The 66,026-nt window shown below is 35.8% G+C and overlaps 3 protein-coding genes and 1 long non-coding RNA gene across 5 annotated transcripts; 1 reads left to right on the top strand and 3 right to left on the bottom strand.

The window, feature by feature from the left end:
- Window positions 1-18,270: 18,270 nt before the first annotated feature.
- LOC120074383 (uncharacterized) lies at window positions 18,271-22,457 on the bottom strand. Of its 2 annotated transcripts, XR_016528393.1 has the most exons (7): window positions 21,875-22,457; window positions 20,081-20,775; window positions 19,835-19,993; window positions 19,448-19,512; window positions 19,018-19,370; window positions 18,650-18,732; window positions 18,271-18,526 (listed from the first exon to the last, which is right to left on the bottom strand). It is a non-coding gene; the product is annotated as an uncharacterized LOC120074383 (long non-coding RNA). The 2 variants fall into 2 exon arrangements; XR_005480975.2 differs by having other exon boundaries at window positions 20,081-22,447.
- Window positions 22,458-32,773: 10,316 nt separating this feature from the next.
- LOC120073184 (la-related protein 1C-like) lies at window positions 32,774-39,689 on the bottom strand. The gene is made up of 6 exons (XM_039025855.2): window positions 38,824-39,689; window positions 37,449-37,983; window positions 37,216-37,372; window positions 37,029-37,119; window positions 34,183-34,257; window positions 32,774-33,816 (listed from the first exon to the last, which is right to left on the bottom strand). The coding sequence occupies exons 1-6, from the start codon at window positions 39,313-39,315 to the stop codon at window positions 33,520-33,522; spliced, it is 1,647 nt and encodes a 548-aa protein (XP_038881783.1). The 5' UTR covers window positions 39,316-39,689; the 3' UTR covers window positions 32,774-33,519.
- Window positions 39,690-40,530: 841 nt separating this feature from the next.
- LOC120074267 (Putative methyltransferase family protein) lies at window positions 40,531-45,618 on the top strand. The gene is given in 9 exon segments (XM_090311743.1): window positions 40,531-41,062; window positions 41,156-41,260; window positions 41,413-41,499; window positions 41,671-41,721; window positions 41,825-41,918; window positions 42,020-42,104; window positions 42,310-42,463; window positions 43,675-43,699; window positions 43,702-45,618. Coding segments are annotated over 9 exon segments (816 nt in total). The 5' UTR covers window positions 40,531-40,915; the 3' UTR covers window positions 43,770-45,618.
- Window positions 43,700-45,675, bottom strand: LOC120074266 (peroxidase 64-like). Its single transcript, XM_039027336.2, has 4 exons — window positions 45,055-45,675; window positions 44,778-44,966; window positions 44,505-44,667; window positions 43,700-44,328 (listed from the first exon to the last, which is right to left on the bottom strand). The coding sequence occupies exons 1-4, from the start codon at window positions 45,262-45,264 to the stop codon at window positions 43,934-43,936; spliced, it is 957 nt and encodes a 318-aa protein (XP_038883264.1). The 5' UTR covers window positions 45,265-45,675; the 3' UTR covers window positions 43,700-43,933.
- Window positions 45,676-66,026: the final 20,351 nt, after the last annotated feature.

The following is a 66,026-nucleotide window of genomic DNA, read 5'->3' as shown; positions in this document are numbered from 1 at the left end:
TTGAGGACCTATCTTAGTGCGTTGTGGTGGAGCAATTGGAACATATACTGCACATCAAAAAATTCTCATATGGGAAATATTAGTTCATGACCATAAGCTAATTGTAATGGCGAGTACTTGTATAAGTTATTGGCCTAATGCGTACAAGTAACACTACATGCAAAATAGCATGTCCCCATATAGATGAAGGAAGCTTAGCTTTCATAAGTAATGGTTTTGCAATTAATGGCAAACATTTTATAAATGATTCTGCTAAACCATTTCAGGTATGAATATGAGCTACAAGATGTTCAACACTTATCTCAATTGATATACAACAATTATCAAAAGCTTGGGATGTAAATTCACCAGCATTATCAAGACGAATGATCTTAATTGTATAATCATGAAATTGTGCTCTTAACTTAATTATTTGAGCAAGTAATTTTGCAAATGCAAGATTTCGACTTCATAATAAGCACACGTGTGACCATCTATTGGATGCATCTATTAATACTATAAAATATCTAAATGATCCACTTATTTGATTAATAGGTCCACATATATCACCATGAATTCGTTCTAAAAATGCAGGTGATTTAGTTCCCACTTTAGCTGGTGATGGTATAATTATTAATTTGCCTTGAGAGCAAGCATCACGTGATAATTCATTAGATTGAGGAATATTTTGGTTCTTCAATGGGTGTCCACTTGAATTCTCAATAATTCTTCTCATCATTATAGACCCTGGATGATCCAATCTATCATGTCAAATAGCGAATATATCTAGATTCATGAAATTTAGGTTCATTGTTGCATATGTTTCAATTACTCGTAGATGGGTATAATACAATCCAAAAGATAAAGCAAACAACTTTTCCAAGATACGTTTTTCATTTGAGACAGTAGAGATAATATATGGATATTGCACATTATTCTTACTATCAATCTCAATATGATAACCATTGCAATGCATACTTTTAAATCTTAGAAGATTTCTCTTTGATTAACTAGAGAACGATGCATTGTCAATAGTAAATTTTGTTCCTCGAGGCAAAATAATATTTGTTTTTAAAAAACTTTCAATCAAGTTTGCAAAACCTGATATTGTATTTACTTTTGCTTTCAGTATTGCCAATTTGGATAAGTATCTTTTATTTGTATGTATAGTGTATGTAGTTGCATTGTTTGCTAGACATAGATATTTGCTCATTTTTTAATCACCCAACATATGAAAATGATCTATATTTCTTCATTAAAAGAAAATAATTACAAAAAAAAAAAAACAACACTTAAAATATAAAAAAAGTTACTAAAAAAACATGAAGATAGATTAAAAAAAAAAACATTAACTCTAGATATTCTCAAAGTCAAAAGAACACTTGAAGTTCTATCAACTATGCCAATCTTCTCTTTGGGAGATTCAAGGAAGTCTGCCACATCCAAATTTGTCATATGGGATGGGTCAAATATGTCATTATCCTCGTATGCAAAATTTGCTTCCACATTTTTCTCTTTTTCCTTCAGGGAGGCTTGATTGAGGTCAACTAAGTGTTTTGATGTACAACAGGTACATGGCCATTGCCTAGTCATTCTACACCGGAAACATTTATTTTCAACCATCTTTCTTTTATCTTGTGGAGCTTTTCCTTTGTGATCATCATTTTGTATGGTTCCTTTGAAATTTTAATGATTAGAATGACCACCACGAAAATAATAATTATTAACATTCACAACATTCACTTTAGGGAATGGTGTTATTCTAGTTGGTCGAGATTCATGGTTCTTCATCAATAACTCGTTATTTTGTTCGACCATGTGACCACATAAAAAAATTAGTTTATAATATTGTTAAAAACCTTTCTCTTGATATTGCTGCTGCAGGAGCATATTCAAGACATGAAATATAGAAAATGTCTTATCTAACATATTAGCATCAGTAATTTTCTCTTCGTATAACAACAACTTTGAACTGAATTTAAATAATGTGGATCTGTAATCACTTACTGATTTGAAATCTTGTAGTCTCAAGTGCATCCACTCACAACGAACTTTAGGAAGAATAACAGTCCTTTTAAATTTTTTCACAAGATATGGGGATCTTTTATTGTAAAATACTCAATTTTCAATCTCTAGTGGAGATGATGGTGAAAAGAAAAACCATAGCTTTTGCTTTGTCCTGACTGGATGTCGTATTTTCTTATTTAGTTGTTTCACCCATGTTTATAGCATCCAGGTGAATTTCAGCATCGAGTATCCATGACAAATAATTATTAGCATTTATGTCAAGGGCTGCGAATTCTAATTTTGTAAGGTTTATCATGGCAACACTATCACAAAATATTGTATTTATATTAGAAATTTAATATGTACTAAATATGCAAAATAACATTTAAATTATTAATTATAATAAAGAGAAAAAAAAAAGACCTACCTTCAGCGATGGAAGCAATGGGAGCTCGTGTTGATAACGTGTTGTGAAATCGAGGAGCACAACGAATATGGAGAAAATATAATATAATAATATATATTTAAATATAATAAATATATTATGATATAATAAAAAAACTAAAATTATAAAATAGCTAAAACTATAAAAATTGGACAATATGGAAGTTAAAGTGAACTTTTGAAGTGGATTAATCCACCAATGTGTATGATTTTAAGATCCACCAAATGCCACTATTTATAGGCAAAGTGATAAAGTAGTATGTGGTCTTACATGGAAACCAAGCATGAATAACTAAAGGTATATGGACAACATGAAAATTGACATATGACTTTTAGGATACTAAGTAATCAACATCTATTTATTATTATAATATTTATAATAAGAATCTTATACCTTCTAATTAAAAAGATTGTCTATACAAAAAATGGAAAGAAAATAAAAAAGAATGACTTAGAAGATTCAATGTCTTTTCCTTCTTTATATAATATATATTATTAAATGTCTTTCCTTTTACCCAAAAGCCTTTAAGTTTCAATTTTTTTTTATATAATTTTTTTAAAGTTAAGGCCAGTTTTTAAAAATGGAACAAATTAATATTTTATATTCACAAACATTTTTTTTCCCTTTTATCAGTATTTATATTTTTTCATGAAGGTCCTTAAGTTTTAATATTTATATTTTGTCAATGTTTTTCACTAAATACTTATTTGTTTATTTAATATTATTATCGATTTATTAATTTGAAACAAAAAAAAATTGATTGTAATCAAATTAATTTTCTTTAATTTTACATTACGATTATAATTAATTAAGAAAGTTCACAATATAATTATTTAAAAGTTTTAATTGAAAATCAATACCAAATACTACAAGCGCACGTTATAGAAAATTTAATATTGAAATCGTAAAATATTGAAATTCCAACATTTTAAATTATGAGATGGAATAGAAATTAAATTTAAAAATCAGTGATAAAGTATAATATTTTAAAATTCAAAGACAGAATGAAAGTTAAACCAACAATTTATGGACACTAGTATTTGGAAAAATTAAAAGGATATTGTACTTTTAGAAACTATTTAGGAAAATATTGTTGTTTTCAAACTATTTGTAAAAATATTGTTGTTTTAAATAAGTCGAGGGAACCCTCGACCTTTCTTTTTTTTTTTAGGAAAATATTGTTGTTTTCAAACGGATTCTGTCATCTCAGTAAGTCTGACTAAATAACGAGCTAATGAATCTCCTTCTTTTTGCCGCTAACGAGCTAATCAAATTCGAGAGTGAGATTATGAGAGACAGCGAGAGTTTGAGAGAGCGAGATTTTGAGCGAGAGTGTGAGCGTGAGCGTGATTGAGAGCGTGAATGAGAGCAAGATTTTGATAGAGAGCGAGAATACCGTACAAATTTCCCTTTTTTTTTTCCTTTTTAATTATTACACATTCCACTTTCTTCTTTCTAATCCTTTCTTCTTCTTCTTTTTTTTTTTTTTTATATTCTAAAAATATTTATTATTTTATTTAAACTCTAAAAAGAATAAATTAAAAATAATAATAACTCATAAAAATAAAAAAAATGTAAATTAAATATCTCATTTATATAAAAATAATTACAAAAATCAATGTGTCCCACAAGGCGGACGTCGTCGATTTCGAGCTGGTTGTCGTCGTCGACTTCGAACTTGAGGTTGCTCGGGTTCTTCTTGATGTTGCTCTGGTACCTCTGCAAGCGCTTCATAATATAAATATTCATTATGCTCTCCACGACCCCGACCATGTCCATGCATGTATGAAGACGAAGGACCAGCTCTGAGTCATAATGTCCTGAACCAAATGCTGGCATCATCATCATCGGACTAACATAATCAGTTTGACTCTGCGTCTGCGTCTGCGTCATAGGGGGCAACTCTTCCACATTATGTGCAACCTCATCAAATTCATCCTTTTCCCGAACAGGTCCTCTACGTCTAGGAGCTGGTGGAGGAACAATAGGTATATCGTACATATAATGAATTTCCTCCATATAGCTTTGGTTGTCACTACATATAGCAAGAACCTAGTTCGGATCATTCGCAACCTCACAGAGTCTACTATTGTTCGATCTTTGTGAATTATAAAAAAATTAGACAATATTTAAAATAAATTTAAATTAAAAAAAATAGATAATATTCATTCATTTACCAGATGACCCACAGCTGCTCCCGGACGAGTGACGTAGCGCCTTGTGATATTATTATACTAATGAATATATTTTGGAGTGACATCTGTGTCAAACTGTTCAAGAGAAACCCCCACTACAATAAACCTTGCACGATAGTGTCATTGCACTACCAAATGTGCAACTTTTTCGGACCAATCTCCAGTCCTTAGGTCAATATCATGCAGTACGGGTTCAGTATTACAAGGCGATGGAATATCCTGCTGAAAACTGAATTGTCTCATCACCCTATCAGGAAGATGCCACTCACCAATGTGAAAACATATGAGAGGACTCATCGTCCGCCATATGTTTTGACCATTCGTACAACAATTAGGCAAAGTATACACAATAATTTTGTACGGCTCCCAAATAACCTGAAACACAAAATATTATATTAGAGAATATTAAAAACAAATACAATAAAAATGTGAATAAAATAATCAATTAGGTTTAGTGTAATGTACCTGTTCAGGTTGAAGCAGATCAAACATGTATCTATACTGGTTAACTACATGTGTGGTTGTCCTAGTCACACAAAATTTGTCTCTCTACCTAAATTTTTAAATTGATAATTTAGAATTTAAATTAACTAGATTAGTGATATAAAAATTAAATTGAATTAAAAAAACATACTGAGAATCGTAGGCTCATCCAACTAACTGAGTGTCATTAACATGATGTAGCTGTGGAGCCATTGTTGGAAATCGCTCCCAAGCCCATAGTTGCAAAAGTATGAAAGGCCCAGCTATCTCTCGAACCTCAGGTCTTGTTGCTTTACATAGTTGTCTATACAACTATGTCAAGTATGCTCCACCCCATGAATACCGCCCCGCATCATGGAGGTTAGCTAACAGTGGCAGGAACATCAAGTGAACAAAATGACTTGATTTATCTGAAAACAGACTTCCACCCATCATTTGTAGTATATATGCTCGCGCATATCTTATGACGGTTTCCTCGTCTGCATCATCTGTGAGCTCACGAAATTGTGTTCCTAACCATATTAAACTTAACCTCGATCCTTTAATCTTGTCAGCAGGTGGGGTCGCACCGAGGTACAGTTGACAAACTTCTAACCAGTTATCGTACATCACTCCGGTGACTGGCTCACCGTCAAAGGTAACCCCAACAACACTTATATGTCTTGTAGAGTGATAGTGCACTCTCCAACAGACATATGGAATGTATGCATCTCAGGCCTCCATCTCTCGACCAAGGCTATGATCAGATGCCAGTCCAACTGAATAAATCCTAATCTGGCAACCCCATAGAATCCAGATGTGCGCAGTAGCGGTAGTATTCGAGGGTGGAGTGGGATAGTTCGCTGGAGAACTGTCTCTCGACGTCTGCAAGATATTTTTTCAGTAGTACGATCTCGCTATACAACATATGATCGATGAATGGACTGGTCGTACAAAATATCGGGATCAACAGGTCCTGGGTTTAAATCCATGATCTGAAATATATATATATATATTAAAATTGACTATAATTGAATAGTAGAGAAAAATGTGAGGGTAAAGAATAATGTAAAACTTTATTGATTACAATAAAAAAAAAATTGAATATACAATAGATTATTATAAAAAAATTGAATATACAATAAATTATAATAAAAAAATTGAATATACAATAAATTATAATTAAAAAATTGAATATACACTAAAATGAATATATAATAACAAAATTATTTATTTTTCAATCCCTAAATATCTGGAACCCGTCTTAGTAACGAAAGACACTTCCTTCGATTATGTCCTAACTGGTTACAAAATCCACATCATTGTCGAGTGGCTGGTTCTGTTCAATCCATCTCGTTGTGATAACGTGAACTTTTCGGTCTACCAGGTTTTCTCAACAACGATGGATCAGGATGTAAGACGGGTATATTAGGGTGCGATCCAGTAATCTTCATGTGGTACAGGTTGAAATTGAGGAGAGCAACATTCAGCATACGTTGACAATTTGTAGTAGTCCTCAATAAAATCTTCGTAGTTCACGTTAAAATGTGAGCAAACACCATAAAATGCAAGCATGGAATGCCGAATGCTTACTACTTGTTACATGAACAGTACCGCTCAGACCTGTTTAGCCTCAATATTTGAACGTTTCCTCCTTTGGCATTGAGACTATGACGTCCGGTCTTCACATGAAACACACCTTCATACTGATCGTATGATTGTACTTCATGTTTACTAGATCGTGCAGCCCATTTATTTATTTTGTCGTGTGCATACCTGGATTTTTACTCCACTTAGTATTATAAAATATGTTTGAAATAAATTATTAATAAAATATATTTGAATCCTCCATCATGTGCTTGAGTCCATTGCTCTAAACTAATGTTGTAAAAAAAACTCAGACAGCTCCGATTTATTCCTTTGATATCTTCAATTGCTTTGTTGAACTTTTGAATTTGAAACTGACACCCCGCACGATAAACATAATTTTTCAATGAATCAAATTTATACTTTTTATTGAAGTTGCTGACGATATGTTGTAAGTAGAAACAATGGTGACATTTCGGTCCCATCCAACCATTTGCTGGGTTGTTCACTGCTGCAATTATATCAGCATATCGATCTGAAATTAAACACACCTCTTCATGTGTTACGATTTCTCTCAGGTGTTTCAGGAACCATCCCCATGAGTCTGCGGACTCTTCATCAGCAACGGAAAACGCAAGTGGAAGTAGATGGCCGTTCGAGTCAACTGATGTAGCAATTAATAGTTTTCCTCCATATTTGTCGTACAAGTGTGTACCATCTATCTGAATGATCGGCCGACATTTATTAAAAGCTTCTATACAAGGACCAAATGCCCAGAATACAGAAGTTAGGATAACATGACCTTCAGTAAGTGTTTCTTTAACTCTCCACTCTACTCGTGTTCCGGGATTGGTCTATTTAACCATATATAACTACCTAGGCAACAATTTGTAAGACTCATCCCAATCACCGAATACTTTAGCCAACGCTTTTCTTTTTTCCTCCCATACCCTATGGTAAGGACATGATATCCAAACTTTGATTTAATGTCGGACTGCAGTTGTGCCACACTGATAGATGATTTTTCTCTTACGGCGTCACAGAACTCCAATGCAATCATTGATGAATCCAATTGCACGTGACTTTGACTTAGTTCTGAATAAAAATGTGTATGTTGCTCATCATACTTAGTGATCTCGAACAAGCCATGCGATTTTTTCTTTATTGCACGAAGTCTCCACTTGCAACCTTCCTCCCACTTCTTACACCGAATTGTCCAAATCATCAGTGTAGATTCAACAGCCTCGTATGGTGCGTGACACTTTATAGCAAAACATTTGACCACGTGTTGTAGCATTTCCTTGTCTTGACAAATCATTCCTTTATACAATTGCATATTGTCAACGTCTACAGGAGCTACAATTGGGTCATGTTCCCGAATGTTATCCAATACATTCATATCCAAATCATTGAATGTATCTGAAAGCATCTCATGTTCACGACCATCGAAATCCAACTCTTCAAATTAGTCATCCGTTTCTGTTCTGAAGTCTCTGTACAGGTTGTTAGTTGTCATATCTTCATTATCACATGGCGATACAACTGACTTCGGATCAGGATCGATACATTGAGTTGGATCTTCAAACTGGTTAAATGATGTATCAGGATCCACCCGTATCATATTTACATTTACATACAAATGCACTACATTTAGCACTGGCATTGCCATTGAGAACATCAAGTTCATAGCTTATGCATTCGAAATAGGAAATGAAATATATCTTATTGATCCTGATGGTTCTAGATTGGGATGTTTATATATTATTTCTATCTGATTTGCTCCCATATCTACACTAAGTAACATCCCAGTCATTTGAATGAATTGTTTAAATACAATTCCACTATTCACATTTATGGTAAAACTCCCACTTGGTGGTTGGTCATACTCAACTCCATCAATACCATCAATCATATTACCATTTGTAAACAACAAAAATCCCAAGCATTTTCCTGCCATTTTCTAAAAAAAAAAAAAGACAAACATCAATTTTTTGTATTATACTTTTTATAAGAAGTATATTAAAAAATATTAAATTTTTTAGTTTATAAACATAAACTTTTTAAGTTTTATGAACATCAACTTTTTAAACATAACAATAAATTAAACTTTTTATAACTATTTTTAAACATAGCAATAAATTAAACTTTTTATAACTATTTTTAAAAATAACAACAAATTAAACTTTTCAAATTAAAATGAGGTAAACTTTTTAAAACTATTTTTTCAAATTTAATACAAAATAAAAAATTAAATTAAATTAAACTTTTTCAAACTATTTTAAACTATATTTTCAAAGTTAATACTAGAAAATATCAACTTATCACAATAAACATAACAACAATAATTTTCATATGAATAAACTAAAATTATTAAACTTTTGAAACTATACTAAACTTGTTAACTATCACAATAATTTTGTATTAAACTATAAATATCAACTTCTTAAACATAACAATAAACTAAACATTTTAACACTATAAACATCAAAGTTAATACTAAAGAAATCAAATATCATATGAATAAACTAAAATTTTCAAACTATATTAAACTTTTGAAACTATACTAAACTTGTTAACTATCACAATAATTTTGTATTAAACTATAAATATCAACTTCTTAAACATAACAATAAACTAAACATTTTAACACTATAAACATCAATTAACTAAATAAATCAAATATCATAAGAATAAACTAAACTTTTCAAATATCATAAGTTCAACTCACAGATTCGACAGTAGTTCTCTTTTTTCCTTCAAAGTGACAACGTTCGCCCTTTTTTCCTGTTATGTGTTATCTGACAACAATTACAAAAAATTAAAAAAAAAAACTAGAATCTATAAAAAAAAATAATAATATAAGAACAAAAATAAATTTTATAATTATTCTTAAAAAATAAAAATTTAGTAGAGTAACGAACTAATATAGTTGTGTGAGAATAATTTGTATTAAACGAAATACAAGAAGAGAAATAGAAATGGAAATGGGATGAGAGGAAGATGATTTCAAAGGCTTATTTTCGAAGGCAGTGAGGGGGCAGTGAGCTATGAAGGGGCAGTGAGCAAATCAAGGGGAGAGGAGTGAGCAAAATCAAGGGCAGTGAGTCTTAAAAAATTATCGAGAGAGTGATTGAGGAAAAATGAAGAGGATGGTGGTTTAAAAGGATGTAGGTCGAGTGTTGAACACTCGACCCACGGGTTTAGGGTGGTTGAAAAGGCATTAAGGCTATGACAGAGGGGCATGAATGCGTCAATGAATGCATGGAATCGGAGCAGGGGAATCGGATAACGTCAATGCATGCAGGGAATCGTGCAGGGGAATCGGAGCAGGGGCAGCTTGGTGATATATATGCACTTTTTCAGACTTATGGAAAGTAAATAAAGTGAAGACGATTTCCATGTGGCAGACCATGTCAGCTGACTGGTTGGCCGTTTAATCCATGTGGCGGACTCAATCTCGCTCTCTCCTACAATCTCGCTCTCTCAATCTCTCTCTCTCTCCTACAGTCTCGCTTTCAATCTCGCTCTCTTCTACAATCTCGCTCTCTCCTACAGTCTCGCTTTCAATCTCGCTCTCTCCTACAATCTCGCTTTCGATCTCGCTCTCTCCTTCAATCTTGCTTTCCATCTCGCTCTCTCCTACAATCTCGCTTTTAATCTCGTTCTCTCCTACAATCTCGCTCTCTCTTACAATCTGCTTCACCCACTTATCTTCCTTGTCAAGGGTTGAAGTTTCGACTTATGTATGCCAGAACTTCAACCTTCAACAACCTAATATAAAAAATTAGCGAGATTCCTTTCTAGAGCGAGATCCTCATCACGAAATTAGTGAGATTTCCCTTTCCTTGTCGAGGGTTGAAGGGTTGAAGTTTCGACTTATGTATGTCGAAACTTCAACCCTCGACAACCCTAATTTACATATTGTTTCCATGTTTTTCTCTATTTGTCGAGTTCTCAACGTTCGACCTCTACATTAGTTGAATCCTCAACCCTTGACTTCTAGCCTCGAAATCCCAAAATAACAATATTTCTCTAATAAGTTTCAAAACAACAATATTTCTCTAATAAGTTTTGAAAACAACAATATTAATATTAAATGTCCCTAGTATTGTAGTACTCGGCTACTAAGTATTAACAACCATTTCTGGGCCTAAATCCCACTTGCAAATAGCAACAAAGAGATGTTAAACTTTGGTAGTAACAATTGTTTCCCAGTTAATTTTATTAACAATATAAAAATATACAGCTTAATTCTTTTTTGTTCTAAAATTTCTATTAATAGTTTTTTTTTCTTGTTTGGTTTTATTTCTTAATCGAATGTTTAGCACTCTATATAAGAAAATTAGCTTACCTATGATCATAATTCATTGAAAATTGTCTCCCATTTTCTATAATGTTTCGTTTAGTCAATTAAATTTGAATGAGAATCGAGAAAGTCATTATCAATTTATTGGATGATAGTCTGATTGTCTACTCAATCATGTGATTAGGTCCTAACTAATGGGCCTTGACACGTTGGAGGTAACGCCTCTAAGGAGCATTGTCGTTTGTCCTTTGCTTGTCGAGTGTTGAGGATTCCTCATCAAATTTGATTTAAATGAGGATGTGTGGTTGATTATGATATTCTAGTTGATTATGTTCAAAATCCCAAACGACACTTACATTATTGTGTTATTGTATAATCTAATATTTCTTATTATATTCATTCACAATAAAATAAAGTTCTTGATGGAGCTTAGAGAACACATCCCCGAGTGCTCAAACTACTTCTCTTCCTCTCCATGAGGATAAGGTTCTATTTATTTGTTGTCTCTTTTATCTGGTGCTTTTGCAATATGCTTTATGTCTCTTCTGATCGATTTTTTTGGTTTTTTTGGTAATTCTTTTATTGGCCTTGTCAGAAGGGATGAAGTTTCTAATCCTTCAGCTTGATATTCTAAGACAGTAAGTTGTCACTAATAGATCTGGAATACGTCAAAAACGTGGTAGACCAGTGAGTTTCAAAGATAAAAATTCTCGAAAAAGAAGATTAATTAATAGTCAAGAAGACTTAATTGAGGATGTAAATACACATGAAGAAATTCATGACATGACTAATGAGGAAGGTGGATTACACAAAGATAATAATGAGATTTTAATAAACTATGTCATGACAAAAAAAAAAAAAAAAAGAACCGAACTCATATAATTATTGACAACATTTTTGTGTATAATGTTGCTCTTGATATTATATTTGAAAATAAGGATTCTGAATAAAAATCTGTTGAAGAATGTCAATATGGAAAATATTGGCTTCAGTTGAAATAAGCAATCGAGGCAAAGTTAAACTCACTTTCAAAACGTCAAATTTTTGAACCAGTAGTCCGAATACCAAAAGGTGTCAGACTTGTGGGATATAAATGTGTATTTTCTAGGAAATGAAATGAAAATAATGAGGTCACAAGATATAAAGCAAGACTAGTTGCACAAGGTTTTTCACAATGACCTGGTATTGATTATAAGGAGACATATTATCCGGTGGTAGACGCAATCACACTAAGATATTTAATTGGTCTAACTGTATATAAAAGTCTGGATATGCATCTTATGGATGTAGTTACAGCATATATATATATATATATATATATATGGACTTCTTAATACTGATATTTATATGAAAATCCTAGAAGGATTTAAGATACCTGAAACATATAAATCAAATTCCTGGGAATTGTATTCAATAAAGTTACAGAGATCGTTATATATATTAAAACAATTAGGACGAATGTAGTACAATTGTCTGAGTGGATATTTGTTGAAAGAAGGATATCATAACAATCTAATATGCCCATGTGTTTTTATAAAGAAATGACAGTCTGGGTTTACTATTATAACTGTATTGTTGATGACTTAAATATAATTGGAACTCTTGAAAAGCTTTCAAAGACAATAGAATATCTTAGGAAAGAATTTGAGATGAAATATCTCATAAAAACAAAATTTTGCCTTGGCTTGCAAATTAAGTATTTAGTATATGAAATATTTATTCATCAGTCAACTTATACAGAAAAAGTTTTGAAAAGATTTTATATGGACAAAATACATCCATTGAACATTCCAATGGAAGTTCGTTCACTAGATGCGAAGAAAGATACATTTTGACCTCGGGATGATAATGAAAAACTTCCTTGTCCTGAAATACTATATCTTAGTGTGATTTGTGTACTTATGTGTCGCTAATAATACAAGACTAGATATTGCATTTTTAGTAAATTTATTAGCAAGATATAGTTCTTCTCTAACAAAAAGACATTGGAACGAAATTAAGTATATACTCCGTTATCTCCAAGGAACGATCAATATGAGTTTGTTTTATGCAAATAGATCAAATTTTGATCTAGTTGGTTATGCAGATTCTGAATATTTATCTATCCACATGTGGAGGAACTACTATATCATGACAATCTGTGAAACGTACCATAATAGTCACTTCCTCAAATCATGCTGCAATTCTTACAATTCTTGAGACTAGTCGAGAATGTGTATGGCTAAGATCAATGACTCACCACATTCATGGAACATGTGATTTTTCTTCTAGTAAAAATCGTCTAATGATATTATACAAAGACAACATAACATGCCTATTCCAAATTAAAGAGGAATATATTAAAGGAGATAGAACATATTTTACCGAAACTTTTCTACGCTCATGATCTTGAAGAAAATGGTGACATCATTGTACAAAAAATTTGTTCGAAATATAACCTGGCAGACTTATTTACAAAGGCATTCTTTATCACAACCTTTGAAAAATTGGTACACAACATTGGAATGCAGCGAATCAAGATCTTAAGTGATTTTTCCATGAGGGGGAGCAAATATACTTTTTAAGAGTATTAGATTATATGAAATATGTACTCTTTTTTCTTCACTAGAATTTTTTTATAGTGGGTTTTTTTCCTAGTAAAGTTTTAATGAGACATATTTCATATATAATGGGCATCTAAGGGGGAATATTATAAATATGTTAAATTAGGTGTAACATAAATGCCCATTATTAGTGTACATTGGTCATGTGTCACTTATCAATTACCCTATGTGTTGTAAATTGCTTATAAATAGTGGCATTTGGTAGGTTTTGAAAGACACACATATTGGTGATCAATCCAAAGAAATTGAAGAAAGTGGAAAAATCAATTCTTTGTTATTTTATTTACTTTTTGTTATTTATTTATTTTATATATTTATATATTATATTATATTATATTATATTTATTTTCAATTTATTTTATTATATTATTATTATTTTTTTCAATATCCGTGTTGTCATTGTGCATCGTTCGTTGTGTTTCTCAAATTCACAACAAATTTGGTAAAAAAAAAAAGCGATATTTCTGCAACCACTTTCAAAATAAATAGTTTAATGTTTGTTTAAAATAACTCCTGAAATTATTTAAAATTAAAATCATTAAGAGTGTTTCTTAAAAAAAGGAAAAAAGAAAAAAGAAAAAGAAAGATAACCTTAAAAAAAAAAAAAACTTAAATTAATTTAAAAATAGATGAAAAAAATACTTGAGGTAATTGTCAAAAAGTCTTGCCAAATCAAGCATAACTCAGCTAGTGTGATGTCTGTGATGTCCCAAAATTTTTTAAGGTAAAGTCAATTTATTTTATTTTTGGGCTAGTTGAGAATTTTGATTGTTGAGAGAAAAAAATATATATATATATATATATATATATATATATATATATATATATATATATATTTAAGGGAAGTTGGGATTAAAGGAGTTAAATTATATATATTTATATTTATAATTACTTAGTTTTGTATTGGAAAGCGTGCTAAGGAAAAAAAGAAATTTCCTTCTCTTCTTTTCCAGTCGCTCGATGTCGACCCTCCCTCTTCTGTCTTCGATCACCGCTACCCCCAAACATCGTCACTCGCAGCTGCGCCATCCAATGGATGTCGCTTCGTCCAGCCAACCGTCGTCGTCCATGCAGCCCAGCCGTTGTCGCTTCGTCTAGCCAGCCGCCGACGACCGAGTTCATGCCCAGCCGTACCGTCGCCTGTTGCTTCTCGTCCGAACGGTTGACGTCCATTCGCTGCCTATAAATAGGCTTAATTTGACCAAAATGTCAAATAAGGCCCAAATCCAATTAGTCAGGACCATGAACCGACCGAACCTAAACCTATGAATTCCAGCAGAGAATCCTATTTTTCTAGAGAAGTTCTCCTCATTTGTGAGGGTCAACAATTCTATACTACAGAGAGCTTATAGAGAATTCTTTACAATCAGAAGCCTTCTTGACTACTGAAATTGACCACACCTGAAGATTGAAGTCCTTCAAAGATACAAGCATCCGGAATATTGAAGTCCTTCGAAGATACAAGCATCCGGAAGATTGAAGTCCTTTGAAGATGCAAACATCCTGAAGACTAAAGTCCTTTGAAAATGCAAACATTCTGAAGACTGAAGTCATTTGAAAATGCAAACACTCTAAAGACTGAAGTCTTTTGAAGATATAAACGATTCTACATTTAGAGAGTCCAAAGAGAATTCATCAACAAGCAGAAGACTGGCGTCCTTCGGAGATACAAGTATTCTTCCAAGACTTCAACTCCACGATCATCACACGCTTCGCTTCCTCAAATCAAGTGTACGCATTCAACTGAGAGAGAATCAGAGGATTAAGTACTAGAGATCGAACCACATCGCATCAAATCAACTTCAACATCAACACCAACTTAAGTTCAGCTCCACAAAATAAGTTTCTCCGGAAGCCTCATGCGAACACTAATCCTCCAAGAGGATCAACAAGCCCAAAGACCGATCATCCAAAAAAATCAACAAATCCAAAGACCGATCCTCCAAGAAGATGAACAAGCCTAAAGGTCGATCACCCAAGAATATCATCAAGCCCAAAGGTCGATCACCCAAGAAGATCAACAAGCCTAAAGCCCGATCACCCAAGAAGATCAACTAGCTTAAAGTTTATAGTTTATTTTGAAAGTATCAAAATACTGTGTATTAGAGATTGTACTCACTTTTCACAAAATTAATACAAATACAAAGTTCAAATTCCATGAAATAAATTTCTCTTGAAATCTCGTGCGAACAAATTGGCTCGCCTAGTGAGACCTCTCTACCTCTCATCTCTCTCGTCATCCAAGTCCATAAACCTACATATGGCACCAAAGAAAGTTGTATCCAAAGCTACCGTCGCAAGTGATACTTACATAAGCTCTGTCATCACAAAAAACTAATGGAATCTACTAAAGGCGGGATCATTATTAGAGAAAATCCCTTGTTCGACGGCTACGTTTCTGCTACTGATCCATCAGATAAAGAATCGTATTTTGATGTAGTATTTGTCATGGTGACTGACGTAACGACTGAGTCAGCCATGGCAGAGATGGAAAGGAAGATAAATTTCTTAACGAAAGCTGTTGAAGAGCGAGATCATGAAATCGCTGCTTTAAGAGATCAATATAGACTCGAGAAATCACTGAGTCGAGTCAATCTCCAACTACAAAAGGAAATGACAAAGGAAAGACTATCTTGTAGGAAGACCAACCGCAACAATCTACCTCTGTTGCCACCCTGTCAATTCAACAGCTGCAGGATATGATTACAAACTCCATACGGGTTCAGTACGGAAGACCATTACAGTCCTCCTTTATGTACTCCAAGCTATACACCAAGAGAATCGACAACCTGAGAAAGTCAGCTAGGTATTAACCTTCAAAGTTCCAGTAGTTCGATGGAAAGGGCAATCCAAAACAACAAGTTGCACACTTCATTGAAACCTGTGAAAATACAGGAACTAGAGGAGACCAGTTAGTCAAGCAGTTCGTCTGTACTTTGAAAGGAAATGCTTTTCGATTGGTATACTGATTTGGAGCCAGAAGTGATTGACAGTTGGGAACAACTAGAAAGGGAGTTCCTAACCGCTTCTACAGTACAAGGGGTACTGTTAGCATGATGGAGCTGACGAACACCAAACAGTGGAAGGGAGAGACAGTCATCGATTACATCAACTGATGGAGAGCTTTAATTCTAGATTGCAAAGATAGACTCACTGAATTATCTGCAGTGGAGATGTGCACTCAAGGCATGCATTGGGAGCTTCTCTACATCCTACAAGGGGTAAAACCTCATACGTTTGAAGAGCTGGAAACACGCGCTCATGATATGGAGCTGAGCATCGTCAACAGGGGAACTAAACATTTCCTAGTCCCTAAAGGGAGAAAATACAAGAATGAAGCCAAGGGCACTGAAAAGATCGTGGATAGAGCCACAAAAGAATCTATGCTCGTTCATGTGACCCCGCTGAAATTTTCCTCCAAAGGAAAACAAACAAAATTTGAAAGAAGGCACAATGAGGGCGAGAAATTTCGTCCAACTCTTAAAGAAAGGCAAGAGAAAGTTTATCCATTCCCTGACTTTGATGTGTCAGATATGTTGGAGCAACTGCTAGAGAAGCAACTTATTCAACTACTGGAATGCAAGTGGCCGGAACAAGTAAGAAAAATAGATGATCCTAACTACTGCAAGTATCAGCGGGTCGTTAGTTACCTAGTTGAAAGGTGCTTCATGCTGAAGGAACGAGTTCTGAAGTTGGCTCGTGAAAAGAAGATTGAGTTAGATTTGGATGAAATAGCTCAGAAAAATCATGTTATAGTAGCGACAACTTCAAGTGTCCCAACACTGTCTGTGTCCCATGCTCAAAGACAAAGCCTGATCTAGTTTGGAGCCTTCGAGCCTATAGTTGTTTGGTTCCAGCAAGAGATTCAAACAACAAATTCCAAAAAGAAAGATGAGCTCGTTGGAGAGGACAACGAAGGGTGGATAGTTGTGACTCGTCGAAAAAGAAGATAGCCGAACTCCACCCAAAAAAAGTCGCATTCCTATCGAAGCTATAGAAGAAGGAACAAGACTCATAAAAAGAAAGGCAAAAAGATGACACGAAAGCTTAAGCCTACTAAGAAAGAAGACAAGAACTTTCTTCAATTCCGACGGCCGGCAACTTCGGCAGAATTTCTCCCAATAAGCTTTCTCAATAATCATTCAGAGAAAGCATCAGAAGTTATTGCATGTCATACTATCGGCATAGTGGAAGTCGACAACAATCATATAACTTTCGAAGAAGTCAACGACTCAGAAGAAATGAAGCAAAAAACTTCTGTCTTTGATCGTATTAAACCTTCAAGTGCTCAATCTTCAGTCTTTCAAAGATTGAGTATGGCCACGGTAGGAGAAGAAGACCAATCACTAGAAGAAATTCGGGCTTTAATGTCGGTTGGCAACCGACATTAAAGATAGTGTTAATAAAGCCCCTTTAATGTCAGTTACTTTTAATGTCGGTTTTAAACCGACATTAAAGGGCTTCAATAACACCAATAACACAGCCTTCAATGTCGGTTGCAACCGACATTAAAGATCTTTAGCGATTAAAGCCTGTTGGTTGCAACCGACATTAAAGCTTGTTTTTTTTTAATTCTTAACCGACATTGAAGCCCGAATCTGTCCATTTTATCAATTATTGTCCGTTTTTTAAAGTTCCCTTGCCAAATCCATTTTTTGACACATCATCATTGAACGCTATGGCTATGACATATTATTCATGTATGGATTGTAAATCTATTACATTTAATCTGCAAATTTTGCTATAGAATCATAATTTAAAAGGCGTACAATAATTCAGGCCTTGAAAACACAAATTACAAGTAATACAAAGATTATGATTTTACAAACATTATAAGTTTACAGTCCTTCTCCACTTGGTAAGTATGGATCCCTTCATAATTCTTCTTGAACAGACCATTTAGCTTCAACAGTGTCTGGCTATAGGCATCTTTATCTGACCACTGTTGTTCAAAGGATCACGAACAATAAAGGTTTGGGCGTAAGCGTAACACATGCAACGAAAGATTGTATCCATTCAAATATATATACATAGATATAAATGGATAAAATGTTTGAGACCTTACCCTTAGAAACTCTGCAACTTTTGCCAGCTAACTGTTGCTGCTCGAATGTACTTTGATTTCCATGCCAAGAGAAAACAGAAGAGCTGGATTGCAGGATAAAACACTCATTAGAGTTCAGTGAGGTTGCAACCTAGATAATCATAAGTTGAGACGTTGCCATAAGACTTGCAATGGCTCAAATTAGTACAGGCTTTCAGCATAAACATGAAACATGACCCAATGACAATGTTATAACATTATTTCCAGTCAGCTTGAATATGTATGCACACATATATTTCAAACCTCAAGAGGCAATATTGAAAGGAATTTTAAAAAGCATGAATCACACTTAACATAGAAAGAAAATTATTAAAATCACTACTACGTACAACTTCAACTTGCACCGCTTTATTGTTGTGAATGGATGTTTGTGATATCCTAATAAGGGCAACAAAATCTTCCATGTAAGTTTCATTAGCCAAAGCTTTATCTGCTATGAGTTTCTTGTAACTAGAGCTCAAGCCACCCTACACCAGAATTCATTAAGAAAATGATGGTTATCTATGTCTCTCAAGGACCCTCTCAGTTCCACATCAGAACCTTGTAAAAGAAACTACAACGTGATTCTAATCAAAAGAGATGAGTTAAGAAAGAAGCTTTATAAGACTACCACCTTAAGCACCACAAAAGGTTGAAAGAGGGCAATAAATTGGGGTGGCTCTTTGCCTTGAAATATATGACTCTGCCAAAAGAAAAAAGCATATGATAAGGAAATTCCCAAAGATAGAAACTATCATGTATACTTTATGTTTATGGTACCTAAACAGGCCTCCCTTTTAGTGAGTTGGACATTGTATTCGTCAACCGCGTAGCCATCTTTTGATCTTCTTGAGGTTTGAAATAATAGAAAATGGTTTAACAACAATGAACACATATGTTTATGTACAAATGCACTTAAATATGTCATGATATGAAAATGTAAGGAATGAGAAAACATCCCTACATTTGTTTACAAGCAATTATTCTTTTACAGGATTCAAGAGTACTTTCATTAGATCAAGGAAACCATCTTCCACTATTCCCTTTCTTAGAGAATCAGCACTAGTTATTCAACTGAATTGGCAAGTGTACCATCATATTCCAAGTTTAAGTATGTAACTTACAATAGTTAGATTTTCTTAAAATAAACCCTAAATGCTAACTAACCTCGATGCTATCCTTTCCAAACCAAGAGCACAAGAAATAATCTTCTTTCCTCTCACCAGAGTGGTAGGTGTAAAGAATGATGTAGCAGTCTCCACTATAAAATTTACCAATATTCTCTGCAAGCAATGGAGTTTTGGCACTGCCATTGATTCGCCATACCTAGAGAATGAAAACCATCAGGACCTCGATTAAACAATCAAAACTAATCTAACAATTTCAAACAACCAAAACTGGTATCATTTAAACCTCTATTTTCCCGCCTCCCTCCAGCAACGGTGGAACTTCCTCATTCACTGGTGCACTTTTTGTTAATCCCTTGACATCGAGACCTTGTTGCTTCAATATAGTTGTTTACAAAAAAAGTATCATTTTGAATAATAATTAAAGCAAGCAGAATAAAAAACTCATTTTATTAATTAGATGTGGTAACTACCAGCTACTTTCCTCTTCCTTCCTCAGCACCTGTAGTCACTAATCCAACTGGCCAGGACTCGAAGTTGGACTTAAAAGAATGTGTTTCATAGCCTTATATAACCCGAGTCACATGAGTTGCCTTTGGCCTATTTTAGCTGGCAATAAATTCCTGAATATAAAGTATTGTTTGATAAATCCTGTCCATAACTTTAATTATTTGAAATTTTGGCACAGAAAGTTACTTCAGCTACTTGAATTTTTACTTTTCGCTCATCTACTTACATCACTCTTCCAACCCAAACAAATATTTCAGCACCACAGTCCAGGAGATAACACTTATTATTTTCCAGTATGCTTAGGCTAACAACTACCCACATCCAAATTGCTAGATTTCTCCTAACTACAGCAGCAAACTTCTAGTACACAGTAAAAACACATCCAAATGAGATACACCAAATCACAGTAAAAATTACCTTCTCAAGTGTCTCATTAATTGCTTCATCACTCAGCTTCTCACTTCTACCTTTCTTAAGGATGTTATCACAAAAGATAGCAAGTAATTATGCACTAGAACTTCAAGTAATTCAACAAATGTATCATATACAACAAAACCATTAATCAAATCGAATTTCAAAGGCCATAGACACATAAAAAGGCCAAAATTTAAGAGTAGAGAGACATATTGGAGTGAAACCATAGCTGGCTTTCATTGAGATATTTACACAAACAGTTGAGAGGCGTAAACATAAGAACAAAAATTTCATGCCAAAACACACAAAGTAACAACATGCCTCCAACATTGAGACATTTTCTTTACAAGTTCACAAGGTTCTCAACCCCCTTCTCACAAAATCTCACCAATGCATGATTTCTACTATATAATCCTAAACCATATCTCATGTCAAAACACATAAAGTAACAACATGCCTCCAACATAATCATATGCACAACCAAACATTCTCAACAAGTCAACAAAGTCATATGCACCATATCACTTAATAACTCATTCACACGTAAGCTATTACACTACTACATGACATCACAACATGCTATTATTTAGCCAAAACACATGATTCAAGATTATCAATATGTAGCCATAAATAATATATAAATTACAATAGAAGCCCGAAACATGCTAGCACACAACAAATAGACTCCAGAAGTAGAATTCCACTTGCACAACACGTATAAAAGAACTTCTAAACTATTTGAAAGACTCCCAAAGCAATTTTAAATCTCAATTCAGACACTTTGAATCAAGTCTAAACAAAAGAGTCTCATATTCTTGCCGAAAAATATTCAAAGAGTTTTGAAGCTATTCTGAATCCTAAAGAACCAAATCCTTGCTAGTTGGTGTCCGAATTTGCTTAATCCTTGTCCAATAGAAGGAAAACTTTGTTGTAAGCTACAGGATTTTCAAAATATTTTCATCAATAAATCCAAGCTAAAACATATTTTTGATATAAATTTCCAACGAATCATAATATTAAAAGTACCATAAATGCCCATGAATCAGTGATAGGAAACTGTCATCAAAACTACAATTTAATTACTCTAAAAACAAGTCATGCTCATAAAATCAGGTAAAACTGCAAAGGTTTATTTTCAAGGAAAGTAGTCACTCACAGTCAAGGGCAAGAACTGTTTAGGTTGTAAGCTTCCCCAATCTCCGTTTTTCCTGAAATTGTTCAACCAATAATATTAACACCATTTTTTCTATTTCAAACGCCTTGTTCATCAGTGTTTTGACTTTTTTTCTTTTTTGTTAATAATTTGAATGAGTAGCTGGTTTACTCTTTATATTTTGGTCATAAAATCCACCTTGAATAAAATGATACCTGTAGGAAGCTTTGGTTATCTCAAAGCCAGTTTTAGTGATTATCATCCTTGATCTTGGATATTATCTTGTTACATTACCAATTTAGCTTTAAGTAGTTGTTGAATTAAGGTTAAACTTTACTCTGACCCACATGTGTTCTAGGCAAATGGGTAATAGCTTGAAACTGGCTGTGGAATGAGCTAAGGATGTTTTGTCTTTTGGAAAATGGTGTTTGTTTCAATGGATTGGACCTGTCTACGATCTCCTCCTTTAAAACAGTCTTATTAAAGTTGCATAAACTTTTCTTTTGGTTGTGTGTATTCTCTTTTCATAATGACAGTGATTTTGAACCATTCAATCCAAATCTGAATGGAAATTGGTTTTCTTTGGGGGGAGGGGGGGGGGAATTAATTTGAATCCAAATTTATAAATTAATGACAGTGATTTTGAATCATTCAATCTAAATCTGAATGGAACACCTATAAAATGATAATAAATGCAACAATGTCAAAATAAAATAAATAAATAAATAAAGATTTGTAACTTACAATGATCGATGACAGTAAGGTGTACTCGATGGCTGCAGCTTGTTCGACGAATGACATGAAAAAGATCTATAACCCAGTTTTTTAAATTAAAAAAGGAAAAAAAAAAAAGAAATCTAAGACTAAACTTACGTTTCAACCGGCAGCAGTTGACGACCTTAGTGGCAACGGTGGCGGACGACACGACCGAGCGACAACAGCAGTGGATGATCTTCAGATGGTTTATGAATATAAAAAATAACGTGCTTATGCTAAAAACAGACCACGGATGGACGGCACCACAGCTGGATGACCACGGACGGATGGCACCATGAACGAACGACCACGGACAGATGGCAATAACCTGATTTGCACAGTCAAACTTGGACGACGAACAACCTTTCGCATGACCAAGGCTTGGGGTAAGAGAGAAATGAAATGGTTTGGCGGCGCGAGAATGAAAATAGAAAAATTAGGGCTTTTTCATTAAAGCAAGAAAAAGAAATAATAAATTAGACCTTTAATGTCGGTTTTAAACTGACATTAAAGATCCGTGTTTTTTTTTAAAAAAACCGACATTGTATCTCCAGTTTCACTTTTTCCAACCAACATTAAAGGCCAAAATTCTTGTAGTGAATGTCCAACAACTACTTCTACTCGAACTTCAGCCTTCGAAAGGCTAAGTATATCTACATCAAAGAAACATCGACCTTCAACATCTGCTTTTGATCGTCTCAAGACAACAAGCGATCAACATAAAGGAAGGATGAAAATCTTGAAGGCGACGTCATTCCATGAAGAAAACAACGATGAAAAGATTCACAGTTGTGTCCCTTCACGCATGAAGATGAAATTTTCTGTTGACATAAGTACAAAAGGTTCCTTGATAATGAAGCCAAAACTCATCATATTGACGAATCCTACAAATGAAAAGGATGATCAAAACCATGATGAAATAAGAGCTTCTGAAGTTTAAATGAAGAAGCTTCTCATCGCAAGAGCCTAAACTGCATGATGCTCCTAGCCTGTATGAGCTTAAAATGTGAAAGGCCCAAAAAAAAAAATGTACGAACTACGTGACGACTTGATCCCTGTCATTATAAAGGGTATGTAGGCAACTTAGAGAAATTTAAGTTCAGTTGCGCACGCAAAAAAAAAAAAAAAAAAAAAAAAAAAATCTTTTTAAACTACATTATGACTTGATCCCTATCATTAAGAAGGGTATGTAGGCAGCTTGAAAAAAAACTTCAAGTTCAGTTCAGTTAAAAAAAAAACTTGAACTACGTCATGATTTGATCCCTTTCTTTAAAGGTACGAAGAAAACTTAAAGAAATTTAAGTTTAATTCATCAGAAAATGTACCACAACCACCTAAGTATGACACTACAAGATTGATGTTGATCATCTCGTTAAAGAATGACACTCCAGATTGAAGATGTTCATCCCTATTGAGGGTAACACAATGGATTGAAGATGTTCATCCCTTGTAAGGAGCCAGCATAGTAAATAAAAGGCACACACTTGAAATGCCCTTCGCTTCCTCTTTAAAATCAAACTTAGATGCTCCTCCATCTTCAAGTTCAGAGGCTTCGTCGATACTTTTTAATCTTCAAGTGTAGAGGCTTCATCGATGCTCCTCCATCTTCAAGTTTAGAGGTTTCATCGATGCTTCATCTCTATACTCAAGTCTGGAGGTTTTTCAATGCCATCTTCACGCTCAAAGTCGCGAAGTCGAGCTCAATGTGAAGATTCATCGATGCTTTGTCAAACTCAAGTGCAGAGGATTCACCGATTCTTCAAAGCTCAAGTGCAGAGGATTCGTTAATACTTCGTCAAACTCAAATGCAGAGGATTTGTCGATGCTTTGTCAAACTCAAACTTGAAGGTCCCGTTGATGCTTCTCCATCCTCAAGTTTAGAGACTCCATTGAAGTTGTTCCATCTTCAAGTTCAAGATTGGCGTTCATGGCCCCATTTCCATCTTTAAGTTCAAGGTCGGTGTGCATGGCTCCGTTCCATCTTCAAGCTCAAGGTTGGTGTGTGCATGGCTCCGCTTCATCGTCAAGTTCATGGTCAATGTGCATGGCTCGACTCCATCTTCAATGACTCGGTCTACAAAATCATGACGCAACTTTGCTTCATCTCTAAAGTCTGGTGTGGTTCGCTTCATCTTCAAAGTCGTGGCGTGGCTTCGCTTCATCTCCAAAATGTTGGGGAGTTTCACTTTATCTCTAAAGTCTGGCATGGTTCACTTCATCTCCAAACTGATGGCGGGACTTCGCTTCATCTCCAAACTCATGGTGCGGTTTCGTTTCCTCTCCAAAATGTTGGCTTCGCTTCATCTCCAAAGTCGTGGCGTGGCTTCGTTTCAACTCCAAACTGATGGCGCGATTTCACTTCATCTCCAAAACCGATGACGCGACTTCACTCCATCTCCAAAGTCATGGTGCGGTTCCAAAATGTTAGTACAACTTCACCCTTCTCCAAAATGTTGGTGTAGCTTCGCTTCCTTTCCAAAATCCACCTCATATGCGAGATCAAGTTTGGTTTGCCTAACTCCACCTCATATGCGAGGACAACTCTAGTCCACCCAGCTCCACCTCATATGCGAGGATAACTCTGGTCCCTTATCTTCAAATTTTGATCAAAGAGTAACATAATAGGAGTAACATAATAATGTAGACCTTTTGGGGATCCTCCCTAGGGTGATCGAATGGGAGAGTTGTAAGCCTTTGTGGGGCCCCTCCCATGATGATTAGGATATACGAACGATGCTATAAAGCGGATCTTTGAATCCTCCCTAGGGTGATCGAATGGGAGAGTTGTAAGCCTTTGCGAGGCCCCTCCCATGACGATCAGGATGCACAAACGACGATGCTGCTACAAGGCAGACCTTCCCTAGGGTGATTGAATGGGAGAGTTGTAAGCCTTTGCGGAGCCCCTCCCATGACGATCAGGATGCACGAACGACGCTACAATGCACAGGATGTTGCTACAAGGCAGACCTCCCTAGGGTGATTGAATGGGAGAGTTGTAAGCCTTTGCAAGGCCCCTCTGATCAAATGGTGATCAAATGGGAGAGTTGTAAGCCTTTATGGAACCCCTCCCATGACGACTAGGATGTACAAGCACGAGAGGCGATACAATAGTTCCAGGGTCATCCCTTTGTATACCAAGGAGACGGTCATTTATCGAGGACTTGCTGCAAAAAAATAATAAATAAAACATCACCTCCTATAAAAAAGAAATTAACAAGAAAAAAAAACGAAGAAAAAGAAATAAAAAAGAAAAGAAAAAGAAGAAGAAAAGGGAAAATAAAAAAAAAACACATGAAAAACAAAGAAAAGAAAAGAGAAAAAGAAGAAAATAAAAGAAAAAAGAATGAAAAAAAAAGTAAAGAGAAGAAGAAAAAAATGAAAAAGAATTTATTAAAAAAAATATAAGAATAATATGAACAAAATAAAAAAAATGTGAAACAAGAAAAAAAAAAGTAAAAAAAGTGCAAAAAAAAATTCTGAATAAAAAAAAAAGGAAATTAAGATGCAAACATCCTGAAGACTGAAGTCATTTGAAGATGCAAGAAGACTGAAGTCATTTGAAAATGCAAACACTCTAAAGACTGAAGTCCTTTGAAAATACAAACAATTCTACATTTAGAGAGTCCAAAGAGAATTCATCAACAAGCAGAAGACTGAAGTCCTTCGGAGATACAAGTATTCTTCCAAGACTTCAACTCCACGATCATCATGCGTTTCGCTTCCTCAAATCAAGCGTACGCATTCAACTGAGAGAGAATAAGAAGATCAAGTACTAGAGATCGAACCACATCGCATCAAATCAACTTCAACATCAACACCAACTTAAGTTCAACTCCACGAAACAAGTTTCTCCAGAAGCCTCATGCGAACACTAATCCCCAAGAGGATTAACAAGCCCAAAGGCCGATCATCCAAGAAAATCAACAAGTCCAAAGACCGATCCTCCAAGAAGATCAACAAGCCTAAAGATCGATCACCCAAGAAGATCATCAAGCCCAAAGGCCGATCATCCAAGAAGATCATCAAGCCCAAAGGCCGATCATCCAAGAAGATCATCAAGCCCAAAGGCCGATCATCCAAGAAGATCAACAAGCCCAAAGGCCGATCACCCAAAAGATCAACAAGCCCAAAGCCCGATCAACTAGCTTAAAGTTTATAGTTTATTTTGAAAGTATCGAAATACTGTGTATTAGAGATTGTACTCACTTTTCACAAACTTAATACAAATACAAAGTTCAAGTTCCACGAAATAAATTTTTCTTGAAATCTCGTGCGAACATCGTGTATTCGTAATTTTTTTTTTATTCAGTGTTTACCGAAGAAAATTTTGGATTTTATGTCACATGAATTAAATTTGAAGTTATTGTCAAAATTAAATTCAATTTGGAGGGGAAGTAGTTAATTTTGAATTGGAATTAAGAGATGGATGATTATGGATGAATTTGGAGTAATATGAATTTAATTTGGAGTTATTATTAAAATTAAACTCAATTTGGAGGGGAAGTAGTTAATTTTGAATTGGAATTAAGAGATGGATTTGGAGTAATATGAATTTAATTTGGAGTTATTGTCAAAATTAAATTCAATTTGGAGGAGAAGTAGTTAATTTTGAATTGGAATTAAGAGATGGATGGTTATAGATGGATTTGGAGTTATTGTCAAAATTAAATTCAAAATTATGCTGGCTAATTGTCGGGTCGTTATAGATGGGAAAAATGTAACATCCTGTGTATTCGTAGAAATAAATTCACATGAATTTATCTCTTCCCTCTCTCTCCCTCACATGCGATACACCCCTAAATTCTCTCTCTTTTGTCTTTACGAAGCGTCCCCACCCACTGATATTTTTTTCTCCCCGTCGTTCATTCCTTCACCCAGTAGCCATGTTGTCGATTGCCTTCAACCAGCGCCTCGCCGCAGACAGCGTCGCTGCTCGCCTCCAGCCAATCGTCGCGCCGTCTGCCAGATCTGAGCGTGCCGCTCGTCTGCTGCCACTGATTTGCCGCACAGATTTTCTTTCCTTCATCACTGTTCTTGTTGGATTTTGGCTTCAGGATTGAAGTTGGTGTGGAATTTATTTGTTGTTTAGCGGGTTGGTTTTGTTGGCGTTTTCGGCAAAGTTTGGGAACGTTAAGTTGAGTGCTGCTAGTGTTTGATTGCTTTAGCTAGTCTTGGAATTTCAACTCGAGGTAAGTAATCTTACTATTGGAACCACCTATGTGCTAGACGATAAATTTAAGATTAATTTTGAGGATTTTAAGACTGCTTACATTGAGATGCATACGGATAAATAAGTTGATCTTGGTTATGTTTTGAAGTATGTTATGAGTGCTAGCATGAACTAAGTTAATTTGTTATTATGATTTGCTAGATGAACATTGAGTTTGATGATATGTATTTGCATGTTATGGGACTATGTTTTATGATGCATGTTATGTTTATGATATTGGTAGTTACCCCTACCCATAATTAGACACCCACCAGAGGTGGTGATCTCTTCCGAGATTTCACTCGAGGTTTGTGTTTCCTTCGGGATTCACCAGAGGTTGTGTCTCCTTCAGAATTCACCAGAGGTGGTCTCCTTTGGGATTCACTAGAGGTAGTGGGTACTCCTAACTATGGCAGAATGAGATTAGATATTCATTTATATGTGTTCCATGAATATTAAGGGCGTATGTTCGTCCCACCAGAGGTTGACATTTAGAGGACATGGATGTCTAGCCTGACCTCGATAGTGGGGTTACTTACTGAGTATTTTATACTCATCCTTTCTTATGTTATGTTTTTTAGGTAAGTGCAAGAATGCACCGACGAATGACAGAAGGAATCTGTGATCGTGCCATTGGGACCAAAGAAATGCTTCCGCTCATGTTTTCATGTTTTAGTGTTTTAAAATTCCAATCTTGATGTGAGAACTTAGAATTTCATGGTTGAAATTTTTATTTATCAGACTTCATGAAATATATTTTGAATGATTTTTAGTTATTTTGATGTTACAAAAGTATTTATGTAAATAAATTCGTTTGATTTAGTTAAAATTTGTGAGAGAGTTGTTTTGAGGTTTATGCATATATGAAGTAATGGCCTTGTATAAGTCCTAGAAAGTTCGGGTCGTTACAAGATCGTTCGTGTAGCTCGCTCCCAGCTGCGCCTCAGCTTCTGTCCGACGCTGTTTTCAGTCGTTCGTCGTCTGGCTCTGCCAATAGTTCCAGTCGCTCTTTCGACGAGCGGCACGTCCCTTTTGTTTAGTGCCTTCGTTCACCGGAATCTTGGATTTTTGGGTAAGATTTAGGGTGTTTTTGAAATGCCCATTGAGATTGATTTAGGTTTTTTCTAATATTTAACCTACCCGTAACGTTTTAAAGGTTAGATTGGAGTTTTGAAGGCGTTTTCGTCACTGTCCAACAACTTCAACGAGGGTTTTGGACAGTTTGGTATACTTTTAGGTAATTTGTTGATCGTTGGTGTGAGTTTCAATTAATCTTGTTTACCCATAGGATTTGGTTTTAATTCTGGATGTTATGGTGATTTAAGAGGTGGAGGTGAAGGTTTAAGCAGTTGTCTGTTTGACTTAAGGGTTAATTTTGGTAAGTTACCTACTGTCGGTTCGCTCTCAAACCTAAGTGTGTGTTAAGTATTGGTCCCTATGTTGGTTTGTGATATTATGACATGTTTGTTGGTTAGTTGAAATTTTGGAAACTTATGTTTTTACCATGGAGACCTTGATAGTATATTTTGATGCATATTTGATTGATGAATGGATTTGGAGACTGTTGGTTAGTTGAAATTTTGGAAACTTATGCTTAAGTTGAATTATTGTGGCTATTAGCCTCCTTAATGGGCTATTCACATCGTATGTGGTGAGCCTTCAGACTCACACCTTATGCCTATGTACGGTGTGAAGGAACTCTTATCAAAGAGTACCTCTGAGCGGAAGCAAGATCATTCCAAACTCATTGTGATAGAATTACCGCATTCACAATAAAATAGACTAGTTATGCATTTAACAACAAATTACAGGCATGCTTTGAACTTTAAATAACAAAGAGAACAAGATACATACCAGTTGAAGAACCCTTATTTGCCTCAAATCTCGTTCTCATCTAAGGACTGCACCTCTCGTTCTTGCTGAGATCGTCCACGCTATCGTATACCAAATCGCTGCATCGTTTACCCACGAACAGACTCCTCACGAACAAGGGAACAAGGAAGACACCACCACTTGGAACCTTCGGTATTCTCGGAGTGAGAATCCAGGAGGTGTGGGCTCTACTAGATTTGGTAGAGGGAAGGAGGAAGAGACGATCATTTACCACGACCAAGCAAGTGGGAGATATCGGGTGTCTATTGTATAGACAATGTTTGATCGTTTAGGTAAAGGTACATGATCGTGTAGTAAAAGGGGCGAGATCGTATAGACGATCGTTTAGTAAAACGCTCAGACACGCGATCGTTTAGTAAATCCTATGCGATCGTTTAGTAAACCACGCACGTGTATACGATTGTCTAGAAACGTTGAGCTGTCGTTATGCTCTCGGTTTGCTATGCGATAGGCAGTATACACAATTCGGTGAGCAAATGTCTGATTCATTGCAAAATGAAAATAATTTTCATTTTATTCTTCAGTTACGAAAACTGAATGCAACCTCCCACTATCTCATTCGATTACAGAGAAAAACCGACACAATTATCCCATAATTGTTAAATTAAAAAATAAATATAATCTTATTATATTTATAACCTATGGTTTAATATTACATCGTATGCAACATATGAATCATAGACCTTTTCTCCTCCACTAGATATAAATCATATTCCTCCAATTAATGTATCTCATATATCATGTCAACTATATCATATAGAATTGACCAGTTCAATCATATCATATATAATCAAACTCCTTCTTGTCAATTTGAACACTTCAAACTGACCCAAAAACTGATTCTCAACTTGAATCCATTGAGCTACCAAGGGGACCTTATGCTATGGCTAGAAGCTCCAACGATACGTGAATAGCTGACTAAACTCTTTAGCCACGAGATGCACCATCCATTAACTACCAGGCATTCCACTAAAGACTGATAACTGCACTCTTCTCACCACAGATATATTTTTGTGTCCATCGAACATAACCAATCAACAGTACGATAACCTTTCATAGATGCTCGTAAGTACAGTTGGGCCAATTTATCGTTTTTCCCCTAACTTCTTAAGTACCACCGATCCCTCTAATGAACAATACATCATAGTCCTACTATGTGTGGCATCTCTCGGGCCATAAGAAGGTGTGTGGCGCCACATCGTTCAAGCCCCGGAATCAGCCCTTAAGGGAGCAATCTATCTACTTACCCCTGGTTCGGGAAGGAGTGAATTCCATCTTGTGTAGCTAAGTTCTCAACTCCCAAATCAGACGAATCCCCAAACTGGTAGGTTTGAGTCAGCAATCTAATCACACGCACCCATGCAAATCAAAGGACCGCTCTCAAAGGCAGAAGTTCCCAACTCACTCAGGATTGAGGTCATGTTATCTATGGTCATCCTAGTGAAGTGAAGTCTCTATCATGAATGACGTTATATAACGAGACTATAATACTTCGTGGTCCGGTCTTATACAAACTCCTTTGTGTAGGACGCCCCCGCTCGCATGTCTCCACATGAATGATCAAGATCAGACCATCTATAGAAAGTCACAACACTTGTAACTATTCTACAAAGCGGGCCGCATCCGTAGCGTTACCAGGATAAGATTCCCCTTCTATATCATATACTATAGACCATTTTGGTTATCACTTAAGACATGATCCACCTTTATGTCTCCACTCTCCACATACATGCTAAGTTACAAACAACAATCAGGGATCTTAATTTATTGATTTGTGGTAAAGCAATTAAAACATCCAATGTTCCATAGACAAAAGTGAAGAAAATATCATATATTATTACATCAAAGCGTTTGTTCAAAACTGTGTTTACAAACTACAGGACCCAACGAGAGTTTAGGACATCATCCCCAACATAGTACCCCTTGGGATCACCACTTATATTCATGACTATGTCCCTCTGTGTCACTACCTATGAAAGCGTGCCTCTGGATTCGCCCTTTATGCTTATGCCTGTGCCTATACCTATGCTACGTAATGTGCAACTAGTCTTGATAGAAACCTAATAATTCACCTAATGAGTCCAATAGTCGGTTACTTACTAGATATATTTATATACTCATCCACTTCCCTTCATGTTTATCAGATAAAGATAAAGACAAACTGACGAATGACTAGTTGTCATTTGATAAGAACTAATTTAAGAGTCTAGCATATTAAAACTCTTAGTTATTTCATTCGTCCAATTATTAATTTGTTTATTTATTCAATTCATTCTAAAATAAAGGGTACCTTAAATAGTATTTTCAAGATTTTAGTATTTGAGTTTTATTTAAAAAAAATAAAAGTTTCATTTTTTATTATTATTATTATTATGAGAAATTATTTTCAAACATAAACACACATATAGTAACGTTCTAGAAGTATAATAAAAATTTGGGTGGTTATAACTAGTACCACGAAGTATATGATTCAAATCCCCAAACCTCCCATTGTACTAAAAAAAACCAAATATGTTATATTAAAAATTTTCAAATTAAGCACTTGATAAACTCTTTTGACGTACAAGAAAAAATCACTCAATAATTTGAGAAATAATCATTCTGATTAGACAAAAACACCTTCAAAATGTTAAACTCCAAATCCGAAGAATGTTAAAATATTTCTACATGATATATTATCCATAGGAAATATAAGCTGCTTTCAAACGATCAAAAATGGAAAAGAAAATTCAAAAGAAAATTAAAATATCATTTTGTTCAAACTTAGTCACGCATAAATGTTTCAATAAATCTTAAATTTAGTCCCATCTTATTGTCAATTAATTAAAAAAAACTTTTCATTACCTATTAATATTTGTACTAAAAATTTTGGAAAAATAAAAAATCAAAAATTTAAGATCTATTGAAAATATAGAGATTAAAATTAGACGTTCATATGGGAATGAAATTGAACAAACTTCAAAATACAAGCTGAAAATGGTATTTTAACTTAAAAAAAAAAAAAAAAAAAAAAAAAAGGGCCTGAGAGAATGACAAATGGGAAATAAAGTTCATAACAAGATGCGCCAACCAGAACCTGTATCCACAGAGGCACATTTTATGCAGTCTAATATTAAAAAAGTATGCAAAGTTATTCCATTTGACATTTAGAGAGCAAAAGATAAGTCTTGAGAGAAAAAAAAAGGGAGAAAAAGAAAAAAGAAAAAGTCTTCAAGATGGAGCAGAGCTGCAATCAGAGCATCCAAAGACGGCCAATCTCTATAAATTAACGACGAAGAAGATCAGCCAGCATCTTTACTTCCTTTGCAGAACCATTTTTGTCTTTTTCCTGACGACTCAAGGTTTTCTGCCTCCAAGGATATCAAAAAGAAAAACCAGCTGGGGGCACCAGCATGGAGAAGCAATCAAGATTCTCCATGGCAAAAGTATTGCCCATCACCAAGGAGCACAAAGAGAATAAATTTAAGTAACAAAGGCAAAGGCAACATCCCACAAAACCATAAATGGATCCCTTTAGTTGCCCCGTTAAAAGAAAATGTTTTGAGTAATTTTTATCTTTCTAGAGTTATTTCTCTTTTTTACTACCTTCATTTTGCCTCCTTATTTGCCACAGTTTGCCTTCTTTACCAAGGCGCACGAGAGAAAAAAGATTCATCGTGCATCAAGAAGGCATCCATATTTAACAGAACCCAGTGTTATAACTTATCTCCATAGTTTCTACTACCCATATATGTAAATATGTTTTTGTTTTTGTTCTCATAAAAGACATGGGCTTCAGCATGTATAAGGTCTAATTCCTTGCAGAAAAGGAGTGATCCAAACCTGTGCCAATATTTGGCTTGCCTGTACCTAAGGGCTGTGACTGGCTATTGAAATTCCGAGGTGATTGACTTTGCAGAGCCTCGACATGGAAATCACCCCAACTTTCTGTACCGCTGTAAGTCTCTAACGTGATACTCTGAACACCAGCAGCCAGCAAATCTTGACTGGAGTTTGCTGGGCTTAATGGGGCAACGTCATTAGAAGTTTGAGTTGAAGGTAGCATTATCCATTTGCTATAATCATTTCGCCTCCTCACCTTATCCCCCTAAGATACAGTAGTTCAAATACAAAATTAGAGAACAATATGAGATTACTTTCTTTTAACTTGTTACACTGTGAGGATGCAAACTTCTTACAGCACCGGTGGGGCTCAATCACCCTTTTTCAGGTGTGTTTTGACAAATTTAATTCTTCAAACTTAGACCAAATCCCAAAATACTTGAAGAGGCCGCTCAAACCTCCCAGTTATATAGATAAGATGGCTAAGATATCCCAAGTTCCAACACAAAACTCCCCATTGCAGACTTAATAATCACCCCTCCACACAAAAAACAAAAACAAAAACACAAGCAAAAAACAAAAACAACTTCCCACAGAGAATAACGAAACAAATTGAGAATCCACAACTAACCTGTACTTCTAATGAAGTGGATATCATCCGCAACGCATCCAATATTACTGGGATATTGTCAGTTAGAGATCGAACCTGCAAAAAAGTCAAAAAGATGATATAAAAACCCTCAGCCGGAGTGTTTGCACCCTCATTCACACAATAAGTCCAAACACTTCCATGATAAGCGGCTTCATTTCACACCCAGCCAATTCATAAGATCTATCAAAAGAAACTATTTGATATTTTTTCCCTGATAGGAAAGCATAAGAAATTTTTATAGCAGCAAAAGAACGAACAAGACAGCCTAAGGGCCTAGGGTAGAGGAAACCATAACTAAGCCTCATAACCAGGGTGCATTAACAACCCTATCTAACATATCCTCATAGAGAACATTCTACCCTAACTTCAGAGAAGTACGCTCACACGTCACAGCTCAAATATCTTCAAAAAAGAAAAAAGAAAAAAGAAACAGAGAAAAAGAAAAGAGTTCCATGTTTTAATAAACTAACGGATCATCCTCAATTTGAACCTTCACTGAAAGTGGCTGCCTCATAATAGCTAAAGACTATAAATGACCAAGTGGCTTTGCCTAAATATTTGATCAGGTCCTTTCAGTGTTTTAAGAAGCCCTCTCGGGTGTGCACCTAGGCTCAAGGCCCAGGTTTAGCATCTTGCCTTGAAAAGGTGAGGCTCACAAAATAAGGCATGCTTCAAGCGTGCACTTTCTGTGAAGCCACGAGGCTCAAAGCCCCGGATCTTGGGGCTTTTTCATTATATTTAAAGAATAGTAATAATTGAGGGTTCCTTCTTTATTAACTAAAAAAATCAAATTTACTAAGCTTAAATGCAAAATTTCTTGAGTTTAAGGATCTTTTTTTTCCTTTATATTTCCACTTCAACTAAGCTTTCTCTTCTTAATGTAGTACTTTTATATATAGTACGCCTCACAAAAGAGAGTAGTACTTCTTTTTGTGCCTTGCACTTAAGCCCTAAGAGACTATTGCACTTTATTGCACCTTCAGCTTTTAAAAAACACACTGGGTCCTTTACTCTAGCCAAAGGAGGTTCTTCCAAGGTCAAAAATTATATGGGACCTTTGTTGATGATGTCCCCAAAAGAGCCACACCTAAAGAGCTGCCTAACTATTATGAAAAATGACCCTTGAAGCTTTTGGGCAACCCATGTTGACACCACCTTAGGAAAAGGAAAGCAAAATCTTTGTGGCTAACAACACTTTTGACCGTTGTTTGGAAGTTTAAATTGGAGAGGAACAGAAAAATGTTTAAAAAAATTTCTCAATGATTTGAACTTTGGGACTTCGTTAAAACCCTTGATTTCCTCTTGGCGTACCCTATTCTAAATCCTTTCGTAAATATGATTTAGGCCAACCGTAATAGTTCGTCCCACTCCATATCTTTCATATATCATATAAAAAAATATTGTTCCTTCTCAAACAAAATAAAATAAAATAAAATAAAAATATTGCAAAACAATCCACAATTCCCAGGAACCCTAAAAACTGTGGCAGTAAGAATGATATGCCTGGTAAGAAAGAAGACAAGCCTCATATAATGATGGGAACATAACAAGAGCAAACCTTAAAAAGCCAGTTGCAAAGATATGACAACTACATCACACTTAAAACACAGGCAAATTTGTATAGATAAGCATACAACTAAACTTCAGTAAACTATGTTGCTATGTTGACAAATTATGTATATTTGTTGTTAATTAAGCCTCAAACTGGATTACACCTTAAGGCGACAAGCCCCTTGATTGGTTGCCTCAAAGCGAGAGGCAACAAAAGGATGAGGCAACCTAGGGTCTGGTCATAACCTATCAAACTATTTCAAACTATAATGTTGCGTTTGTGCTCCACTTCTCCCATCCTATTAAAAAAAAAACAGTACAAAATAAACTTAAAACCACCTCACTGGCCACTGCTAATGCTGAAGAAGCAAAATGCAAACCCAACCTACTAAAAATTATAATATAAAATATAATTTTATAATTATATTGATTAAATTAATTGAAGTTTTATTTAAGAAACAAACTTCAAAAGAATGAAGAAAGACAGAGAATAAATAAAAAGCTTAACCACAGACTGAATAATAAGACAAGAAAAGTGGAAGAAACTTTACCCACTGATCAACAAAAGGGAAACGGTGACCAAGTGAAGAAACCTCACCCACTCACCGACTGAAAGCCATTGAAATAATTGGAAAAACCTTGAAGAAGAAAAAGTACTCTCATTTTAAGAAGTGATGACTGATGACTAGTTCAAAGATGAAATCGAAGGGAAGAATGAAGAAGAGAATTTGAAAATATTAAGAAATTGAAGAGTTCATAGGAAGTCCATATATAGGCCTTTTTCCCGAGCTTCTTAGATTTGGTTTTGTGGGTATGAAGCATTTTTTTTAAAGAAAAAAAGTAGCATAACAGTTGGGTGCTTGTTTCCATCAATGGCAAAGGCACCAAAAGCATATCGAGACGGCTGTTGGGCGAGTGCCTGACTGAAGACACTTGCCCAAGCACTTCAAGAGGCAACTAAACCCCAAGTCGCCTTGCCTCTCACCTCAGGCGTGCGGTTGGGATTGCCTTAATAATACACTCATTACCTATGGAGCATTCCTTTTTAGTAAATCACATTTCCGAAATAAAGTATAGAGGCTAGGAGAGACCCATAACTGGAAAATGAGCACCATACTAAAAATAAAACGTGGGTTAAATATAATAGAAAAAGAGTAAAAATTATATAATTATTATCATGTATATAAAAACAGAATAAAATTGAGAGAAAAAAAAGAGACAGAGAGAGAGGGTGGGGAAAGAACCTCAGTTCTCAATTCCCTTAATTTACCTACCATTTTGAAGCTGGCCACCAAATGAATTGGAACCCATCCATCTTCATCCATCTTCCCTCTCAAGAAAGTATCTTTTACTAAGTTCCCATCGCTGCAATTAATTTCAAAATTCCAACACAAGATAAAGATGATAAGGAAAACCACAAATTTAGTAATCTGTTAAACATATATAACATAAAAAAAACACCTGAAATAGTATTCTATCTGATGGACTATCCTAGCATATAACTGAGGGTCTGAAGCAGGAAAAAACACTGCGTTAGGTGGTATTGGAGCCACAAAAGGTACACTTCTAAGGGCCTCCTGAGGAGGAGCTGCGACATATACCACTGGAGGCACAAATTCTGCAAATAGACTCAAGCGTTAAGCAAGTTCACATGATAAAAACCATAAACCTCACAAAAGCAGCGTATATTTTACCGTGGAAAGGTATAGGACCCCCAAGAGGCCTCATAGATGAAGGAACAAAGGTAGCATTACTAGGGGGGGGTGGAGGCCTTATATATCTTTGAACAACTCTCTGAGGCTGTCCATAATTACGATGGGGATTCCAATCATGGTTTCCACGATCATGATCACGCCTGGAGCCATGATTGTGATGGTGAGAACTATCACCACGTGGATAACCAGACCCACGACGACTAAATGAATTACGTTGATGTTGATAGCTATGATCATTTTGTGATTGCGAAGCAAATGAACTCCTCTGAATGTGCTCCTTAGAGGATGGATTACTAGGAGTTGTATCAATTATGGAACCTGGAGTTGTCGACTGTTGAGAGACACCACCACTGTGTGAATTGCTAGCACCACTACGTTTCATCGACTTCTGACGATGAGTTGGAGTTAGGGTTGGAGTTAGTGTCGGAGTTGGAGCTGGATTTGGATTTGGATTCGAAATTGGACTTGCACTATTACATTCTTTATATGGCAAGGATGGTGGATTCCCTATCCCCTGATTACAAAATGAAGAAAGATGTAAATGAAAGTTCAAAGTAATTATTAACATTGATTAATTTAAGCAAAAACTATGAGGCAACAACCAATTATCAATAAACTGATCACCCGTTTTCAAAATGTTCAAAAAGAACAAAAAAATATAGCAAATAAAATAATCATTAATCAGTAACCATGTATGTCCTTGTTCAACAGGGCCAACACAGTAGAGTATCGATGCAGCATTGTAATGATGAGATCGCCCATTCTATCTGTTTTATTCATGAGAACATAGTGAATTGGCCAAATGAAGAATGCCGTTACAAAGAATAAAGAAGGTGGCAGGGTTAACATCTTTTAGTTCATCGACAGTATCAAATATTACATAAAACCAAAACTGTGGAGAGTTGACATCGTTTGGTTTAATCGATTATATCAAATATTCCTAATGTAATCGATTATATCAAATATTCCTAATTGCTACTACATAATACCTTCAACCAACAAGCAAAGAATACCATAAGGCCTAAACTGACTTCCATGACCCTTTTATCCCAACCCTAACTTATTCCCCAAGTAAATATATGCTAGCCTTACCCCTGACTTTGATTGATAATGAATACAAGAAATACGTGTGTGCGTGTATTAGCCCAAAACCACGCAAGCACAAGTTGCCTTCATCAGCATGGCCGAGATACTGAAATAGATCACTCAAAACAAATCATTTCAATGTAAAACGTATTTCGGGTTCAGGTTCCAAAGAAAAACGACATTGTAACTGAATATTTAAATTTTTAGCACGCATCCTTATTTTAACAAAACCAACTAAAAACTACGTGAGAAAATGAAAGGTCAGAACCTCGCATGCAGGGCCAATAGATCCATCCACTGAATCTTTCGGTGATTCCAAAGACGATTTAGTTGAAAACCGAGTGGACTCTGATAAGGCTGGCCAAGATACAGCCCCCATAACAGGCCCTACCTCCACGGCCCCATTAGACAGCTTATTCCAGGCGGGCTTATTTCCCGCATTGGACAGTGACTCATTCCCACTCTCTGATCTCTCAGCTCCAGCTGGTTCTTCCACAGCTAAAGAAGAGGACGGTGAAGAAGAAGGGAAAGAAGAACGCGGTTCAACAATAGCCGCCGAAGATGTCATGTTCGCTGGAGAAGACGGAACAACAGCAGGAATTTCCAACTCACCACGGACAATCTGAGTCCACGGCGACGACACTGGGCGAGTGGAGCGGCGTGATTTAGGGCTACTTACGTTTTGACCGGAGTGACGAGAATGATGGGCGGGGGCGGTGGCCATTGCAGGATTGTTATCAGATAAATTAGTAGCAGCCATAACAACAAACAAACAAACAAAAAAACTGCGAGTTAGGGTTTTCTGAGCGCGAAGTCGAAAGGTTAATCGATGAACAAAAGGGGGGAAATGTACAAAAGCGATCAAAAAACTTTCGTCGAGTTAAAGAGCTGGAATCAAGAAACAACAACGACGACGAAAAGGATTCGAAAATGTGAAGGAATTTCCAAAAATTTCAGCGATCAGATCACGGAAAGAGAAAGAGAGAGACGAAGATGAAGGGGTTTGTGGGAGGGAGGAGCAGCGGAGACGGCTCAGAACAAGAATTCTCTCTCTCTCTGAAACGCTTGTCTCTCTCTTTCTCTCTCCTCTTTTTTGGTTGCTTCTCACTCGAAATTCTCAGGATACTTTGCCCTTGCCTGGTTTATGTGCATGCATGATTACGATAATGCCCCTCGTCTGCTATTTTGTTTATGGGCTTCGTTCGACTTCATTCCGGCCCAATTTCATTACCAATTTTTGTCGGAAAGAGAATTTGTGATATATATATATAAGGAATTTAGTGATGAAAAATGACCGCCATGATTGGAGAGGAATACGAAGAATAGTTTCGTTTCTTACAAATAATAAATTTTACATTAATCTTAAATTAAGATATAAATAAATTTATTTTTATTTTCTTTTAAATATAACTAAATTTTGAATGATTAATGTCCGTCTTAATTTTATATAGCAATGTATTAATTATCCATACTATCCTTCCTACATCATTAATGAAAAGTTCAGAGTGAAGATGAGAGAGTTAAAATGAGCACGACCAATGATAATACCATAGAGTGAATAGGGAAGAGTCCTATTTTGAATTTGATTAATTGAATACTAGCACAAGTGCAAGGGAGAGAGGAGGAGTACAAGCATAAACATGTGGGAGAGAAGAAAAAACTAGCATGTGAGAATACTATCGTACGGATGAGTTTAATTTTATCCTCTCAAAATCATGATAGGTTAATATGGATAATTGACAAGTTATTGACAATGACAAACATGCATATTTTGTTATTTAAAAAAAACTTGAGATGTGTGATATCAAGTCATTAATCATCTTAATTTTACGTCACTCAAAATGAATATAAACTCGATAATTTAGAGGACTGATGGGACAATTGCATGGAGAAAATAAAAAATAATCTCGAGTTTCAAAATCAATTCTCAAGTGAATTTACCACTTTAATTCTAAATGGTATACTTCCTCTTCCTTCCCCTTCCATTCCTCTTTACTGCGTTCAATTTAAATCATGGACTAAATTTCAATTATGCCCTTGGAAAATGGTTATCCGTACGAATAAATAAATAACCATCTGTTTAACAGTTTCTGTTTGACCCGGCCCTACCTCCACAGCCTGCTACTGTCGCCGCTCCTCACTCTCTCACGGCCACCTATATACTGTCGCCGCCACCTCTCTCTCACGGCCACCTCTCCACTCTCTGTCTTACGGTGCTACAACTGCAAAAGGAAAGCAAAATCGGTTGTTAAAGTGATCGATCCTATTGGAACCAGAACCAATTGGTTCAGTTTTTAACCGAAAACTGGAAGTCTTCAGTTATACTTCATCGTGCACGTGCTCCCGTTAATCGAAAGCAGATGTCAAATTTCAATCGGCCATCGCCGGGGAGCGGCATGGAAGATGGTGATTCCGACGAGCCGGCCGATCCCTCCATGACGACTGTATCTCATCATGTTTTCGAAGACGATGCCGGGAAATCGGTATTCTCCATTGCTATCATCGAGGTATCCGATACTCCCCTTCCATTTATTTTTTTAAATTTTATGTGGACGGAGAAACTTCGATAAATGCTTTGCGTAATTGCGATGAAACTGCAGAATATGGAAGAGGAATACGGCCTTTATGTGTGGCCCTGTAGTATTATTCTGGCCGAGTATATTTGGCAGCAGAAAACGCGATTTGTTGGTGCTAATGTCGTTGAGGTACTCGCGTGTTATTAATTTCCTTTCATTCCGTCTCCAATGAGTTCTCCTGAATGTAAATAATCAGTTGAGTTAGGGTAATCTGCTTGATTGTGTTATAACGGGGAAGTTTAATGGCTAGGATGATTCTGTGACCTCCGAATTGGTTGCAGCTTGGTGCTGGTACTTCATTGCCTGGATTGGTTGCGGCTAAATTGGGCGCTAATGTCACCTTGACTGATGATGCTAATAGAGTGGAGGTATAGCTTCGTCTTAGTTACTGTTCCTCAACATAATATAAGTTTCACTTCATGCGCCAACTGTAAAATCATGGGGAAGAGATTGTCAATGGCTATATTAATTCGAGCATCATGGGCAGTTAGATGCTTGATCTTCATATTCTTTCTGATGGCCGACTCTTCAATCTGCAGGTGCTAGACAATATCAGGAAAGTTTGTGACCTGAATAATCTAAAGTGTAACGTAAATGCATTGCTTGTATTATTTTTCTTGCTAATTTTTTCTTTTGAGAGAACGATTTGCATCTTAACGATCTTGCATAGTGAAGAGTTTCTTGTACGTGCAGATAATGGGACTTACATGGGGGGTCTGGGACATATCAATATTCGATCTACGACCTACAATCATAATTGGGGCTGATGTATTGTACGAAAACAGTGGTAGGACCCTACGATCAATTTGGGATTTAGTTGCCTCTCCACTTTTGCATGTTTATCGAATTTGAATTTGCTGAAATTTAAGTTTGAATTTTGTCTGGAAGCATTTGATGATCTCTTTTCTACCGTGGCCTTTCTTCTCCAAAATTCACCGGGGTCAATTTTTATTACAACCTACCACAATCGCAGGTAATTTGATAGTTAATATTTTCTTGCATGACGGGGGAAGGGGGGCGGAATTGACGGTGCCATGGTCACGATGGTTATGATTGTGATTATTATCTTTTTATTTTTTATTTTTTATGAGAACTATTCGATCATAATTGTGACTATTATCATCATCATTATTATAGTTTTCGACCTTTACCAATTTACTATCTTTCAAATTGTATAGCGGGCACCATCTGATTGAGTTCTTGATGGTCAAATGGGGGTTGAAGTGCGAAAAGCTTGTTGATGGCTTTGCATTCATGCCATCGCAAAAGGCAGCAAAGCTGAGTGGCAATATTCAATTGGCTGAGATTGTTCTCAATTCCGAACCAGTCAAGGTAACGTAATGCATTTATTAATTTGTGCAAGTCTTTTTTAGTACATATGGGATGAGAGACCTTAACCTCTTGGTTGAGGGCATATGCTCTAATATCCTCTAGATAAGCTATGCTCTAATATCCTCTAGATAATCTCTTGGTTGAGGGTATATGCTCTAATATCCTATAGATAAGCTATGCTCAAGTTGACATATTTGCATATTTGCATTTTTTTTTAAAGATGAGTTTGGTAACCTCGATTTATAATATTTTACTTGTAACAGGAGAATTCTATGATGAAATGACGAAGTTTACAAGTGTGTGGTGGAAGTTTACAAGTGTTTGGTGGAGTTGTTAAATTCATTAGTCTTTGCCCACTTTGATGTGAGTGAGAATATGTTCCCCGTCTATTTTAGGCAACCTTGTAATAAGTTGAATAGAATATTGTTTGAATTTTTTTAGATAACCCTTGTGAAAACTAGTGCATTCGTGCAAGCTGAAACGTTAATTATGTATAACTTGTATTGCATGAAATACCTGATTTTTGGGAGTTCTATTACATGTATTAAAAGGAGCTATTGTAAATTACAAACCATCAGTAAGCCAACAGTTTTTCTTTTCCTGTCCTATTGAGGATGGCGAATAACTAACTTGTCACTGCCTTATCAGTTATCCATTTGCATAGTTGTGGGTCCATAATGTGAAGTTGAACAACATTTATCACAGTTCCCTGAGGCAGTGGCGTGCTAAATTGCCGGCAGGTGTCAGCTGAAAAAAAAAACATTGTGACTCATCATTCACCCAACACTTTACTATTCTTCATCTGCCGACAAATCTGCCAGGAGAGGGGGAGGGAGTTGAATCAAGTAATTTGGTTGTTGTTTGTTGTTGCCAAATCTATGTTTAATACTTTCGAGACTTTCTTATAAGTTGTACAATAACTTTTATTAATTCATGATCTAGTCTCCACCACCCCCATAAAAGATGGAAGTTGGATAACTGTATGCCCATTTGTGGTATCAAGTTGGAATTAAGTTTTTGGAACATTCATAATGACTATCCTGATTCGACTTCTCTTCCCTGCCGGGTTTCCTGCATAAAATTTTATTGTTTTCAGGTGTATTGAGCTTTAATGAAGTAGCTTAAATCTGAATCCTATTATATTCTTATCCATAAAGTTCAGTTGGGTATGAGTTGGTGAATCTAAAAATAGATGTGGTGAGTGGATGCAGGTAGTAGAGAGTAGAGACATCGCAATAATGGGAACTTTTTCTCTAATTGGAGACAGCTGAGAATACAGGCAAAAATAAAGGCATCCCATTGGTGATAACATAAAAGAAGAACCTTGTATAAAAAAAGGAGAATAATTGATGTTGTTCTTCTTCTTTTTTTCTTTTTCTCATAAAAAAAAGAAGAAGAAGACACTTGTACTGTGATTTCAACAGTACTGAATAAAAGCTAGCAAACGAGACACACAATTAGGAGTAGCTTTTAGTTCACTGCCCTACAATTCTTCCTGATCTCCTGACCTCCGGTGATGCTACTCATCTTGATCATAGAATTAACAAATGCACGGTTAAAAGCTTCCTTTGAGCTTGCAAACTTATAAACAAGATTATTGGTCTTAGGAAAGTTGAGTAGAGCTTGATCAGAAGAAAACAGACCCTTCTTTTGTAGTATCAGTCTGTAATAATTGTTGTCAAATGTGGTTGGGGAAGTATCCATGTTAGAGCCAGCATTTTTTGCTTTATTGTTTACTGGGCACATGTTTCTTAGGCTTGCTGCGAAGGATGGATTCATTTCAGGGTCGACGTTGCTGGCTGGACTGAAGTTGCGGATTCTACCTTGAAAGGATGAGCAATGAGCAAATCCTAAGGTGTGTCCTCCTGCATTATATATAATATTGAGTCTACTGTCATGCTTATGCTTTATAAGAATATCTTTAATAGTTTAGCTTTCTTCTTTCTTTAATCATATTTTATGCTGAACGATATTGTTGGATATTTGTTGACGTTTCAGTGTTGACATTTTCATCCTGATTTTGAATTTGTATGTGGTTTACCTGAAAGAGCAACTAGGTCGTCCAAGGATAATCCCCTTTGTGAGAAGCTCTGCTGCAGCTGAGAAATGTTGAAGCTTGGAGATGGCAATTGTATCGTTTCGCTAGCCTTTGATATCCTTCCATCCTTTCTCCCTTTAGGAACATCCCATGTTGGACCTCCAGACTACAAGACAGACACAAAAGTATACCCTTTTAGAGAGAGTTTTGGACTTCATAATTTCAAACCATCTTGTTTGCAAGGCAAAAAGTCAATTGAGTTGTATGTTTTCTTACAAGCACGACCGCATCCCTTGCCGCCAGAGCCAAGATATCAGCACAAGAGACAACACCAGGGCAATAGGATTCCAGTTCGTTCTTCGCATTGTCGATCACAAAAAACGAGTGCAAAGACAAATTGGGTGGCCCATCTTTCTCAGCTTTGTTGTTGCCTACTGAATTCAGCAGTATAGATGCATCGCAACCCTTCAACCAAGCAAACAAAACCAGTTTAGTTTTGTCAAAAACACAGAGAAGTTTAAACATGCTGAGAATTCTAAAGAGAATAGAATACCCTAATAAAGCAGTCATGAAAGTGCATCCGGAGGAGTGCAGCAGGAACAGTCTTGTCTTTGTAAGCCGCAGCCCTGACAGCTTTAGTAACAATAAAGTCGGCACCAGGGCATGTCTTCTCGTAGTAGTCTAAGCTCAGTGAACTCCCCAAAGACAAAACAGACAGCAAAAGAATTGCAAAATGTGAGAATTCCACAGCAAAGGAGGCCATGACCTACAAATACAGGTACAAAAGCTACTACAATCTCTCTTTATTAAACAAAGCGAGTGTTGGTACATTAAAGTTGAGATTGTGTGGTTATTTATAGGAAATGAAAGGGTGATAGAAGAGTTAGGATACAAAGCCGTGACATGATAGCGGCCCCCAGACGTTGAACATCAATGCAAATAATGGAGAAGTGATTCTGAAGCAATGCTGATCCAACAACATGCACGACACTGGCTGCTGTTGCTCTTTGAACCTCAACTTTTGGACTTGGGAGAGGGACAAAATCATGCAAAATTTTGGTAATTATGTTTGCTTTGGATAAAATAAAAGATTTTGAAACCCAAAAAGGTTTTACCATCCTCTTGTTGTAGTTTTTGGCATCTTTTAGTTGGTCCCAAATAATTTGGTGCACTTTAACAAAACACGGTTTTGAAGGGGTCGAAGTTTTCTACATTTATAAAGTAAAAAGGTATGCTACACTCAAATCATTAAAGGGTAGATTGCAACGTTTTCTTTTAACAGGCTTGATCGAATTTTATAAACTTTAAGTTAAAGTTGTAAATTCCGTCCTATAATTTGGAGGTTAATCTCTATGGTCTATAATTGGAATTTAGTTTTGATGGTTTCATAAAACTCTCATATAAATGGTTTTTATCAAAGCATAAAGACTATTTATAAGGTTCTATCAAACCATAAAAACTAAATTCGAATTAACATTTATTTATTTGATAAGAAACAACCATGTATATTTCATTGGGAAACGGAAGAACAACCTAAGGGCAAGAGATTGAGAAGACCCCTCCCCAAAGAGCTAATGAAGAAAAGTTCTAATGGTTAAAAATCATCCAAAGACTATAAATACAAAAGAATTTGATGTGATTTGTGCACTATCAAGAGGCGACATGTTGAACAAAAGCCCAAAAAGAATAAAAAAAAAGCATATTTCTCTTCAAAATTACGACTATTTTTTTCTTTCTATAGGCATCACAAAAGAGACCGCGTAGCACATCTCCAATCAAAGCAATTGGAGCTAAATTCTAACTTTCTTCAAACTATAAGGACCAAATTTGTAATTTAACTATTATGAATTTATAATTATGATCCTTGGAAGGTTGTGAAAATATTACTTAGTTTGTAAATGGTGATAACGTCTGTCTGTTTATAAGAATTTGATAGATATTATTTCGTGGAAGAGTTGTCTTAAGTCCACCTGATAACATTTAGTTTTCCTACTTTAATTCTTTGGTTAAATAAAAACCACATATGTTTGATAAAAAATGGTTATCTAATTCATCTTTAGTTATCATGCTTTTTTGTTTCATTAGAAGAAAATAAGAAGCTTGTTCTAAGCTACTTTACTGTGGCTGTAATTTATATCCTCTAAACAAACTTGTGAGAAATTCCATTGGTATGGAATCTAAAGGTAGATTCATTCCAATTTATGTCTAAGCCTCTAAGGCATGAAAAGGATTAATTGTGCCAAAGATAACAAAAATGTGAACAAGAAAATGTTATACAAATGTTCAGTTGTACTTAGTAATATATCCTTTGATGAAACTAACCCATATATAATTCAAGGTAATAAATGGAATTGGTCAAGATCAAATACTATTGTAAAACACATATATTTTGAAAGTTAAAAAGGGGAAAATGTGACAACTACACTTTAACAAACATTTTATTTTTTTGTACCAAGGATTTGAATTATTTGCATTTGCATGGATTAATCTAACTCATCAAATTATAACACATTGATTTAAAATTAGGAATCTCTTTGAATAATAGGTAGTTGGGATAGAGCTTTCTAGTTTGTTTATAGCTTGATATTTAAGCTTATTGCATTGTTAATTGTAGTCAAATCATACACCTGCCTGGTTATTAATGAAAAAAATTTACATTTTTGGTGCAATTATTTGAACTTTGACATCTCTTCTAAACAAAGCCTTTTGGGAAAGTAAAAAGCGTGTGGCATCAATTTATGGGCCCAAAAAGTAAATATACCATATATATCCTTTCAATTTTATAAGTTTCTCAATGGAATTAGGAGTAAATGATGGTGGATATGGGTAAATAATACACATATTATATACATACATAAAAAAATTGTCTCTGTTACTTTTGTCATTAAAATTGTCTCTGTTACTTTTGTCATTACTTTTTTATTAGCTTTAAGTCTTACTTTGCATGTGTATTGTTTATTTTCAACCAAATCTGTGAAGAACTTACTTTTTTTTTTTTTTAGTATACCAACAATGAAAATATAAGAATTTGAATCCCTAACTCTAAGATAAGTAAATGTCAATTATTTCAGTAATGGAAGTATAACTTTCTAAAAATAGATATAGATTTAAAAATATGAATAATAATAATACTAAAAAAAGAATAGAATACTTTCCAACTCATGATGAGTTATTTATTGTTATTATTTTTTCCCAAAACAATTTAAGTGGTCATGAAATGTAAATAGGTAAACATGAGATGAACGTCATGATAGTAAGTATATTCTCATTTTTTAGAGGTTAAAGATTTAAATTTATATTCTCATTCTTTAAAAGTCAAAGATTTAAATTATCATACTGTAATAACCCCACCTCCTAAGACTACTAAAAAGGGGATCAATGCATAAATATTCTCATTGAGGAAAATAAAGTAAATTAAAATAGAATAATCATGATTTTGAATTGCTTTAGGTATATAAGAAAGTGTTCTGACATTATCTCAAAATCTTAAATCGTTCAACCTGGGCATCATTTTTAACAACAAACAAATTATATATAATAAAAAAAATATAATAAAACCATGAATGTAATAAAAACAAAACATGCGAAAATATAAAGGGTCAAATGCAGAAGCGAATTCTGGTTCATTTGGCACTGTCATGGATTCCTCTTGTCAGTCGCCCGAGTGTCCTTGCCCTTACCTGAAAAAAATAAAGATAAAGGATGAGTATAAAATACTCAGTAAGTGATCTCATTACCGGGATCAGACTATGCATCCACGAGCAAAGAAAGATAGCCCGTGGCTCATACAGCTACATCGATTTTTGATGATGAAAGGAAAACCAAAAGACGTACTATCTTGCCTTGAAACACATGTCTAGCGGCCCGTAGGCACACCGTCAAACATGATAATAACATGAACGTGAACCCGTCGACTCACGCATGTCTAGCGGCCCGTAGGCTCGCCGTCAAAACATGAAAATAACATGAACGTAAACCTGTCGGCTCACGCATGTCTAGTGACCCGTAGGCATGCCGTCAAACATGAAACATGAAAAAGTAACATGAGCGTAAACCTGTTGGCTCATGCATGTCTAGCGGCCTGTAGGTACACCGTCAAACATGATAATAACATGAACGTAAATCTATCGGTTCACGCATGTCTAGCGGCCCGTAAGCACACCGTCAAACATGAAACTAGACCCGTAGGTCTTCTGAAACAAAATCATAATACTGATTAGAAATTTGAACATGCTTATAATACTTGTAACTGCCATGCAACACGCAAAACATAATGACAAACAAAATCATACTCCATAGTCCACCAAGTAACTTTATAGGTCTAATTTAGGTCACCTGACATGAAGGCACTGGTAATAAAATTAAGTAAATCCTCGGGGTCCAAGTCCAAAGGATAACCAACCAACTTACACAAAACTTACCCAAACTAAAACTCTCCGTTGAAAAGAATGGTCTTTTCTTTGATAGCAACGCCCCAGAATCTTCCAAAATCCAAATCCTGAAAGTCGACACAATGGGTAATAACTAAAATTGTTTCAAACACCAAGTGACACTCCAAAAAGACTCAAACACCAACCTTTGCTCAAAATAATCCAACTCTTACCCAATCTCAAAAAGGCAGTGGCGGACGAACGACATCGACTTGACTGGGTGCAGCGGTAGAAGCGAAACTGGACGGTTGGGCGCAGCGGCCGACGACCGGCATTCTGTCGCTACGACGGGACAATGCTGACGCTGGCGAGGCGACGCTGCGGCTAGGGTTTGGAAGGAATGGAAGAAGAAGAAGGAAAAAGAAGGGGGACGGCGCGTGCGTGGGTTGAGGAGAGAGAGAGAGAAAACTTACTTTTTTTTTTCTTTTTCCCTTTCTCTTTTTTTTTTTTAACCTTTCCTTAAGTATAAATAACAAAACTAAACTTTTTCCTTTTCCATTTTAAAAACAAATTCCTTAATAAATTTCCAAAATATATATATACTTACATATATTTTCTTTTAAAAATCCAATAAACATATTTAATTATCTCCATAGATAATCAAATCTCCAAATGCAAGCCAAAATAAAACTCAATTAATTTCAAATAATTAAATCATATTTTAGCTTAGCTAAAAAACATAAATCTCATATAATTTATCCAAGTAGCCAACATAAAAAAAAAAAAAAAAAAAAAAAAAAAAAAAAAAAAAAACTTAATTACAAAATAAATCAGGATATTACATTCTACCCCCCTTAAGAAACTTTCGTCCTCAAAAGTTCTAATCCTGAAAAAGCTCGGGATAATGCACCCTCATGTCATCCTCGCGCTCCCACGTTGCTTCCTCGAACTAGTGATTCTGCCAAAGAACCTTCACTAATGCTATCTCCTTATTGCGCAAAACTTTCACTTCCCTGGCCAAGATTTGAATGGGCTCCTCTTCGTAGCTCAGGTTCTCATTTAAATGCAAAGGCTCATAATCCATAACATGAAATGAGTCTGCTATGTACTTCCTCAACATGGAAACATGAAAAACATTGTGAACTGTAGAAAGAGATGGGGGAAAGGCTAGCCAGTAGGCTACAGAGCCAACCCGGTCTAAGATCTCAAATGGACTGATGAAACGAGGGTTCAACTTACCCCTCTTGCCAAACCTCAACACTCCCTTCATAGGTGCCACTTCAGAAACACCTTTCCACCTACCTCAAACTCCAGATCCTTAAGCCTAACATCAGTGTAACTCTTCTGCCCGTTTTGAGCCGTCAATATTCGAGCCTTAATCTTCTGTATTGTCTCGTTTGTGGTTTGTACTAACTCAAGTCCTAGTAATTTCCGCTCACCAACCTCATCCCAGCATACGGGTAACCTACAACTCTTCCCATAAAGGGCCTCAAACGGTGACATGCCAATGGTTATCTGATAACTATTATTATAGGCAAACTCTATCAAATGCAGGTGAGAGTCCCAACTCCCTGCAAACTCTAACGCACAAGCACGTAACATGTCCTCCAGTGTCTGGTTTAAATGCTCAGTTTGATCGTCAGTTTGTGGGTGAAAAGCCATACTGAAATCCAAACGTGTATCCAATGCTGCCTGAAGGCTCTTCCAAAAGCTGGAGGTAAATCGAGGGTCCCTATCAGATACGATGGACACTGGTACCCCGTGCAATCTTACCACTTCTTTCATATACAACTAGGCCCACCTACTCACTGAATATGTAGACTTCTCTAGAATAAAATGTGCCAGCTTGGTGAGTCTGTCCGCTATAACCCAAATTAATGTAAAACCCTTCGCGCGGCAAACTTACAATGAAGTCCATTAAGACATGCTCCCACTTCCATTCCGGTACGCTCAAAGGTTGCAACAAACCTGCTGCCTTTTGTCTTGGGGCCTTTACCTGCTGACCCACCAAGCACTTATTGACAAACTTTGCTATCTCCACTTTCATGTTATTCCACCAGTAGCAACGTTTTAGGTCCTGGTACACTTTAGTACTGCCAGGATGTATTGAAAATGGGGAGTTATGAGCTTCCCATAACAGATCGTTCTTGAGGTCACTATCTGCTAGTACACATAAACATCTTCGAAAAGTAAGACCATTATCTGCTGACAAGGAGAACTCACCACCCTATCCTATCTTCACCTGTCGCGCTACTTCAACTAAGTAAGGATCACTGCGTTGAGCAACAATGACCCTCTGCCTTAAACTTGGTTGTATCGACAATTGTGCTAACTGCGCAAAGATCTCCCCTACCACCACCTATCTCGGCCCTCTCAAGGTCCTTACATAAACGACTTTGTCTGGTGCTAAGGGCTGCTGAATGGGCTACCTTCCTGCTTAGAGCATCTGCCACTACATTTGCCTTTCCTGGGTGGTACAGAATCTCACAATCATAATCCTTCACTGACTTCAACCACTCTCACAATCATAATTCTTCACTAGCTTTAACCACCTACGCTGCCTCATGTTTAACTCCTTCTGAGTGAAGAAGTATTTTAAACTCTTATGATCGGTGAAAATCTGTATCTTCTTGCCATACAAGTAGTGCCTCTAGATTTTTAAAGCAAAGACCACAGCTGCCAATTCCAAGTCATGTGTGGGATAGTTCAGTTCATGGTTCTTTAGCTGGCGAGAGGCATAAGCAACTACCTTACCTTGCTGCATCAACACGCACCCCAACCCTCTCTTAAAGGCGTCACTATAAATAACAAAACCACTTGTTCCATCTGGTACGATGAGAACTGGGGAAGTAACCAACCTTTGCTTGAGATCTTGGAAACTATCCTCACAAGCCTTACTCCAAATAAAGAAAGCTCTTTTTCTGGTCAACTGGGTCAGAGGGGTGGCTATACGGGAAAAGTTCTTCACAAAACCCTGCCAACCCCAAGAAACTATGTACCTCTTCGACTATGGTAGGACGAGACCAACTCGTGACTGCCTCGATCTTTGCAGGATCAACAGATACACCTTCCTTGGACACAACATGCCCTAGAAAGGACACCTATTTTAACCAGAACGCGCACTTGGAAAACTTAGCAAATAACTGTTGCACCCTCAAGGTCTCTAGAACCTTTCGTAAATGTTCCTCGTGCTCCGCCTCTATCTTGAAGTAAACCAAAATTTCATCTATGAAGACTATCACGAAGGTGTCAAGAAATTCCTTAAACACCCTATTCATCAGGTCCATGAATACTGCAGGAGCATTCGTCAACCCAAATGACATAACGACGAACTCATAATGCCCATACCTCAAACAAAAAGCCGTGTTGGGGATATCACTGTCCTTTATCCTCAACTGATGATACCTCGACTGAAGATCAATCTTAGAAAACACTGTAGCTCCCTGCAACTGGTCAAACAAGTCATCAATCCTGGGAAGCGGATACTTTTTTTTATAGTCACCTTGTTTAGTTCCCTGTAGTCAATGCAGAGCCGTAATGACCCATCTTTCTTTTTCACAAACAGCACCTGCTCACCCCAAGGGGACACACTAGGGCATATGAAACCTTTATCCAATAACTCTTGCAACTAAACCTTAAGTTCCTTCAGTTCTGCTGGGGCCATTCTGTACGGAGCTTTCGAGATAGGAGTTGTGCCTAGCTCCAACACGATAGCAAAGTCTATCTCCCGATACGGCGGCAGACCTAGGAGTTCCTCTGGAAAGACATCCGGGTAGTCACGTACCACTGGCTTCGAAGTCAAGGAGACCTCAGTTTCTCTAGTGTCGACGACACTAGCCAAGATACTCCAGGTACCCTGGTTAAGCAACCTCTGGGCTTTCATGGCAAAAATCACTTTGGGCAGAACCACGATCCCCGCCCCTTTAAATTTAAAGCTGGCTTCTGTGGGAGGGTTAAAGATCACCTCCTTGCGAGAGCAGTCTATACTGGCATGGTTAGCAACTAGCCAATCCATGCCCAAAATCACATCAAAATCCTGCATGTCCAAGACTATTGAAGTCACATCCAGGGTATGACTCGTTACTTCAATCTGACATGTTTTTATCTTCTCCTTTGCTAATATAATTTTCCAGACGAAGTGGAAAGCGACAACACATAGTGCAAAGGCTCTAGTTCTAGCATGGCATGCTTAACAAACAACGATGATATAAACGAATGGGATGAACCCGAATCAAACAATACTAGAGCAAAATGTCCCAATATTTGGAGCGTATCTGTCACAACAGTGCCTGCTTTCTCAGCCTCCTGCCGGGTGGTAGAGTAAATATGACCTTGCTGATGTTGAGGCCTACCTGAACTCCTCTGTTCATGGCCTTCAAACTGGTTCCCATAACCAAACGTGCTTCTAGCAGGATATCTATCTATCGAGTGCATTTCCTGCTTGCAATGAAAACAAACCCCAGTGCCTGCCAAACATCGACCCTAGTGATGTCTTCCACACGAGTTACACACCAGTCGCATTCTCTCCATCATACCCACTTCGGCAACCTGCTGCTTAAAATGTCGAGCAATCTGTCTGAACTTTGAACCTTCTGATGGGGGTGAGGCTCGAAAGCCTTCTGATCTGCCTTCCTCTTCTGACCTGAGAAAGGTCCCGCCCCACACGCTCGTGAATACTCGTCTCCTGACTTTGGGTTCACCTCGGCTGCCAAGCGAAGTGCCTCAACATGAGTGGTTGGTTTGAATGCTTGCACAATACCTCGTATACTGTTTTTTAGGCCTTGAACGAACCTTTCTACCCTCATAGTTTCTGTGGCGACCAACTCTGGGGCAAAACAGGATAAGGTGTCAAACTCCTAGTCATACTTCTCCACTGACCTGTGTCCTTGCCTAGGCTCCAAGAACTCCTTCGGCTTATTGTACCTCAAATTGGCAGAGAATTACTTCGCGTAAAAGTGCTTCTTGAACTGCTCCCATGTCACTGGATCCCCTCCTACATCAAACATCCTTTCTGCTGATTGCCACCAGATCTGAGCTTTATCGGTAAGCATAAAAACGACACACTGCACCTTCTGATCTTCTGGGCATTTCATATAACGAAAGATCGTTTCAATCGTGGATATCCATAATTCTGCATTGGTAGGGTCCTTTAATGACCCATTGAAGGTGTTGGGGTTGTAATTCCTGAAATCTTGCAAATGCTTAGCCTCCACCAAAAGGCCTGACATGCTTTGGTTCTGGATCATATTCTGAGTCTGGACTTGCGACACCTGATCCTGTGGTGGTGGTGTCTGATGGAACTGGGCAAATTGGGCCAGTCGTTCATCCAGCATGTCCTTCACCTTACCCAACACAGCTGATGTAACTACTTCTCCAATAGTGGTTGCCCAATCGGTAACCTCTGCTAGAGCAACAGGGGTGGTCTGCGTCTGTGATATCGTGGCCATGTGCTGGGCTCTACTTCGTGTCTAGGTTCGCTACCACCTTGACCTTGAAAGGTCCTTAGGCAGCAAGGAATCCTCTGGTACCGGAGGGTCCCGAACTTGTGCATCTTGAACTTGTGGATCCTCATCATGAGGATCTTGATCCTGAACTGGCGGTTTCTGCTCTTCAGGAACATGCCCCCTTTCAGTAATCCTATGATTGCCTCTTCCTCTAACATGAACCATTTTCCTGATAGTTATTCGCAACCACCCCTTCGCTACTTTTCTTACTAGCACAAAACACATCAATTGCAATCATAAATGCTACTAACTCGGGTGCATATTATCCTAAATACTTTTCATAAAGGACATACCTGGCGACGACGAAGAATCCGTTATAGGCCAAAAGGAACAACCTGGACTTACATAATAAGTCAGTCTACAGAACCCCAAAACACGGGCTCTAATACCAACTGTAACAACACCACCTCCTAAGACTACTAAAAAGGGGATCGCTACTACATGCATGCATAATTATTCTCATTGAAGAAAATAAAGTAAATTAAAATAGAATAATCATGATTTTGAACTGCTTTAGGTATATAAGAAAATGTTCTGAAATTATCTCAAAATCTTAAATTATTCAACCCCGGCATCCTTTTTAACAAGAAATAAATCATAAATAATAAAAAAAATTATAATAAAACCATGAATGTAATAAAAACAAAACATGCGAAAATATAAAGGGTCAAATGTGGAAGCGAATTCTGGTTCCTTTGGCACTGTCACGGATTCCTCTTGTCAATCGCTCGAGTGTCCTTGCCCTTACCTAGAAAAAAAATAAAGATAAAGGATGAGTATAAAATACTCAGTAAGTGATCCCATTACCAGGATCAGACTATGCATCCACAAGCAAAAAAAGATAGCCCGTGGCTCATACACCTACATCGATTTTTGATGATGAAAGGAAAATCAAAAGACGTACTATCTTGCCTTGAAATGCATGTATAGCGGCCCGTAGACACACCGTCAAACATGATAATAATATGAACATGAACCCGTCGACTCACGCATGTCTAGCAGATCGTAGGCTCGCCGTCAAAACATGAAACATGAAAATAAAAGTAACATGAACGTAAACCTGTCAGCTCACGTATGTCTAGCGACCCGTAGGCACACTGTCAAACATGGTAATAACATGAACGTAAACATGTTGGTTCATGCATGTCTAGCGGCCCATAGACACACCATCAAACATGAAACTAGACCCGTAGGTCTTCTGAAATAAAACAAGCGTCAAGGCGAGACAATAAATTGCTCTACTGGTCTATTCATGCATCACATACATAATATCAGTACTGATTAGAAATTTGAACATGCTCATAATACTTTTAACTGCCATGCAACACGTAAATCATAATGACAAACAAAATCATGCTCCATAGTCCACCAAGTAACTTTATAGGTCTAATCTAGGTCGCCTGGCACGAAGGCACCGGTAATAGTATCACTTACCTCAACTTGGTCTTAAAAGTCTGCACAAATAACTCCTTAATAGCCCTTGGATAAAACTCAAATCAACCCTAAGACATTAACCACAAGTTTAGTTTAGCAACTATGTCTTAGGAAGTGAGTCAAAAATTAAGTAAATCCTTGGGGTCCAAGTCCAAAGAATAACCAACCAACTTACACAAAACATACCCAAACTAAACTCTCCGTTGAAAAGAATAGTCTCTTCTTTGATAGCAACGCCCCAGAATCTTCCAAAATCCAAATCTTGAAAGTCGACACAATGGGTAATAATTAAAATTGTTTCCAACACCAAGTGACACTCCAAAAAGACCCAAACACCAACCCTTGCCCAAAATAATCCAAAATTTGTCTGATGTAGAGGCAATCAAGAAAGCCCGAATACAAATTTTTTAGTAGACGAGAGTTCAGGTTGTACCTGTAAACCAACCTCCGACGGTAAAAACTCTTAGACTCCCGAATTTGGAGTATCCTACTGTGAATCCACCTGTTAAGTAGTCATGCATTACGATAGGAACTCCCAATTCTCGGGCAAATACAGCCCTTTTGATCATTTCTTCGCATGTACCTGCAGTAGCATTCAAGTAATGTCCCTTGATTTCACCTGTTTCAGCCTGTGATTTATAAATAGCTTCCGCACAAAATAGGAAACGGTCTCTCCAACGCATAAATGGTTGGGAATTCACGTTTTCATCATCTTTGGTAAAATCAAGTCCACCGCGTAGACATTCATAAACTGCTCTACCATAATTCTTAGCGGATAATCCCAATTTTGGTTTAATAGTACATCCCAATAGAGGGCGACCATACTTGTTCAATTTATCTCTTTCAACCTGGATACCATGAGGCGGGCCTTGGAAAGTTTTAATATAAGCAGTAGGGATTCGCAAATCCTCCAGACGTAGAGCACGTAGAGCCTTGAATCCAAATACATTACCGACAATGGAAGTAAACATGTTAGTAACAGAACCTTCTTCAAAAAGGTCTAGGGGATAAGCTACATAAGCAATATATTGATTTTCTTCTCCAGGAACAGGCTCGATTCCATAGCATCGTCCTTTGTAACGATCAAGACTGGTAAGCCCATCGGTCCACACAGTTGTCCATGTACCAGTAGAAGATTCAGCAGCTACAGCGGCCCCTGCTTCCTCAGGTGGAACTCCCGGTTGAGGAGTTACTCGGAATGCTGCCAAGATATCAGTATCTTTGGTTTCATATTCAGGAGTATAATAAGTCAATTTATAATCTTTAACACCAGCTTTGAATCCAACACTTGCTTTAGTCTCTGTTTGTGGTGACATAAGTCCCTCCCTACAACTCATGAATTAAGAATTCTCGCAACAACAAGGTCTACTCGACATGAATTAGGAGTTAATGAAACCTTTTATAGGAATCCTTTCACAAAATTCTCAACTAATATTATCAACTAATCAGAATGGTTCGTTATTAGACCATGGTATTTGATTCACCAAATACAGCATTATTGTATACTCTTTCATATGTATGGCGCAACCCAATCCTTTTTTTTTTTTCAAATTTGTAATCTAATCTTTTTCCTCAAAATATTGAAATAAAAAACAAATTCACTCTTGACAGTGATATATGTTGTATATGCAAATCCTAGATGTGAAAATATGAGGAATTCCTACGAAAAAAAAAAAGAAAGGGTATAGGTAGAAAAAAGAAAAAACTAATAGATTACACCTAAATCGATATGCTGAAATAAGAAATGAGGACCAATGAAATAAAAAAATGACTCATAAATAGAGTTCGGGTTCGAATTCCATAGATAATATGGATGGTAATGTATATAATAATAGGCAAATGAAAGACTTTCGAAAGATTTTTATCCATCCACTTGATATTTTGAAAATGGGTTGGTTGAACTTGCAATTTGACTCATTCAAATGGCATAAGTCAACAATGGAATTTGATTCCATTGGACGGTACCGATGAAATCGAGCGCAAACTCCCATTTCATTTTTTATTGAATTAACCGATCAACTTGCTTTTCCATCGAACATTTATTTTGGATTTCAATAATTTCACGAGAGCTTCTCTAAGTGTTCCAGTCATCGGAGCGACTCTCGGTCAAATTTTCAACGTGCTTGGAGAGCCTATTATAATTTGGGTCTTGTAGATACTCGCACAACATTTCCTATTCATAGATCCACCACTGCTTTTATACAGTTAGATACAAAATTATCTATTTTTGAAACAGGAATTAAAGTAGTGGATCTTTTAGCCCCTTATCGACGTGGAGGAAAAATAGGACTATTCGGAGGGGCTCGAGTGGGTAAAACAGTACTCATTATGGAATTGGTCAACAACATTGCCAAAGCTCATGGAAGTGTATCCGTATTTGGAGGAGTAAGTGAACGTACTCGTGAAGGAAATGATCTTTACATGGAAATAAAAGAATCCGGAGTAATTAATGAAGAAAATATTGCAGAATCAAAAGTGGCTATACCCAATCTAAAAAAGGCAATGGCGGACGAACGACGTCGACTTGACTGGTCGCGGCGGCAGAAGCGAAACTGGACGCCTGGGTGCGGAGGCGAGACAGTGGCGGAAGACCGGCGCTGCTTTGCGGCAAGGTGAGGGGCGCTGACGAAGAGGCAAGGTGAGGTGGCGCTGCTTTGCGGCTAGGTGAGGCGGTGCTACGGCTAGGGTTTGGAAGGAACAGAAGAAGAAGGAAAAAGAAGAGGGACGACACGTGCGTGGGTTGAGGAGAGAGAGAGAAAACTTACTTTTTTGTCCTTTTTACTTTTCTCTTTTTTTTTAACCTTTCCTCAAGTATAAATAACAAAACTAAACTTCTTCCTTTTCCCTTTTAAAAACAAATTCCTTAATAAATTTCCAATATATATATATATATACTTATATATATTTTCTTTTAAAAATCCAATAAACATATTTATATTTAATTATCTCCATAGATAATCAAATCTCCAAATACAAGTCAAAATAAAACTCAATTAATTCCAAATAATTAAATCATATTTTAGTTTAACCAAAAAACATAAATCTCATATAATTTATCCGTAACCAACATAAAAAAAATTTAATTACAAAATAAATCAGAATATTACACATACGTATTAAAATCAGAATGGGAAACAGAGAAAATCAAGTTTCCGTTTCTTAATTTATATCGATAATTCTTCAAAAACTTTGAACTAGAAAAATAATATTCGCTTTTACAATGTGTATGAATGAATGACCAATGGCACCCGTAATATAATGGGCCAGACCCAAATTTTCATGGGCTTTTAGCATTTTGGATGAACTGATTAAGGCCTAGGGGGAATGTGGCTTCTTATCTATTAAAGTTATGGCAGAGTTTTGCCATTAGTATCAACATCCTGGGTTATTTGGGGACTCGGTAATGGAATGAGTGTAATGTAATCCAAAGTCGATGTTTTGGTTTATCATTTTGGTCCGATTTATAATATCACAAACTTACTCTATTTCCACAATTTTCAATCCAATCTTCTTTCTCACTATTTTTACGCTTCATGAACTTATTCTCGTTTCACTCTCGATTCCTCACTCATTCCAATATCGTTTAGATTCTCAATAATTTTAATTACATTCTAATTTTTCGAACCTATCATTTGATAAGACTTTTATATATTTGATAATTATTTAGTTTATTTTTTCTGTTTATTTTGTTTTATTTTCTGGGCTCCTTTCTATAATTAAAATAGAATTTTGCAAGAATCGAGAATATGACTTTCATAGAAAAGTCCGCACACCACTTTAGCCACCAAACATAAAATATAAATAAAAAAAAAAAACATAATGATCATTGTCAAATTTAGCACTGTTTCAAGAAATAAAAATATTATCAAACAAATTTATTTCTTAAACAAATTATTCCCATATTGGCTTAATAAGGGATGACCATAGACTTATAAGATAAGACAATTATCAAATGTGTCCAAAGTAGATGATACTATACAATTACGGAGATATTTAGAAGGTCTCTTGTCGCTAATAAGTGGTATCAGAGTCATGGCTGGACTAGCTCATGTCAATAGAATCTTGGGTGCTCAAGTGTAATGAAGAGAGATGACCATTTAAGGAGATGCTTGCAAGTCGAAAAGTTCCATATTGACTCGATAAAGGAATGATTATGGATTTATAAGAGTGAACAACTATCTCTAATGGTATGAAACATTTTGTATAAAATAAAACGAAAAGTCAGTCGTTGTGGTCGGACTCTATTATGGATTTCTGACCACATTCTCTATAGGGCCCTTTTATCTCTTTCTTCTCCGAGCTCGGATTATGGAAGAAGGAACCGAGAAGAAAGTATCAGCAACAACAGGTTTTATTACGGGACAGCTCATGATGTTCATATTGATCTATTATGCGCCTCTACATCTAGCATTGGGTAGACCTCATACAATAACTGTCCTAGCTCTACCGTATCTTTTGTTTCATTTCTTCTGGAACAATCACAAACACTTTTTTGATTATGGATCTACTACCAGAAACTCAATGCGTAATCTTAGCATTCAATGTGTATTCCTGAATAATCTCATTTTTCAATTCCTTTAGGTTTATGCTCTACTCCGAGTCAATATCTGCCCGATTTGGATTTGCACATATAGGACAAATGCCCCAATAGCATTGATAGAAAACTTTTAATCAATCGAGTAATATTATGAATACGTTGGTTGAATATTTGGTTAAAAGCATGAAGTAAATTGAAAAAAAAAAAGTCGTAGCAAAAAGACCTGTTATTGGGGCATTTTTCCTATATGTGCAAATCCAAATCGGGCAGATCTTGACTCGGAGTAGAGCATCAACCTAAAAGAATTGAAGAAGACCATTTGGGAATTGGATCCTTTTCCTCGTTCGAGAATCTCCTCCCTTCTTCCATTTCGTCCAGAAGAGTGACCGGGACCAATTCAGTCACGTTTTCATTCATTTGGAATTTGGGCTCTTCTACGTCATTTTTATTTACTTATTTTTCCCTCTTTTTTTTTTCTTTTTTTATTCCCTTCGATCAAGTCGAAAGTGGATAATATCATACCAAAAACTTTAAAAGCATTAATGTTGATATCATACAATATCAACATTAATCTCAACGAAACAAAATTTTACACAAATATAACTAATGAATAACTTTGTAAAAGTTCATAAATTTCAACGAAAAAAATTCTTTACATCATATATATATTTTATAATTTATTGAATGCATAAGTAAAAAGTTTTCTTCAACAATATTTAGAGTCAAAACTTATTAGAAAATTAAAATTACAATCCATTTTAAAGTTTAGAGTTAAAATTATGTAAACTTATTAGAAAATTAAAATTACAATCCATTTTAAAGTTTAGAGTTAAAATTATGTAAATTTATGATGCAATTTGATAAAAATAAAAGTGTACATAAGATTACAATTGATATAGCATAGCAACTTTAGTGGTGAGCATTATTTTTTAATCTAATTAAAATAAAGAAAACGGTTCATTTCAAATTATTATTTTGAGAATTTAAAATAAAATACATCAAATAAATAATGAACAAATAGAGAGATAAGTGGGTTTAATAGCGTGGCATCGCCCGTCCCAATTTCCGGCAATGGTTCCGTACTTCATTTATTTATTATTATTTTTTTTTGTGGTGGAGAAGTTGCCGGAGGAGAGTCGCCGGACGGGGGAGAGTTACCGGAGGGCATGTCCGCCACATAATGGTTAATTTAAAGTTTACTTCACCAACTTCCATTTTTTATTTGTTTATTTGCTTCCTACACTTTTAAATGGTCTAATATATTTTATGTGAATATCAATTTATATTCTTAAATTTTGGAGGGTATGAATTTAAACTTTAAACTAATAATTGTATCAATTTACGCTATAAAATATCAATTTAAACTTTAAATTAATTATTGTATCAATTAAAACTCTAATTTTTCATAAATTTATCGATCTAAACCTTGAACTTCAATTTAAACACTCAATTATGTTTTATTCGGATAAATATCATATGAGTTTTATAATTTTATTAATTAAATATCTGAAATTACGCAACCAAATCAATTTAAACTCTCAATTGAGATTTATTTGAAAATTGTTCATTCAAATTATTATCGTCAATCTCATTAACTCGACATTCATAGAAATCTATACACGTATAAGAATTTATACATTGACGATTTTCAAATATAATTCTAACAAAATTTTAAATCGATCCACTTATAATAATTTATAAGTTTAATCGAAAAAGTTAAATGTTTTGCATGACATCTTTCAAATTAAAGAATACATAATGTTACATTTACGAAAATTGAGGGTTTAAATAAATATACTAATGAAACTTCGTGATTTCAATTTATATAATTATTAATTTGGAGTTTAAATTGATACAATCTCCAAAATTCAGATTTAAAGTGATATAATTATTAGTTTATGGTTTAAATTAGTAAAAGCTGACATTTGTCCTATACTTTTTGTCTTTCAATTTTATGTCTAATAAATTCATCCATTTTTATTTTTTAAAAAAATTCAATGTCTCTAATATATTTAAATTTTAAAGAAAAAAAATAAATGATTGATCAATTATATAGAAATTTTAATATTATTTCCAATGAAACTATAAATATCCAATTTTTATATTTAGTAGACATTTAAATTTGAAATAAAATAGTTGGGATTCGTTGTTAGATATACAATTGAAAATTTATCGACCCATTGAACACAAAATTGTAAGTTAAAAAATACTGCACTTTGGATCCTTTAAATTTTAGAAACTAACTATAAAACAAGTGGAAAGGTAATTAAACTATAAAACAAGGGTGGAGACTTGTAAGCATACCAGATTCCTTTACTTCACAGTTTATGAAAAATATTTACTTTAACTGTTCACTTTTGGAAGCAAAATTGGGTCCCAATTCATCCTATCTATGGAAAAGTTTATTATGAGGAAAAAGCATCTTAAATTTGGGTCTTAGACTTAGATGCTGCATTGGTAATGGTAATTCAATAAGAATAGACAAAGATTAGGGGAGTTCGTAGATTGGTTGAAGGATTTTTTTAACCCAATCCAATTGTCCGAGTTGTTAATTTCTTCAACTCAAATAACCTTTCTTAAAAGATGCCCAACCCAACCCAACCATGAAACATTTGGGTTGGATTGTTTCGGGTTGATCGACTTATTTTTGTTCTAAAAGAAAGTAAGTTGTTAATATGTAAACATTTATTTAATTATTTTCATATATTGAATTAAAATTAACAACCCATTTTCAATTTATATAATGAATATTTTCTTTCTAAAGTGCTAAAAGACTATTTTTAGGAGTTGTTAGAGAATAAATTATCCAAAAAAATGATAAAATTAAGTAAATATATGTATATATGATTGTATCATAAGTAAAAAATATACCTTATAAAATTAATAATAAATTCGGTTTGGTTTGAGTCATTGTAGGTAAATCCATGAACCAACCAAACCCACAAAAAATTTATTTATTTGAAAATAACTCAATCAAAATAAGTTGATAACCCAACCCAAACTGCATGGGTTGGATTGGGTTGATCGATTTTTTTAGGTCATCGGATTTTTTGAACATCCCTGACAAAGACTATAGATTCCCAAATATTCTACATTCAAACCAGTACTTATTAATCACGTATCTAATGGAAATTTTGTCTCCTCATACATAAAATGAAGTTGGATACTGGAATGAGAAAAGATTGATGGAGGATTTTAAGGTAGATGTTGAAATAAACAAAAGAATACCAATAAACAAACACATTGATGATAAATGGGTATGCCATTTTGAGAAGGAAAGGGAAGTTATACAGTAAGAAGTGGATACAAGACAATCGTGTTCTCTACATGATTTAATCCCCACAAACTTGAATCTTCTTAAAAGAGGAATTAACACTTTACCTATTTGCCCGATTTGTAATAAAGAAGAAGAATCAACAAATCATTCTCTTATTTCTTGTCACCGAGCTAAACAGGGTCCAGAACAAAATATCAAAATTCCCCCTACTAAGAGAAAACTTTAACGTAATAGATGGTCCACTTTCAATTCATCTACTACTCAGGAGGAATAGAACATTTTTGCAATAACCTGTTGGGCATTGTGGAATGATAGAAATAATATTAGGTTAAAAAAGCCATATTCAAATCATGAAGTGAGGAGCTTATAGATAATGAAATATTATGATGAATTCATGAAATTGCACATTTCAAACAAACAGAATAATCAATCCATCAAACCTTAGTTTTGGAAGAATGATAGAAGATGGGCAAATCCTCTAATGAGTTTTTTCTTTTTTTTTTTTTTCAAATTAAACCTAGATGCTGCGTAGAAATTGTAGGGATCGAATCCCAAGTGGAAGCAGGAGTATGCCTTGCATTTGGTTTTTCCATTTTAAAGAAACAAAAGACATCATACTTTTACCCTTGGGTTACCTCTATATTCTTAAGTACCAGTGCTCGTCTAATGAACAATCGATTATGGTCCAACCATTAAACAGAAACCCCTCTCGAGCCAATGAAAGGGTCGGGCCCTTTGTTCAAGTCCTGAAGTCACTATTTAAAGGAACATTCATCTATTTACCATAAAGTCGGGAAGGAGTGAATTCAATCTTTTATTATTATGTTTTCAGCTCTCCACTCGGTCTTGTCCCCAAAATGGTAGGCTTATTGAGTTGGCAAACTGACTAATATCACCCATACAAATCAAAGGACAATCCCTCGTGAACAGTGAAGGAAATCGGACATGAGGATTTCTATGAGCAGCGGAATGATTGTTCCAAATTTCATTCGTATTTGAACATAAACAATTATAGCACACAAACGGAAACATACAGGCTATGCACTATACGAAATTACAGCATGCTTTTAATACGATCAAGGGAAAGAACAACATACCTTTGAAGACTCGTCTTCAACACCCTTGATCAAGAACACTCGAACAATCAGCAAGACTGAAAACCCAAACGCTCGAACACTACGACCACTACACTGAGACGATCACAGCGACCACGAACTCAGCGATCTCCAAGATCATAAACACAACAAACGACCTCCAATAAACCTTGATAATGTCGAGTTGAGTAAGACACCACCACAATGACTACCTTGGTATTCTCGGCATGAGAATCCAAAAGTGTGGACTTGGTTAGAGGACGAGATCGGAAGAAGAACAATTGTGTAACCGATTGAGCAAGTATGAGATGATAGAGATCTATCATATAGACAATGCCCATCGTTTAGAAGAAGCTATGCGATCGTTTAGAAGAAGCTTCGCAATCGTTTAGCAAAAGCTCCGCGATTGTTTGCTATTGGCCAGCTGAGTGACTTATCGTGCAGAGTCACTCCACGAAATTCTAGTCTCTTTTCAGCTACCGTTTAGTAAATTTTATTTACTTGACAGCCACTGTGAGAACTTTCGAGAATAGAAACTCTCAATCATCAACTAAATTTAGGAAAACATTTTTTCTTTTATCTCATGGTTACCATGAAACTATCAATAACCTCCCACTTAATTGGTTATTAAAGAAAAACAGATAATTATCCAATAATTAATATTATTATAAATATATATGATAACCAATTTACCATAGTATATTTATAACCTATAGTTTTAATATTTCATCTCATGAAACATATAAATCATAGCTCTTTTTCTATTTCATGATACTTAATGTAAATCTCATTTACATTAATCTTCCACTTGATGTATCTCATACATCACACCGATCTTATCATATATAATCGAATTACCTCTTGTCAATTTGAACATTTCAAATCAACACCAAGAACTGATCCTCAACTTGAATCTATTGAGCTACTAAGAGGACCTTATAGACCTGTAGCTCGAAGCTCCAACGGTATGTGAATAACTGACTAAACTCTTTAGTCACGGGATCCACCACCTGTTAAGTGCTAGGCACGCTACTAAAGACCGACAACTGAACTCTCCTTATTACAGATATATTATGTATCCATATCAACCAATCAACAGTGCGATAACCCTTCACAGATCGCTCGTAAGTATAGTTGGGCCAATAATGGTTATGCCCCTATAGTTACATCTAACTCCTTGAGTACCACTGATCCCTCTAATGAACATAAGTAATAGTCCTACTATGACTAAGTCCTCTCTTCCAAAGAGAAGTTGTGACCACTATATTCAAGCCTCAGAATCAGCCCCTTAAGGGAGCAATCTATCTAC

This window comes from Benincasa hispida, chromosome 3 (assembly GCF_027475165.1).
Source record: "Benincasa hispida cultivar pf3 chromosome 3, pf3_genome.v1.1, whole genome shotgun sequence".
In the NCBI taxonomy this organism is placed as follows: Eukaryota; Viridiplantae; Streptophyta; class Magnoliopsida; order Cucurbitales; family Cucurbitaceae; genus Benincasa; species Benincasa hispida.
This window is presented reverse-complemented; position numbering and strand designations above follow the sequence as displayed.

Bases quoted from the DNA above. Each gene is read 5' to 3' on its own strand.
- LOC120073184 (XM_039025855.2), bottom strand. From the start codon at position 39,315: ATGGCTGCTACTAATTTATCTGATAACAATCCTGCAATGGCCACCGCC. The intron at 37,984-38,823 runs GTTCTGACCTTT...TTTTGTAATCAG, and splicing joins CTATTGGCCCTGCATGCGAG to GGGATAGGGAATCCACCATC. The intron at 33,817-34,182 runs GTTAGTTGTGGA...ACTGTATCTTAG, and splicing joins CCACTTCATTAGAAGTACAG to GGGGATAAGGTGAGGAGGCG.
- LOC120074266 (XM_039027336.2), bottom strand. From the start codon at position 45,264: ATGGCCTCCTTTGCTGTGGAATTCTCACATTTTGCAATTCTTTTGCTG. The intron at 44,668-44,777 runs GTAAGAAAACAT...TCTGTCTTGTAG, and splicing joins CAAGGGATGCGGTCGTGCTT to TCTGGAGGTCCAACATGGGA. The intron at 44,329-44,504 runs GTAAACCACATA...TATATAATGCAG, and splicing joins CGACCTAGTTGCTCTTTCAG to GAGGACACACCTTAGGATTT.